At 38.5% G+C, this 52,595-nt stretch overlaps 5 protein-coding genes across 7 annotated transcripts; 3 read left to right on the top strand and 2 right to left on the bottom strand.

Annotated features, from left to right (window-relative positions):
- Positions 1 to 1,746: 1,746 nt before the first annotated feature.
- LOC140888790 (uncharacterized) lies at positions 1,747 to 2,142 on the top strand. The gene has a single exon (XM_073296491.1). The coding sequence runs from the start codon at positions 1,747 to 1,749 to the stop codon at positions 2,140 to 2,142; it is 396 nt and encodes a 131-aa protein (XP_073152592.1).
- Positions 2,143 to 9,124: 6,982 nt separating this feature from the next.
- LOC140887112 (autophagy-related protein 9) lies at positions 9,125 to 14,649 on the bottom strand. 3 transcript variants are annotated; one of them, XM_073294162.1, is made up of 10 exons: positions 14,511 to 14,649; positions 12,571 to 13,213; positions 12,161 to 12,481; positions 11,769 to 11,991; positions 11,330 to 11,509; positions 11,031 to 11,237; positions 10,700 to 10,777; positions 10,545 to 10,615; positions 10,351 to 10,461; positions 9,125 to 10,164 (listed from the first exon to the last, which is right to left on the bottom strand). In XM_073294162.1, exons 2-10 carry the CDS (start codon positions 13,143 to 13,145, stop codon positions 9,348 to 9,350), a joined length of 2,583 nt encoding a protein of 860 aa, XP_073150263.1. In that variant the 5' UTR covers positions 13,146 to 13,213; positions 14,511 to 14,649; the 3' UTR covers positions 9,125 to 9,347. The 3 variants fall into 3 exon arrangements, with proteins under 3 accessions (XP_073150263.1, XP_073150262.1, XP_073150264.1); XM_073294161.1 differs by having other exon boundaries at positions 14,384 to 14,637; XM_073294163.1 differs by lacking the exon at positions 14,511 to 14,649 and adding an exon at positions 13,781 to 13,868.
- Positions 14,650 to 16,208: 1,559 nt separating this feature from the next.
- On the bottom strand, positions 16,209 to 23,218 carry LOC140887838 (notchless protein homolog). Its single transcript, XM_073295347.1, has 13 exons — positions 22,956 to 23,218; positions 22,458 to 22,539; positions 22,269 to 22,358; positions 21,032 to 21,157; positions 19,850 to 19,977; positions 19,474 to 19,673; positions 19,237 to 19,300; positions 19,054 to 19,164; positions 18,114 to 18,251; positions 17,537 to 17,679; positions 17,411 to 17,465; positions 16,840 to 16,896; positions 16,209 to 16,707 (listed from the first exon to the last, which is right to left on the bottom strand). Exons 1-13 carry the CDS (start codon positions 23,133 to 23,135, stop codon positions 16,624 to 16,626), a joined length of 1,458 nt encoding a protein of 485 aa, XP_073151448.1. The 5' UTR covers positions 23,136 to 23,218; the 3' UTR covers positions 16,209 to 16,623.
- A 1,407-nt stretch (positions 23,219 to 24,625) lies between these two features.
- Positions 24,626 to 28,366, top strand: LOC140888789 (uncharacterized; the record flags this gene model as incomplete). Its single annotated transcript, XM_073296489.1, has 7 exons — positions 24,626 to 24,760; positions 25,945 to 26,020; positions 26,216 to 26,289; positions 26,367 to 26,888; positions 27,348 to 27,419; positions 28,083 to 28,205; positions 28,328 to 28,366. Coding segments are annotated over 7 exons (1,041 nt in total), but the record flags the coding sequence as incomplete, so codon positions are not given.
- A 5,409-nt stretch (positions 28,367 to 33,775) lies between these two features.
- LOC140888788 (uncharacterized) lies at positions 33,776 to 46,405 on the top strand. Its single transcript, XM_073296488.1, has 7 exons — positions 33,776 to 34,559; positions 34,653 to 34,817; positions 34,878 to 34,942; positions 35,060 to 35,321; positions 35,858 to 36,160; positions 46,085 to 46,341; positions 46,400 to 46,405. The coding sequence occupies exons 1-7, from the start codon at positions 33,776 to 33,778 to the stop codon at positions 46,403 to 46,405; spliced, it is 1,842 nt and encodes a 613-aa protein (XP_073152589.1).
- Positions 46,406 to 52,595: the final 6,190 nt, after the last annotated feature.

The raw sequence follows: 52,595 nt of genomic DNA, 5'->3' as shown, positions 1-52,595 counted from the left end.
AGTTGAAAACATATCTAAAAGAACTACCAGTGTTGAACAAACCAGTACAGGTAGAAGAGCTCTTTGTGTATCTAGCTGTCACTCCCCGAGCTGCTAGCTCGGTCCTAGTCAGGAAGGAGGGGGTGAATCATCTACCTGTTTATTTCGTCAGTCATGCCTTGAAAGGAGCAGAGCTTAACTACATGACACAAGAAAAGTTAGCCCTGTCCCTCGTCATTACAGCCAGAAAGCTAAGGCCCTATTTCCTCTCTCATACGATCACTGTTCTTACCAACAGCGCCTTGGGAAAAATTGCGGCCAACCCAGATGCATCGGGAAGATTGATCAAGCGGATTACAGAGTTAAGTGAGTACGACATAAAGTTTGAGCCCCGAACTGCTATCAAAGCTCAAGCCCTAGCTGATTTTTTAGCAGAGACTGTCCAGCTAGAACAAGAAGACCATTGGAAGATATTTGTAGATGGATCATCTTTTCAAACAGGAAGCGGGGTCGGGATTGTGATAGTATCACCTTGGGGGTAAGGAAACCAACATCTCAATAAGGTTGGATTTCCGAGCATCTAATAATGAAGCAGAATATGAAGCATTCTTGCTCGGACTAAAGGCTGCTCGGAATCTCGATATATCCCGAGCTACCCTTTATTCAGATTCACAGTTGGCCATACAACAGAGTAAGGGGAAGTTTGAAACCAAGAATGAAAAGATGATAAAATATGCCCAAGCATTGGACAAAGCCAAGGAAGATTTTACCGAACTCACTATGGAATTGATCCCGAGAACTGAAAATACAAAGGCCGACCAATTGGCCCATCTTGCAAGTTCCGTTGGAGAACCATCCGAGCCCGGACTAAAGGGAAAAGAGATGGTATCTCAACTTAAAAGTCTAGATGACATAGTAGCGGACGTACTAGAAGGAGATTGGAGATATGACATACACAAATACCTGACCAAGAATGAGCTCCCAAACGATAGCAAAAGGGTCCGAGAAATTAAAAGAAGAGCCTTACGTTTGGTGATGATTGATAGAATACTTTTCAAGAGGTCATTCTCCCAACCTCTTCTCAAGTATCTTGGCCCGGACGAGGCTAATTATGTCCTACGAGAGATACATGAAGGTTGTTATGGAAATCACTTGGGTAGTATAGCCTTAGCTCGGAAGGCTCTATTGGCCGGGTTTTTATGGCCCACCATGAAGAAGGACGCATCTGCCTTGGTCAAATCATGCTACAATTGCCATAGGCATGCTAATTTGCAATGGAATCCCGCGGAATTTATGAAAGCAGTAGTGGCTTCTTGTCCTTTCGATCAATGGGGAATGGACATTGTTGGACCTTTCCCAGTCAGTACGGGTCAGAGAAAATTTTTATTAGTAGCAGTTGATTATTTTTCAAAGTGGGTCGAGGCTGAGCCCTTGGCAAAAATCACGGCAAAGGAAGTGCTAAATTTCTTATGGAAAAATATTGTTTGCCGGTTCGGAATACCGCGCAGGCTCATATCAGACAATGGAAGGCAATTATGTGGTTCTAAGGTCCAAGCTTGGTGCAAGCAGATGAAGATCGAACAAGTTTTTACGTCTGTTGCTTATCCCCAAGGTAACGGGCAGGTAGAAGTTACTAATAGAACTATCGTGCAAACACTCAAGACCCGGTTAGATTCAGCACGGGGAAAATGGGTGGATGAACTTTAATCTGTGTTATGGTTCTACCGAACTACAACAAGGTCCGGGACGGACGAGACACCATACAATATGGTGTATGGGACTGAAGCGGTTCTGCCCGCCGAGATTGGACAGGAAAGCGCTCGAATAATAGCTTACGGCCCTGAGAACAATAAATTAAGGGCCATGGATTTGGATCTGATTGAAGAAAATCGAGCTAGAGCTGCAGTTTGGTTGGTAGCTTATCGCAAAAGATTGACCCGAGCCTATAACAAACGGGTCTACCCTCGAGCCTTTCAAGAAGGGGATTTGGTTATGAGGAAAATTCAACACCATGGAGAGAGAGGGAAGCTGGATGCAAAGTATGAAGGACCTTTTAAGGTGATAGGGAAGGCAGGAGTAGCCGCTTATTATTTGGAAGACGCCCAAGGAAAGAGAGGGAAAAGGCCATGGAATGCTCAACACTTGAAGAAGTATTACTCTTAGAGTCTCGACCAGATTTGGGGAATTACTCGACCGCTTAGGAGTAATGGGTTGTGAGTTATTTTGTTATTTTTGTTTGTAAATTTGATAGTAGTAGTAGTCTTTTTTGTTATTCCTTAACTTTTGAGATTTATGTTAGAAATTACTTATGAGAAAACCACATATTTTTGTCAAACACCACGTCATTCGTGGTCAAATTAAAGCCCGACCAGTTCGGCACTCACCATGCCATTCATGGTCAAATTAAAGCCCGACCAGCTCGGCACTTACCATGCCATTCGTGGTCAAAACAAAGCCCGACCAGCTCGGCACTCACCATGCCATTCGTGGTCAAAACAAAGCCCGACCAGCTCGGCACTCACCACGCCATTCGTGGTCAAATTAAAGCCCGACCAGCTCGGCACTTACCACGCCATTTGTGGTCAAAACAAAGCCTGACCAGCTCGGCACTCACCACGTCATTCGTGGTCAAATTAAAGCCCGACCAACTCGGCACTCACCACGCCATTCGTGGTCAAAATAAAGCCCGACCAGCTCGGCACTCACCACGCCATTCGTGGTCAAAACAAAGCCCGACCAGCTCGGCACTCACCACGCCATTCGTGGTCAAATTAAAAGCCCGACCAGCTCGGCACTCACCACGCTTACGTGGTCAAAAATAAAGCCCGACCAGTTCGGAACCCACCACGCCATACGTGGTCAAAAACGAAGCCCGTTCAGCTCGACAAACACCGCATATTTTAAACTCAAGTCTGAACTCACAATTGATCGAGTATAGCAAAATTTTGTTAAGATTTCAGCTCGGGAATTCATTCAATACTTAGTAAAAAAATTTCAAAATTCCAGCTCGGGCATTCATTCAATAACTTAGTAAAATTTTGTCAAAATTCCAGTTCGAGAATGTATTCAATAGTTAGCAAAATTTTGTTAAGATTCCAGCTCGGGAATTCATTCAATACTTAGTAAAATTTTGTCAAAATTCCAGCTCGGGCATTCATTCAATACTTAGTAAAATTTTGTCAAAATTTCAGCTCGGGAATTCATTCAATTCTTAGTAAAATTTTCTCAAAATTCCAGCTCGGGCATTCATTCAATAACTTAGTAAAATTTTGTCAAAATTCCAGTTCGGGAATGTATTTAATACTTAGCAAAATTTTGTTAAGATTTCAGCTCGGGAATTCATTCAATACTTAGTAAAATTTTGTCAAAATTCCAGCTCGGGCATTCACTCAATACTTAGTAAAATTTTGTCACAATTTCAGCTCGGGCATTCATTCAATACTTAGTAAAATTTTGTCAAAATTTCAGTTCGGGAATTTATTCAATACTTAGCAAAATTTTGTTAAAATTTCAGATCGGAAATTTATTTAATAGCAAAATTTCGTCAAAATTCCAGCTCGGGAATTCATTTAACACTGCAAAATTTTGTTAAGATTTACAGCTCAGGAACGTATTCAATACTTAATGAAATTTGGCACGTCATATTAAAATACCCAGCACGACCCGTTCATGAAATAAAAAGGAAAACTAAAACAAAACCACACAGGGTCTAGGAAAACAAAATTTGTTTGGAACATTGTTTTAACCATGAACGAGTACATCAAAAAAAAAATTTAAATCAAGGGGCAGCATCCCCCTTGGCTTCGACCTCTTTTTCCTCCCGCACAGGCTCCTTTTGCTCAGATTTCTCTTCCTCATCAGGCAAGTCATCCAAGGCCTTAGCAGAGTCGAGGGAGGAGAAAGGATGCTCGGCTTCCGAATAACCCTCAGCCCGGATCTGTGCTAGACACCCCTTAAAGTCGTCCTCAAAAAAAGCAACATTCTTCTCAGCACACAGGTTGGCAAAATCAGAGGAAGTGAGGAAATCATTTTTCTTCCTGGCCCATCCAGCCTCGAACTCCTGATCCTTAGCCAGGAGAGCATCTTCCAACTCTTTGATGCGCTTCTTGGCCCCGTCCCACCCGTCCTGAGCAGTCTCGATGTCCGACCTCATGTCATGTTGTAACGCCCCGTTTTTATCTTAAATGAGTTTATTTGAGATAATCGGAGATTCCAGAGTTCAAGAGACGACTTGTATTTGATCAGGGACTACTTTGCAAATTTCGGAATTTTCAGGGACTAAAACGCAAAAAATGGAATTGTTATAATATCTAGACTTTGACTAAGTCTCCCATTCTCCCTTCATCCCTCCCAAACGTTTCTCTCCCCCATTGAAGAACTCAACGTGAGTTTTAACTTTTGGATTTCCTCCCGAGCTCGATCCGTCCGTTAGAAATTATTTCTGAAGGCAGATTAGCGATCACGGCTGAGAGAGCTTCGTTATACCGTAAGTATTTCTCCGATCGGATATGTTTTGTTTTTCGGAGGTGGTTAGAATCGATTTAGATTCTAGTATGTTGTTCCTGGCGGAGTTCTGATCGTTTATTATCTGTTAGTTTTGAATTAGAGCGACGTTCGGATTTGTTATGAATTTTTGAAGGGATTTTCGAAATAGTGAGTTTTGTGATTTGTTGGAATTGGATTGTTTTGGTTGAATGTTGATTGATATGAGTTGCTTAGAGTGATATTATGCTGTTTGCATTTTCGGTTAGTTGAATTTATAGCCGTTATGCCGCCGGTTTGAGATTTTGGAAATTGGAGATTCGTTTGAGTTTTTGGGAGTTGCTCGTTTTGAATGGACTGATATTGGATTGATTTTATCTCCGCAGATTAGTTGAAGATCGTGGAGTTCCGAATTGGCAACTTTCGAATCGTTGAAGAGTTGATCGAGGTTTGGTATCGAGTTGATCCATCCTCGAAAGTTGAATTGAATTATCTTTATCGTTGAACTTGATTTGGAATAGAATTTTGATTTGGAATTCTTGTATCGATGTTGTTTCCAGGTTTGGAGCATCGACGTTGTTGAAAAGAGGTATAAGATGACTTGGAATGGAATGGAACGAATGACTCGAATCCGACTTGATTCGAGTGTTCCGGAAAAATCACATACTTGCATGTTAATTGATTATTTGAGTTATGTTGCATTGCATTCATATTGAGCATATGAACCCTGATTTGAATAGCGGACAGGACGGCCCTTTTGATGATAGACGTTTTGGGAATTATATTGTGAGTGGCCTGGGTGTAGCTGTTTCACCTAGTGCTAGCATACTCCTTATAGTTGCACCAAAGTCTAGAGGATGGAGATACGTAGCACCACCTCGATCGGGAGAGTTGGTGAGTTGTTTACGTGATCTCGTCCTCGGGATCCCAAAAGCAAAAGCTGAAATGTTTTGATTATCCGACTTGATAATCTCAGATTTAAAGACATGCATTGCATTTATGCATATGAATTGAGTTTTAGACATGCTTGTGGAATTGCATGGTTGTTATTTGAATATGTAGAAGATGATGCATTTCGTTTGAGATGTTTTTATGATATTGCATGTTTGTCTCTTTTACTGGGAATATTATTCTCACCGGATTATCCGGTTGTTGTCTTGTCTTTGTATGTGTGCTTGGCAACAGGTGGGGCAGGACCGAGTCAGAGATCGCATGGCTAGGTGGTCGAGTTGATAGAGTGAGGCCTTGTTGTTGTAGAAGTCGAATTTGAAATCGAACTTAGATTGTATTCGAACTCGATTTGTATTTTGGATTTTGGAACATAGAATTGATGCATGTTCTACTCTTTCTTGTAATTGAATACTTCGTTGTTGGAAAAATGTTAGTTGGATCATGTCGGAGCCTTTCCGGGCATTGGATTGCACTTTTGAAGCCTTATTTTGAGCTAAAACAGCAGGCCATGCGCGCCCGCGCCTGGTGAGGAGCGCCCGCGCGTTCTGCTCCCTTTCTCGGAGGCCCGGGCAGGGCTGTATGCGCGCCCGCGCCTCGGGTGGCGCGCCCGCGCGTCACCCTGTGTAAAAAAAAAAAAAAACTTTGCTTTTAATCTTAGATCTTGTATGCGTAATTATTGTTTATTCTGAGATTAGATGATTAGAATCGAGGTCTCACACATGTACTTCTTGAACATGAGCGTCTCTAAGGTCACGGATCTGCCTGGTCAGTACGGTTATCCGCTTCACCAGAGCATCTTGGTTTAGAGAATGGTCAACTCGGGCCTTGTAAGATCGGGCAGTGACCTCTCCCGCCCAGACCATGGTCTGCAAATGAAAAGGTCAAAGTATTATTCAATGATGAGAGATAAAAAGTCATAAGGGAAAGTGAAAAGGAATTACCTGCATAAAATAAAGGGCCAAGGATTCCTCAGCCTCCTTGTCTGGGATTGCCCGAACTATCTCTAGATCTTCAGTAGAGACCATGTGCTGCAAAATGTTCAGGCTCCCGGGCTTGTCTGGCCGGGCAAAGAAAGAAATCCTTGGGCTATAGGGGTGGTCGGGATCACCTCGTTCCATGTGCTCGGGAAGGGAGCCGAGATCAATGAATACTTTCTCTTTCCCCTTTTCATGAACACCGGTACTGGATTGGGGAATAAGCTCTTGCTTACTAGGGGCTTTATCCCCCCGAACTTGCTTGGAAGTTTTCTTGGATTGCGGCTCAGGAATACGCGGTTCGGATTCAGTGGCAGATTCCGCGGAGGCCTCGGGTTTCTTTCGTTTCAACCTTTTGGCTGCAGCTCGGAAGTCAGCCGTCATTTCAGCTTCGATTATTCTTTCGTCTGTATATTAAGAAAAAGAAAAGGTTAACACGAGTGCACGGGAGAATAGAGAAGAAAATGATTAAAAAAGTTAAGTACCCCTACCTAAATCACCCTTAACCTCTATCCCTTTCCTACAAAATCCATATTTGCAAAGCAGGTCTTCCTTGATTAGGCTCTCGATATTGAAGGTTTTTTCGGATAGGGTAGCAAGAAAGTTAGTGAAGTTATGGCTGGGTGGAATAGGAAAGTCAGGGGAAGTGAAATTCATTGCCCAGTTAGATCGGCACTTCCAAGGTTGCTCGGGCTCAGGACGAACAAAGAAAAATCTATTGTTCCAACCCTTATGAGAGCTTGGTTTTCCCTTCAAGAATTTGTACTCGGGCCGGATAGAAATATAAAATCGACCCGGGGCTGTTTTCTTGATCTGAAGAAATTTGGTAAAATTCCCTACATGTAAGGAAACCCGGAAAAAACGAAACAAGACTCCTAAGGATAAGATAGAGCTAAAAGAGTTAGGGGTCAACTGGCTCGGACATATACAAAAAAATTGGCACAAGGCCAAAATGATGGGCGGTATTGAAAATCTAAGACCCATCTTCACTTGGTCTAGGCTAAAACTTAGGAAACCCTTGGGGGGTTTATGAGCCCGGTCATGACGTTCCGGGATTATTAATGTGTAGGCTTCGGGCATGCCCGACCTATCTCTAATGGTTGGACCCATGTCCGGACTAATATGGGAAGCAAGTATTTCGAACCAATGCTTCTCATCTTCTCTTAATTGGGCTTCGTCATTCCTAAGCCGATGAAGTCTCCTCATCTTAGCCTCCCGAGTCTCAGAAGGGCTCGGGTCGGCGTTTGATCCTGCCTGATCAGAAGGCTCAGGGGATTCGGGGTGAGGAGAGGAAGAAGCATCTACAAAAAGGGCTAATTCCCTAACATTGGATTCATCAGGGGAGGACATCTTAACTTAATATTTAATAGAAATACTTACGGAAAAAGATGGTTGGTCGGAAATTATAAACGAGAAGCTTGATAACTGACCGATCGGAAGGGACACGGGAATAGTAGCTCGGGTCGGGAGAGCTTTCGAAATTTTGACAGAGTAACTCCCACGCTTTAAAAGTAAAAAATGTAGTTTTTTACCGACCTATTTATAGGAGGATTGAATTGATCTTGACCGACCGATGATAGCCTGGATCAGTGGTTCAGGGCGGGCCACGTCACTCAGGGAATCCCTCGGGAATCGTACAGTCGCGAGATCCTCACCGTTCAGAGAAAACACATGACAAGGATCGAGATCAGGACCGTTCATAAAAAACACATTGTGGCATACTACATTACAAGCATAATATATGGGGCTCGGGGTCCGGTCAGAGGACTACATGGTCTAAATTTTATACTTCTTTAGACCAGTAGGGGGAGGTACTATTGATGCCCCTAAAAAATATACGGGTCTAACCTGACCCGAGCCCAGTAATCCATATTTTTGGAAATATACTTTGAGGTCCATCTAGTTTATTTTATGAAAAGCCCAGTCTGAAATGACCCTATTAGGGAATAAGATCATAATCATGAATTCATGGGCTTGAGCCCTAACTGGTATGGTTGGAGCCCGACCCGAGCCCAGGAAGGGCCCAATATCTGGAACCTTCTATTACTCTCGGGCACATGAAGATCATCAACAGATAAGGACAGTATCTAATGAATCCAAAATTTGACATTATCTCTAAGTTGGTGTTAGAGTCCTACTGGGTCAAGGCTCCTATCCGAGTAGAGTCCTACTCTAACACATGTTCTACCTCATCAAGGTAACCTACCCCTCCAAGCCCCTATAAATACAGGTATGGTTCATGATTTATTCATTCATCTCTTCTATTCACATCTTGCTCACACACTCACGCACAGATATTCTCTTGTTCTTACTTTTTGTCAAGCTCTTTCACTTTCGAGCACTGACTTAGGCATCGGAGGGGTCACGTCGAAACACCTTCGGCGCCCCCTAATTTAGCTTCTGTCTGTGCAGAGCTCCGTCATGCCCAACCCGACCCGCTTTGTGAAGGATTTGGAGATTCGCTTTACCAGACCGAACCCGGAGGAAAAATTCGACATCATCACATATGTTTTCAAGAATTATAATAATAATGAGAAATTAAAAAAAAAAGAATTAACATAATTTTTATTATTCAAAATGCATTTTCGATCTATAAGCCACACTTCCAAACTTAAAACACAAAAATTTGCTAATCTTTCTTATAAAGATTTACGCCGCTTTGTAAAAAATTCAGGCAAGTATATGCAATGAATTGGCCACACAAACCTTCATTTTGATAGTGAACACGGGACAAGCAATGGCTTCACCTGAGAAAATAAATAGAGATAATAATTGTTTCTACAATTTTGGACAGCGGACGGGACTTGCACCCTTTCCATTCACCAGAGGCTCGTTCTGAATCAAATTAAGTGCAGTGTTATATACAACAAAGAATATCGAGCCACGTCTTCATCGGTCATCAGGTAAAATATCTAGAAATGGAAACTCATACGCGTTCGATGGTTGAAAGCGAGAAAATGATCAGACAAGATCTGCGGGATCGGCTGAATTTTCATATATATCATCGAATGGAAGCTTAAATTCTCCAACATCTGAGTCATCCATGTAAAAAGTTCGTGACAATCCCCTCGAATTTCTCAAGTCTAGAGGTTGTTCTTGTTCTTGTTCATCTTCCTCCATGCTTCTGTCTGAGATTTTGTCATAAGGATCACGAGAAGCTACATGGAAGAAATTTGGAGGTTCAATGAAACTTGTTTGCGGACCTGAACCTTGGAATCGAGTTCTAGCCCACCACTGGGTTTTTTCAGGGTGTCTGGTACTATTTGAGTCATGATGCTGCAAGACACTTTCTTGGAAGAGAGGACCTGATGTAGAAGCTTCTACATGACTATGTACTCGATCTTCGAACAAGCTATCCCAATTTTCATCATATTTGGCTTCTTTTTGTGCCACGTTTGAAGGAATCCAGAAATCTTTTGGACTCTCCTCAATAGTATGCCTTGATGTATTGCCCCTCGGGTTATTATCTCTGTCATGGTTTTGGGACGTGTAATACCAGTCCAGGATATAAGGAAAATTCTTCTGTTCGCCATCTATCAGCCACATTGAACCAAACTGATTGCAACCTCCCGCAACGTTTAGAGGTGTTTCTCTCGGGAAGAAACTGTTAGGGGAACCAAAGCCTCCAAAATTTGGATATTGTTGCTGCATATCAGATGAGAAGTATGCATTTGTCGTTCCTCGAACTTGCAGCTTTTGATCACGAAAGGTTTTAAGTGCCAGAAGGAATTGCTTTCCCTCGGCATCAGGTTCCCATGGAAGATAAGCAATCTGAAAGCTGCACAGCAAGAATTCAGTTAAACGGTAAAGCGCAGTCTACAGAACAGCTCAAACCACATTTTTTTATTGCTGTCAGAGTGTATCTCATAATAGCATAGGAAATTGTAGGGAACCAACATAAAAAATTTAATCTTGATAGATAGCAGTGGTTTATTTACGCCGGAGTTTCCACAAATGCTCGTACCTCAAGAATGATTTTTCCATTTTTCCCTGCGAACTCCTCTGCTCGCGAGGTGAATCAAAGGGAGAACCATATTTTCTGTTGCCGTGATTCTTGAAATCAAAGAGACTAAAACTGCCAGAGAAAAAATTATAAATCTCCCATCTGACATAATCAATATGATGGGTAATGGAACATATGAATGCAATTTTACAAACCTACAAACATGACCGACACCTTCAACATCCACAGTGAACTCCATTATGAATTGCAAGATAGCCTCCACACGCTGCATCAACGAAAAGCCATTATTTTAGAAGCGTCTGCTTTGATTTAAATGAATTACCCGAAACTATCATAGTGAAACAATAACCTTTGGTACGACAAATAAAAGTAGATATGGTGTGAGAAAGATTGAGGCCATCTCCTCTAATAACATCATTCCTGTGTACTGCACCAAAAAATTTTCTCAACATCAGTTTACAGAGTCGGACAATCATAAAGGCCAACCTGAATTTTCAGCACATAGAACTTAAAAAAGCCTGATACTCCGAGTCCCAACAGAACATTGCATTGGATGGATCACACGAATTCTCCAGAATAAGGGGGGAAGAAATAAGCACTTAACATACTTCATTATCTTACACAACTTATCCATGGGTTAAAAAGAGTTGAGGATGTATAGTAAAATACGATGAGGGTACCTGAAAAAGAGTTTCAAACTCGAGTCTTACAGCCTCGGTGTTCTCTTTCCCACGCCATCTTTTTGGCATATAATGTGTATGTTGAACAACCATGGACATTGCCCCCTGTGGATCAAGGACAAGAAGCTCATCTACAATAGCAGCCCGGCTTATAGCTGTAATAGTTCCAAAAACAGCAGCGTACCAGAATAAGTTGCGACCAAATACCTGCAAGGTTGTGATCATAAGAAATGCAGCAAATTCAATGACATGAATGCATTTCTATTACATTATTGTAGGGTAAGAGACCAGAGTATTACATGGCCCTCCAGCAGAGATTCTTCCAAGAATGCAATGATAATAAGCACCGCAGCAAATCCACCAGAAACAAACGAGATAAACTTTGCAACAATAGTCAAGATAGGAGATGGAAACTGCTTTAAATAATCAGAAGCATGAACAATAGAGTTATTCATCCGGTGCTTAAACAAATGATCAACCTGCAAAACAAGATGTGGATGGACTAAGCAACTACCCTCTAGCATAGAAGCAGAAATAGAAAGATGAATGTTGACTGAGATAACAATCTCTCTTCGATTCCAAACAAATGTCCCACATTAAATTCTCCAAGAATCTCAAAAGTCATACCCAAAACTCCCAACTATTAGGCACATGTCAGATCAACAAAACAAAACATCACCCAAACTACGCTAAAAGCTGTTTAGTAACTCAAAGTCAAGAAAAAGTAGATGGATATACCTCATTGAATTCTCTGAGCATCCACTTAGAGAGATTTGACCATCTTCGTGATGATGCCGTGCTTGGATGATTATAGAACTGTTCAGCATGCCTCAAGAAGAGATACACGAGCATGAAAATGACAAGGAATGGAGAGAGAAGAAGCAGCACAAAACCAACTATCATAAGCCTTTTCTTCAAGGTTTCAGGATCCGAAACAAAATCCCTTCGTACACAGAAGTTTCTGGAAAAGTAGAGTACACATCATAAAAATATAATGATGTCAACGGACATTATCATAGATATCTCAGAGGTGTGGCCCACATCAAAACCAAAAGAGTGAAGTAACTTATTGCCATAAAAGGGAAGTACTTTCACAGATTACTTCTGTGACGGGAGAGTAAATGACTTACCGGTCAAACATGCTCTGTAGTATGCACCAATTCAAGGTCCACTCGAGGGTCTTTGGCAGAACAAGACGATGCTGAACAGCATTTGGGCCAAAATTGGCAGTTGGGCCAGCACCTGGAACCCACCCAGATACAGAGAAGGCAAGGACTCCTTTGTTGAGCATCCCAATCAAGTAATTCTCCTTTCTCATCAATCTCATGACTACATCTTGAATAGAAAGATCTTTGACCACACATAGCTGCTGCAAACTCTGTACTCGAACAACCTTTTCAAGAACTAAGGCCCATGACATAGTCTGTATTTCATTGTCCTTCACGTGGAGACTGCATAAAGATACCAACTATTTTCAACCAACCATGGACTCACTCACATTAAACACCATATGTCCATATCAAATTAATCATATTCATACCTGTGATAAAAAAAGCGACGGATCTTAAGAGTCTCCTTCAACTGGGCAAAGAACCCCAAAAAACAGAAAACCCAGTAAACAGAAAATATACCCAAATATCCAACAATTACAGCCTTAGAAAAAGTAAGAGGGGTCAATGGATGCTTATGCAAAGCTTCCACAGACAGATCACAAGGCTTGATTCCAGATTCCACTGCATCCATCCCACATTTTGCATTGCGTAAGCCATTCCAATCAACATATAGCAAAAAAAATCCAGAGAAACATATCGTAAAACCCAGGCTCAGAAGCTCAAATATCCACTTGATGATGATGCACCAAAGGCCTTTGTCACAGTAATAACTGTAAATCCTCTCAAAGAACAGATCAAGATCATCAATTGGGTCAATGTTCAAAGTCTCGCCATCTAGAAGCCCAGAAGGGCTTTCACTTCTAGGGCTTGGTGCTTTGTGGTAATCGGATAATTCAATTTCGTAAGGTACATCCTCGAGTAACCCATTTGTTAAAGATGATTCTCCGCGCCATTTCCACATAAAACAACTACGAACATTAACACCTTTCAGTCCACCGAACATCTCTCAAGCACACTGACAGAATGCAAAGACAGCCAGTCCATTCCATAAGGTTCAATCAGAGCATTGTGCTGAAAAGCCAAAACAAAATCAAATAACTACAAATATGGAACATAGGAACAAATGTTTACCAAAGGAAAAACGAGTTATATAAAGTGTGCCCCGCAAAGGCATGCTGGGTAGAAAAGGAATAATCTCACTGAATGATGATCAATGACACTTTTGTCCACATCTTAATTTAAAACGCTGAATTTCAGCTACATTAAACAAAACTTGATCTGTACGAAAAATGATTTCTTACACCCTTTTGCTTGATTAGAAAGTTGATGTTAACTGAAGCTTAGATGTTATATACTTCAAAACTAAAAGGAGTTCAAAAACAGGGGGAAAAATTTAAAACTTGTTCTAGTGATTGTGAAACTGCATAAGAGTATCAATAACATCGGCATGGATATTACAAAAGAAATAGAAAACCATACATTAGCATATTCTGACTCAACTTCGTACTGAGAAATAGAAAAATATAAGGGAAAACATTGTTTCCCTATAAGAATGTAATGCACTTTGATTGAATCAGACGACAATACGTCTGACTATGAATCCCTAAACATCATTAACAGATGAGTTCGGTAGCTCACAGAATGAAAATTTCCTTGCAGCACACAACTTCATTCCGCAACATTTGGGTCCCAAGATTGAACAATTGTCTCACTCGTCTATTAGAATCTATGCAAGAAAAAGTGGTCAAAAGACCACTTAAGGAAATTGCCAGTTTTAAATCAAACCCAAAAAAAAATAAAAAACTGAAGACAAAAATGACAGGTTACAACAAGATTGTCAGCAACTTATCTCGTCTGATTTGTAGCAAAACAACAAGATACAACAAAAACCCCAAACCAATCACTCATAAAAGACGGTCAAGGCTATGATCTTTTCAACATTAAAGGCCAACAAGGCTCATCATTAGCTTGCAACAAACTCAAAACTTGTCCTTTTGTGCGTTAATCTGGTTCTGTCAGACAACAATCAGTAAAGCATATCTGAATCCTTATGAAAACCTTAAACCTACAACCATTAAGTTCACACACTAAACCAGGAAAACATATATAAATAAATAGAAAACAAAAACAATCAAACAAACAGAACAGTACAACGATCGAATACAAGAATCTTTAAAAACCCAGATAAAGAATCGGATAAATTTGTGGGAAAACACGAAAAGTAAAAGAAAAATTCTTTACCCAGCCGTCGGCCCTACGAAGCCAAGAGACCACCGCTCGAGTAAGTAAAATTCTATATTTTCGCCAACAAAAAGGACGCAAGAACAGTGAAAAGGAATCGCAATTATTCTACGAAAGAAACAAAAACCTTTTTGGGTCTCAAGAATGTCCAAATACGGAAGAAAACCGATTGAAGAAGATTGGTTTTGATTGATTGCGTGGAGCAAAGTCTTCTCTTGCTGTGTAAAACAAAACAATCCTATGGTTTAATTGAGTTCTTATTTTCCATCTGCTACGTTTCCAAGTCATTTGGCCTTCATTATATTATATTTTTTCAATCAAATTAATCTTCAAATAAATATTAAGATTAAAGAAATACATATCAAACTTCTGATAACGAAAATTAAATTTTGAATTGCTTGTATTATATCTATAAAATAAGAGTTTCATCAAATAAAAAAACTATGACATATAAAAATTAAATTAATGTTTCGTGAATTATAATTTATTTAATATTATTTAACCAATTTTCTAATCGAGTCTGGCTGATAAGAAACAACTCACTTTCATCAAAAATCAATCTAGTTCGGCTGTGATTTGGGTTAAATTCAATCAATCAAATAAATAAATATATTTATATATATATATATATACATACACATTCAGAGTTTTGATATCATGAACAAATAATGAGCACCTACATAGGCAACAGCTGACGTGGCACGTTGTACATTCAATGAGTGATTGTCACGTCAACTGTTGTCCATGGTGATTGCTCATGATATCAAAACTATACACATACATATAATGCATATGTATGTGTGAAAGTTTCATCAAATGACATACTGATAATGGGCACATCAGTGATGGTGGCTGGACGGGCTTAGCCGCATTGAGCATTATATGTATGTGTGTGAAAGTTTCATCAAATGACACACTGATAATGGGCACACCAGTGATGGTGGCTGAACGGGCTTAGCCGCAATGAGATAGTACACGAATCAAGCTGGCGTTATGAATATTTGATTTCTATCTAATGATTTGAAAATCGAGCCAAAATTATTTTGTTCGATAGTATATCAACTTTCGAAGATTTCGAGCTATCAAATCTTTATCATTGAACCTTAAGGTACCGTTTGGTACAAGTACAATTAGTACTTGTACAACTTATCTTATCCAATCTCATGTTCTTCTCGTCATATTATTTATCCATCTATTAATTATTTATTTTATATCAATCAAATCATTAATCATTTATCTTACATCAATCAAATCATTGAATTTAAATTACTATATTACCCTTATAAATAATATTATTCATATTTTATTTATTCTTAAAAGGACAAAATGGTAATTTATATTTTTAATATAAAATTCAATCAAATCAAATAAACTATAATCTATCAATCAAATACTAAATTAACTATCATTTTCTATTTATTTTATATTACATTATATTACTTATCCAAGTATTATTTATGCTATCGTCGAACCAAACGGTACCTAAGTGTTCAAGTAATAATTGGAAAAGGTCGTGAATAGATTCTAACATTTCGAATCGAGCAAAAATATTTAAAACATCATTTTTAATTTTTATGGGCTTTAGTATAATATTTTATTATTTTATGTGTATTGCTTATATTCGATAAACATGGAAGAGCTCATGAGAAATTTAAATGAGGTATGATAATTTCAATATTGAACCTTTATATTCGATAAACATGGAAGAGCTCATGAGGAATTTACATGAGATATGATAATTTTCAAGACTGAACCTTTTCTATATCATTCTTAGAATTTATTTATTATTTTTTTAAAAAAAGATTAAAAACATCGAATCGGTCGTATAATTTAAACCCAAAATAAGATTATCGTTTTAGTTGTTTTACAGGGAAAAAAAAAATAGAAAGCAAATCATGAAATAAATAGTGAAAATCTGCATTGGGAAGCCAGATTTGCAAGAAATTTTGCAAACTACTATCACACTCTGCAACCAGGAAAATTGATATCCCTTGTACAGAGCTCAGCCACGTGCATACCTCTTAATTAAATTGATCTTGATACACCATCCCTTCAATTTTACATGCATTAATGCTCGTCTATTTCAATCGTTTCTTGGATCTTTCAAAAATAAATCAAGATGTATTCCGACGCTGATAGCATTCCAGGCATGCGCATTCTTCCCAAATGCTGCAGAAGTACTGGCATAAATCTTGACAAATATGTATTTCTCAGTTTATATTTTGCTTTATAAATATGATTTAGCCTATCCATAACTTCAGGACCTTGTCCTTCCCACCAGATGCTACTTTCTCGCCATCTGGGCTCCAGTCTACCGCGAAAACCTGAAGATCAAACGGTTCTAATACTCAGTATTTTGTCAGCAGCCCCTCAAAAACATGTAAAAAATATTAAGCAAGATAATAGATGTTCAACTCTGCAAGGAAGAGAAATTTTGTTTGAATAAAAGGCCTTACTTCATCTGCATGGCCTGGAAGGTCTTGTTTCAGCTTCTGTGTTCGGATATCCCAAACCTGTTCAAAATATAACATAAATGCACGTTTATTACCAACCAGAAAGTCGGTATCATTTGCTCTTACTGGGATGATTCCCTGAAAGCAAGTCCAAATTTCGATGCAAATAAAATATAACAGTGAAAAATGCAAGGAGCCAGAGCACAACTTTCAGAATGATGGCTGATACGATTTAGTAAAAACTACAAAGCACTGTAAAATTAATCATTTCATGTGGCAAAGCTGGCTTCATTTCAATTATTGTGCTACTTCATTTTCCATCATAACTTCCACCGCTATCATAGCTTTATTCTTCACCTGATCCCAAGTGTAAGAATTACTGATCTTAGAAGAAATCAAGAAAATAAAAGATTTAATTTTCCAAAAGTAGGAGATATTTCGTGCAATCACTCCCTTGATTCCAATTAATCTTCCAGAACTAAAACTACTCTGTTTAAATTTAATTTCAAACACATGATAAGTAAATTGAGAGGAAATATTCTAAAGCACATTCAAATATCAAAAGAACTCTTGCCTTTAAAGTCGAGTCTTTGCTCCCACTCAAAAGTAGCCTACTGTCCGCTGACCAACTGTATCAAAAGAAATGTTATAACGAAATACAGCATCTACATGGATGAACATAAGGGAAAATTTTCCTAACCTTATTTGATAGACAGGCCCCACGTGACCACGGAATGCAGCAATAAATTTTCCAGTGGTTCCATTCCATAACTTGACTGACTTGTCAAAAGAGGCACTTGCAATCCATTGTCCATCAGGAGAAAAGTAGACATGATTGACAAGCTGACACATAACAAAATATGAACACAGGGACCCATTATGAAGCAAGAGCCTTGTTAAAATATACAAGTTCCAGTGTAGCACTAATAAATTGACAACTACACTGAAAAATTAAACAGATCCAAATAATTAAGAATTTTTTGGAAGCAGAAAAGTTGTAAGAGTATCCATTAAAGTTTTCAGCGCCAGCCCAGGCCATAATATAGGAGAGAGCAAAGGTAGTCTGTAGGTTATTTGAAGGAGAAGAAAGTTTATCCACACAACCACCCGCACTGCTCCCCAACCATTGTGCCCTAGCTAAATAAATTGAGCACTTACAGACACTCCCGACATTGAACAGAATAGCAAGATTCTGTACAATTAAAGAGCTACCAAATACAACCTTTAATGATGTACTGCAACTATATCAGAAACTAACATGAATAAGACAATCATACCTGTTGATGACCAGTCATACGAGTTTTGGGGTGTTTGCTCAATGCAGGTTCCCACAAGAACATGGTATGATCATCTGAACCAGAGACCAACCTTTCTGGGGCACTCCCCTTCATTTTGTTGTACCTATCTAAAGCTACCTACAAGGGAGAACAGGCTTAAAAGGGTAGCAGACAGAACTAATGCAGTTAAAAAGGTCAACATAACTTGAGAAAAGTGGCATACGAAACTAGAACGAGAACGTTCCAGACTTTGGATTATTAATTCTTAAAGGATGGGAGTAAAGGCAGAAGCAGAACTAGGAAGCAGACCGAGTGTTTCACTGATACAAATGCTTCATTGACTACCTAAACTTTTCAGTGAATGGGAGAGAGACTTTAATCAAGTATTGGGAAGGATTAAACAGCTTTAGTATAGACAATGACACAGCCAGGAAAAAATACAGACTATATACATAGAGACCCGTCAGTGCGGCAAGAGAATGCTACTGGAGTCCGGATAATAAACCAAGAAATAGATAAGCAACACAAATACCAGACGCATTCGGTAATTAGATGCCTACTGTTCAACAACCAAGTTCACTGCGGCTATTGCAGTCTTGTAAGTGCAAAGTCAATAAATAGTCTTCATCTTTGTTCCTTTCTTTTCTAAAACCCTCATGAATATTTACTCCTGACGTGATTTCAGTAGACCACCATGTTCAAAGTTCTCAGTAGGAAACTTGGAAAAACTTTAAGAACCTCATTTCATCAAAAAAATATTAAGCTCGAGTTTTTCACTTTCAGAAAGTTGACAATACATATGGACAATAAATTCATCAGGCACTAATATTAGTCTTTTCTGATTCCAAGAGAAAAAACAGTTACTAATATCTACCAAATCGAAGATCCAAAGAAAACAAATATCATATCATCTCTTTTTTTCTGAAAATATAGATTATACCTTCTTCATTTCCTCGGGAGATGAATACTGTTTTCCGGTATGATCAAAGGCACCACTCCGGAGAACGTATTCGGTGCTCAATGCCAAAGAATTAACCCAATGTGCATGGCCCTGCATTTTATGAGAGAATTAAAAATATAGTCAGGTTGCAAAAAAACATTGCCAAAACACATAGGAAAGTACCTTTAATTCGCGTATTAGCTTCCCTTGCGAGGTTTCCCACATTTTAATAGTACAATCCTGTGATCTGCAAATGAGAAGGGTGTGAATTGCACTGCACTTGTAACAAGTTAAACCGTTCATTCAAAAAGGCGCGAGATGTCGCATAAGTATCTCAGTGCTGTACACCTCAAATTTTCAAGAAATCGAGGCTTCATAACAACTTTGAAAGGCATATTCTCATTGGCGAGGGGAGCTTACCCAGTATATATCACTCCATCTCCACCCCATTTTACACAAGTTATGGCAAGTGTGTGTCCACTTAGACATATAACACATTTCTTTAGTGAAATATCCCATATCCTCGCATCACCATCTTTACTGGCGCTAACAAAGCGACGGGACGGCGCATTAAGATGCAACGGCTCCCATGAAATCCCGGTTATCCATTTCTTATGACCCTGAGATGTCAATGATGTCATATATTTTTGCACATCGTTACCAATGTTCGCAAAGAAATGCAGAAATGAACAACCAGAAAATGGACTGAAATTTATGTTTTCCAACATCATAATCTTTTTCAGCAACTTAGAGCAAAGAAAGTAACAAGGTCTTCATTAACTTTTTGTGAGTTTACCATAAGTGGATTGCCTGATGGCTCCCCAGTTTGTGGGTTCCAGCACAAGATTTCTCCAGCTTTACTTCCACTTACAAGATGCTTACCATCTGGCGCCCAGGCGATACACAGCACCCAATTTTTGTGTCCTAAAGAAAGGAAAATATAGAGCCAAGGGAAAGCTGAATCAGAGTACAGAAAATTCCAGAAGCAATGAAAGAAAGCCCCAAACTAAGTAGCAGACAAGAATAAAAGGGACCGACGAAAATGGATAAATAAATGAGACAACTGGGAAAACAGAGGCAGAGCCAGAGAAGAAAGATGAATTTAAGATGTCATTTCTTCCATTAGAAGTATTTAAGCATTGATTCAGAAAGATCGTGCACACATTTATAGTCAACTGCTGCACAGCTTCTAAACACAACTGAAACTCAGATGAGATCTTTGTGAAATTATAAAGATCTGTAACAACTACACGTCTAGTAATGAGATACAATAAAAATTCATGATAGTAAAATTTCATTTTTAATTACAAACCAGATGTCTTGGACTGGGTGATTTCAAGTAGACAACAAATTGGGTCCCCATGAATAGCCATGCCACCAGTGTTCTAAAAGGCGACGCCTAGACGCTAGGCGGTTGTCCACTACTTCAATTTTTAGACAGTTGAAGTTTATGGGAGTTATTATATTAATTGGCCGTCTAGACTCTAGGCCGCCTAGACGCCTCAAAATCCGCCTAGGCGGCCGCCTAGATTAACATATAATATTATATATATATTTTTTATTTTAATTTTTTTTAAAAAATTATTTGACATATTTGTCCATCAATTTGTATCGGATGAAAACGAATAATATGTCATGTATTTCGAGTTGAATTCGATAACGATGAATTATTGAAAAAGTATTAAGAATAATTAGATATTTAGACTTGAAAAAACACCCTTATGCGGGTAAATTAGATAAAGAAGAATTATTTGAGAAATATTAAGATGGATCGGACTAGAATAATTAGATATTTAGGCTAAAAAAAAAAAACCTCCTAGGCCCCGCTTAGGCATCTAGGCGGTGGGTGACCGTCTGCCGCTTTTTAGAACATTGCATGCCACAAAAGAACATGCAATAAGACATGCTAACATGTAAACTTCCATTGGAATGATAAAGCAAGTGTGCCGATGTGACTCAAGCAGAAGTAGATTTCAACCTTTGCATGTGAATAATGGAGTCTGTGTATTCAGATCCCATAAACGGACAGTGGTATCGCCGGACCCACTAGCTAATTGTCGTCCATCAGGACTAAAGGAAACTGAAAGCACAGCCTCGTTATGACCTGCATTTACAAAACCGACAAGGTCAAGGAAGTGCAAGGACATAACTTCCAAGATTCAAATCATCCAACCATTATGAATCTGGCCCACCTAAACCGTTTGCATAACTTACATAATGTACATAAGTTAATTATACTAGAAAGGCAGGAAAATACCAGTATTTATCAGTAGCAAAAAGGACATAACTTGAGGGTTGGCCTTATGACACACAGAAGTCTCCAAAAACAAATATAAGATTTCAAGTTTTAATGATGCCATATTGTGACTAATGTTCTAAAAACGTGGATTAAAAGTGAAGAAAAAGGTTTGATTCAGACAAAAGCGTGAAAAAAGTGGTCAACCTAAGATTGACCACATTATGCGCGAATAATTACGTGTGAGCTCTTTCGGTAAATTAAGTTAACTTTCAAAAAAATTATTATTTATTAACTTTTATTATTTTTTGATAAACGTTAATTTTTAATTTTAAATATTTGATAATATAAAACTTTTAAACAAAAAAAAAAAAGAAAACCTTTAAGGCACCAAAATTTTCTTACTTCAAAATATTTTATGTTAACTAAGTATATTTTTTGCTTCAATTTCAAATTTACTCATCAACCTAGTCATTTCAAATTCGTGGATTTTATTGTTTTGATTTGAAATCCACTCAAAAATCCAAATCCATCAATCCAAACACAACATTATGGTTACCTTAGAGTAAAAAAAATTTCTAAGATTTATACATTTATTTACTCTTAAATTTTGTATATTTATTTAATCTATTGATTGACTTTATTATTCTTTATATAATTAAATTATAATAAAAAAATAAAAATTCGTTTAATCTCGTACTAAACCCGTTTAAACTTGTAAAACTTTAAGCTTGACCTTATCGATTCTAGCTTTTTAGAACCTTGATTGTGACATGATTACGGGGAAATAGAACCCACATGATACTCAGGCTTCAACAGCCTGCCAACCCCATCGGAGGGAGCAAAACCACCAGAATAACACTTTGCGGAACACAAATCTGAAAGAAGTTCGATTTGTGCACACTCGACAATCCAAACATCACAATTGAATTGTATTCGTACCAACCACCGACGGAAGAAAAGTTAATATATTTCATACCAGCGATTGTTGAGGAACAGCGAGTTACTGGACGTATTCTAAATATGGCTTGTGGCTGGTAAACAATCGTCAGAACCTTCTCCACAGACACTGCAATAGCGTTAATGAGAGTCTTCGCAACTGTGTATTGTATGCTGAAAGACAATATAAGCTTTGGCACTGAAAACTAAGACAAGCATAACTTCTCACCCTTTTTCTTCTGCAAATATGATCCAAGTTGCACCAGAAGCTCCTGGTCTGATACATAAAATGCATATGGCAATTTTTCCTCCTGAAATGAATGAGAGTTCCACCATCAAGTTGAAGCCAGTAAACTGACAGATTCACGTGCATGTATTTATATATTCATTCACTTAATTCCACATGTTAAATTTATTTTCTTTTCAAGATAAGAATGGAAGTTAACGTATCATTGGCACAGAATCCAGATTCCAGCAGGATATGTCCAATTTATATTTTATCACAATGTCCAAAGCTTCAATCCTCATGTTAAGGTTCATTTATTTAAATTAGCCAATCAACTCATCAAAAAAACAGACGCAGAACCAAGAATTCTACATAAAATGGACCTTGAAGAAAACACATAAAAAAAGATAAAATATGATTGATGAATCAAACTACATTTTTCGATAAATTATAGCACAAATACAAAAGTGGAACATACAAATTGGTTTCACCATAACTTACGTTGTCGAGGAGTTTATTGACGAGTTGTTGGAGCTCCTTAGGGCCGGCGCTCTCCGGAAGAAAAATCGGGGCCTCAAGAGGTGTCCCTTCGGGGTTGGTCAACTGACACATTACCCGGTTGCTAAACTCTCTCCCGACTTCCATCGTTCCTCCGGCCGATGATCCTTCTACTTCCATCATTCCTTGTTCAATTGAAAAAACCGAGTCTGAGAATCATGGGTGAAATTAGGGTTTATAGGGTTTTGACCTTTGACTTTCACCCCGGGGCAGAAGAGGGTCGGGTTCGGTTAATTAGGTTCTGTTTTCGCGTAATTTTCTTTAAATTATATTTTGTATTTCAATTTTAAATTAAAAATAATAATTATGATAAAATACATTGATGACAGAAAAAACCATTTCAAATGCGATAAAAAAATTAATTTTAACTTTTAAAAAATAGCTCACTTCTCAAAGTCACAATGCGCCACGAGTGTATCCTCGTGTCAAAAGATGTACGAGATAGCAGACAAGACAATATAACGACCACAATTTGAATTAAAAGAGCCGTTGCAATTCAAGTATAAATAGACATCAAGGGGTTCTTGAAGACGCATTCGGCTCCATAAATAACTTGCGAATATATTTAAGATATCAAGAGGTAAACTGAACACTTTCAATTTATTCACAAAAATTCAATCGAGGAGCTTAAAGCTTACTTCAAAGAATATATCAAGAGACGAAGAACACCAGCACACATATCAGTGCATCAGATCAGTTAGGATCATATTTTGCTCAGTGTTGAGTTGTAATACAAGTGTTGTATTTGGTTATCAGTTAAGATGCTGCAAACCTCGTTGTAACAAGAATCAATCGAGGATTGAGTTCTAGAGCCTAGGAGTTCTGGGATAGGTAGTTGATTGTAAGTCCTAGTCTTTGAGTGGATTGTTACAAGGTGTAGTAATAGTCAAATTCTTTTAGAGTGAATCTTTCCGAGGTAAAGGAGTGACGTAGGAGATTGAGTTTCGAACGTCCACAAACAACACTTGTGCATTTTACTTTTCAGTTTTACTCTTATATCAGTCGAGCACCTTAATTCACTCACAAAATCAATCTAGTCATTCGATTGAAATTCTAATCTGTTAATTGACATTATTACGCACATATTAATTGTTTATCAAGTAACATCGACATACGAAAAGGAAGCAGTTCAGTTGACAATTAAGTATTGCGAGAATCAACTGCTACAGTAGTATCAGTCGAGGAAGATCACCCCAAAACCGATCCTTTCATTTTTATCATAGTTTTTTGTTTTTTGCATCTTCGGAATACTATTATCTCACAATGAAACATATACACAAAAAATAAAAGAAAGAATTCAAAGAGTTATAATTATCCACACGTAATATTTGTGCCCGATTGACGACCTAGAGTAAAAAATAGAGGCAACTTAGAAGCTTATAGTTAATGCATCTTGGCTCACGTGAGATCCACGTGCCATATCCACTGATAAAATCGAAATTTCGACCGTTGGGGCTTTTTCACTTCACAAACGCACTCCCACGCCCTCTTCGTTTTCTCTCGATCCGTTGCTTCCAAAAATCCCTCAATCATTAGTCTCATGCTGCGATTTTGTAGTTGTTTTCGTAATTATTATTTGTTCTTCGATCTCTGCAATGGCGAAATGAAAATCTACCGGCGAATCTTCGGACCGCGAGCAAAATTGGGATAAAGTTTTCAAAGCTTTGGTCCAGTTGTCCCATAATTTGCACAAAGATAGGAATGTTCTTGAAGACAGAATCAAATATTTGCTCAACGTGATATATAAGGTTCTTGCGTTTTTTTCATCCTTTTGATTTTTGTTTGGGGAGTTAATTTAGGGTTTTGTAGGTGTTCAAAATTGGGGATTTTTTTTTGTGCAGCTCAAAGATGGAGCATAAGGTGGAGTATGCTCGAGCTGAACCTCTGCTTGGTTTTAAAGAGAGGGAGACTTTAAACTACAAGCATAGATATGGTTGGCTTTATTTTTTTTCTCTCTCTATTTTAGCGTTTATTTTTTCTTTAATTTTGCATTTTTTTTGAGTGAGTTATTTGTTTGTGTTGGATTCTTTGGAAAGAGTCATGACCACTTGTTCAGTTGCATTGATTGGAATATGATTTGGGGCTAGGGCTGCAATTCTATGTTTGATTAAGATCTAGGGCTTTCCGTAATCCATTTCAATTGCGAATAATTAATTTTCTCTGATATTATTCATTTGATGAATTTGGATTGCCATTGAATTTATTAGCCTGCACCTCCCAAATACTTTGGTGTGGTGCCTTATGTCAGTTATCCAGCCAAATTGTGATATAACAAACGCATCCCCTTTGACTCTGACACCATTAAACAAATTTTTTTTTTCTGTTGATAAAAATGTGGTTGATAAAATTAGCACATAAATTAAAGTCCCCACTGTTGGCCATGTCTCCAATATGGTAGAGGGTTTAGATTAATTCCAAGCTATGACATAATGAGCACATCCCCCTTTGAGGCACACACTGCGAAACGATTTTTTTTTCTTTTGATAAGAAAGAATGCGGTTCATGAAACTAGCACCCAATATGAGAACCCCAGAATCAGTTGTTTTTTCCATTATAAATGGATTTAGTTTAATTCAACCTGTTTTTGCTCCTTATCTTGTGTTTTAATGGTCTCCTAAGAGACAATATTATTTTTTGGATTTTTTTTTTCTGTTTTCTTTTTCCAAAATCAGTGAACAGAACAGAAGATGCATTCTTGAATAATAATTGATTCAAATTATTAATTTATAATTTAAGAAGCAATTACATCTCTCTATTCCTTAGCCATGAAATTTATTTCATTAACATGCAATGTTTCTGATCCGTGTTGTGCTACAGGATCATCTAGAATACACTATTGTGGTATATTTAGCTTTGTTTGTGCCTCTGTTTTCTTCTTTCTGGCCCAAACAACTTCAATATTTTATAATTCATTCAACTTTCTTTAACACAGACACTAATGACAAACTGTCGCCTTACGCATTTATGTAAATATTTTCTCAAGAATCCTGGCACAAAAAAACTTGGAAGTAAGTTAAGTTTGAAACCATTTATCATTATGTTTGAACAGGTTCCATATAGTTTACCTCATAGTTTAATTACTAATACTACTGCTGCATGAACTTTTTATTGGATAATAAGTTATTTTTCTTTTGTCAGGTTTCTAAGTTATGTGAGATTGGACACTGGATTTAATTTTGTATAGTTGTTTTTGTGAAATGCAGAGGACGTTGATGATGAATTGGCTGACTATAAAGAATGGTTTGACTTACTTTCCCATAAATGCTCCGAGCCCAAAGTATGTTGGGTATCATTGATTTGTGTTTGGATTCAGATTGATTTGTCAATTTCTAAGTTTTGACATGAATTTTGCAGGATATATCAAATGATATGAGTTGTAAAGGACAAGGGCAGAAAAACAAGGCACTTCAAAAAGAAGTTAGGAGGGTGAAAACTGAATTCGAGAAATTTAAGTCTGAAAAGTTCTCTGAGATTTCTGCTCTGCTGGCAGAGAAGAATTTTTTGTGGAACCAATATAAAAACATGGAGAGCCAGTTGGATACAAAATATAGGAAGAAGTGTGATGAATCTGACCATGCAAATGAAATGGTGCAAGTGATGGTAAGCAGAGCATATGAATTAAAACTTTCAAATGAAATGCTAAGAACTGACGTTTCGAAGATGAAGTCTAAATTATCCCAAAAGAATCAAGAAATCTCCAGACTTTCGAAGGAAATTGCAGTAATGAAGTCCAGTTCGCAATCTGCGACCACCCATATTGCACAAATGTACGGCAGGATCAAGGGAAACCAACATGGGAGCCAAGACGAGCAACAATATGTAAGGGGGGCTACTACGGTGAAACAAGAATCACATCATGCACTTGATTTTGAAAAGGTTTGTGGGTTCCTTGAAGATGTTGTAGTACAAAAATCATGGTGCCCTGTTATATGCAAGGTGTTGTATTACGGTTTTAATTTGCTTTCACCACACATCACACCTAGTTGTTTCATTGCGATATTTGCATGCAACATATCACATTAACTATGTATAGTTTGATAGGAACATAATCGGAAAAAACCATGAATTGATACCCATGTTTTCAGGTCAGTATCAATTCGAAGGAGGATTTTATTTCTTAAAATAAGATTCGGCTGGCTGCAACTGTTCAACTCCATATAGTTTGCCTTGAAGGCTGTATTTCTTCTGTAATTGGATAAATTACTGGTCCCATGCCTTCTTCTTTGCTAGCTTTTATCCAACATTAGAGTATTATACTGCAATTAAATAAGTTTTCAGTTAGTGGCAATTAGCTGTAAGTCCTTATGGGTAAGCCTGTATATTGAATGTTTGTAGATGACTCATACCAAACCAGCAGCTCACAAGTCAGCAGGAGGAAAGACTCCAAGAAAACAACTTAACACTAAGGTCCCTCTTCCATCCTTGATCTCTCAATGTTCATCCTTAATGATTCATTTGAAAGTAGTTAAATATACTTCATCTGTACTATAGTTAAATATGTGGAATGACAAGCATTCGAGAGACATAGGATATTACCTTCCATGTCCACAGCTCACGTTCTTGATCTGATTTTCTTGGAAAAAGAATACAATTCAACCTAGTTAACAGTGTGCAACTACTTCTGATTTTTTGTTTGGCACGGTGCACCATGATAATGGGAAACTAGGAGACAAAATAATATTTAAGTTATGACACCGAGCCTGCCATTTTTATATCTACTTTTATTAATAGTATGGTGAGTTTGGGCTTGTCTGTAGCATATGTAGGATAGAGTTCATGTGTGTGTGTGTGAGAGAGAGAGAGAGAGAGAGAGAGAGAGAGAGAGAGAGAGAGAGAGAGAGAGAGAGAGAGAGAGAGAGCCAGATTTCAGATGGCCCTATTTTGCTTGTGGCTTCACCATATGCAGAAGCACTTGGGAGAAGGTTGTATGGAGAAATGAGAAATAACAGTGAGAAGGACACATAATATATCACCGCTATTCAGTCTTATCATACTAATATGAAAATTTGACTTACCGTTTGGAATTTCGTCCATAAGCTTATTATATTCTGTTCGAAATGGTTTGCGTAGGGAAACAGCAGTTCAAAGAGCAACGAAGTCGACATAATTACCATCCCCGATTCTCCGAAGCTATTCACATCCTCATTCACAGTTCCTAAATTGAAGTCTCGGTCTCGGTCTAAGTATCCTCAGGTAGTTTGAACTCTTTTGGAAGTCCAGCCTGGCAAAACATATGTATAATTCTGTAATCCTATAACTTTATTTGAGTTCATTAGGTTGATTCTTTTAATTTCTGTGTGTATAATTTAAACTAGATAACGTACACTTGTGATCACACATTCGTGTGGAGTTAGTTTCATGTGTAAATTTCTTACACTGTTTGTATTCAACCATAGAAGAGTCTTGGAAGTGCAAGTCTTTGCAATTATGAGTAGTATTTCATACTATTTTTCCCTCTTTTGTTTTGTTTATTGTTTTTGTTTTTGTTTTTGTTTTTGTTAGAAATGATGCCACCTGTGAACTAAAGATTAGAGCTGTCAAAATGGGTCAGGCCCGTCGGGCCAGCCCGCCCCCCATGAAAAATTAGCGGGTTGGGGTTTTACTGGCCCATTTGGAGGCGGGCCTAAACGGGCCAACCCAAACGGGCCGCAGTTTGAAGGGGGGGCTGCCGCGTGTGGGGCGAGCCGACCCGCCAGTTTCTGAAATTTTTTTTATTTTTATTTTTTTGAATTATGGGCATAAAATACTTATTATTAAATAATGTGATTTTAAAATTTTAAAACTAGTATTTATAATATTTTTAATATCTTACATTATTATTTTTTATGGTTAAATATTTATTTATATTATTTATATTATTTAGAAATGCGATTTTTTATCCAAAATATAATAGTTAACATCAAAATTTTATATGATTTGTTTGATTGTGACATTTATTATTTGTTATTGTTACAATTGTTGATAAATTTTTTTTACTCTCAAATACTAATTTTATTTTTTGAATTTTTTATATATATTTTTATTTTCTTAAAATTTTTGCGGGTTGGCCCGCCTAGCCCGCAACCAGCGATGAGGTGGGCCAGGTTGGGGTTTTTATGGACCGTTTGGAGGCGAGCCTAAACGAACCAACCCAAACAGGTCGCGGGTCATGGCGGGGCGGGGCGGGCCAACCCATCTGACAGCTCTACTAAAGATTAAAATCCTCAATAGTATCCAAGACGTTCTGGATTAAATGTTTAGGAAATAAATGGAATAAACATCTGTGGCAGATTGAGCATAGTACCAAAAATTATAGCTTATGACACTAGTACAATTCAAATATTTTAAAAATAAAGTCATATGAAAGTTGCAATTCGTTCTCCTACAAAATCAATTATTGTTCCAATAATCTAAATCAATAGAAATTATAGACTTAAATTTATTGCACAGAAATTGCGTCAAACTATGTGCTTGTTCCTTTAAAAAAGACTGTGCTTGTTGGGAGAAAAGTAAATTTTTAGTCCTCGTATTTTCATATCAAAATACTTTTGATTCTTAAACATTTCAACGCAACACTTTTAATATTTAAATTTTAAAAATTGCAACACAATTAGTCCTTGTCATTTATTTTACAGTTAAATATATTTGTGAGGACTAATTTATGATATTATTAAATTTGAAGGACAAAAAATGAATAAAATTAATAATAAAAATATTAATGAAAAGATAAAACACAAAAATATTAATTGAAACACTCATTTTTTAAATATTTTTATGTAATATTTTTTTATTCAAATTGAAAAACATTAATTTTAAAACTAAAATAAAATTTCAAGATTAATTTTTGTACACTATCCATTTTTCTATTCTTTGTAATTTATTATTAATGTTTAATATTTACAAACGTAATTATAAACAGTATATATTTATATTTGATATCTTAAGAAAATTTAAATTTTATCTAATATCTTACTATTAAGTAAAACAAAATAATTAATTATATTTGATATAAAATCTAGTTATTTACTATTAAAGATATTGAATACATTTTATTTTAAGAAATTATTAGAAAACAGATTAAGAAAGGATAAATTAGCTTAAAATCTCCACCCGAATTTTGAACTTAGAGATCAATCCCTATGTTAGAATTTAATATTAGGTCACCCGCATTGATATCAATTAATCCGCATTATTCCAACTTCCATGTGACACCTCGGTTCTAATCATATAATCTCGGGATAAACAATAATTAAGCATATAAGATCCAAGATTAAAAGCAAGGGAATTTTTTTTTCTTCGGATGAATAGTGTCGCGCTCGATCCTACGAACTCGTAGGATCGAGCACACCATTATTAGCAAAGTTGCTGCCTCAACAAAGTAAGGGCCGCGCTCGATCCTACGAACTCGTGGGATCTAGCGCGCCCTCTGCCCAGAAAAACATCAGAAACAGGGAAGGTTTTCTTCAACTCAATCACCATTCAAAACTCCAATCTAAAACATGCATCAACACATCCAATATACATATTACAACACAAGATAGTTCTAAAGTTATACATCCAATCCAAACTAATAGAACATGCTTCCAATCTAAGTTCACAATCCAAAATACAAATCGAGTTTGAAAATAAATTCAACTCCTAAAACACCAAGTCTTACTTCTAATCGACTCAACCCTTAGCCATGCTGCCTCTGACTCGGTCCTGCCCCATCTGTTGCCAAGCACACATACAAAAACAAGACAACAGCCGGATAAATCCGATGAGAATACAATTCTCAGTAAAAGAGACAAAACATGCATATCAAATAATATATCGAACGCGATATATGCAACAACCAGACAAGGATTTCAATAGCATGTCAATAACTCCAAATCAAAATGCATAAAATGCAATGCATGTCTTTAAAACCAGGATTATAAAGTCTGGATAATCACAAAGTAAAGGTTCTCTTCTCTCATTTGGGATCCCGAGGATAAAATATCAACAACTCACCGACTCTCCCGATCGAGGTGGACGGTGCATATTTTACTCCCCTAGACTCTGGGCACCTATAGAGAGTATTTCTAGACAATTGGTAAAAATCTGCTAACCAATGTCACTCAACTATTGTAAGGCCCGAGATTATTTAATTTTAATCCGAGTATATTTAATTTGAGAATTTTGGAGTTTGAATTTAAATTCTAATATTCTTAAGTTATTTAGGATTGAAATTGAATTAAAAGTTGTTATAAGGACTGAATTGCAAATAGTGAGGTTTTGAAGGGCCAAAATGCAAATTTTGAATTTAGTGGAGGACACATGTCTTGTATTGGCTTTGTACGTGCATAATATCTCTTTTGCATCATATTTACATTCCAATTCAGAGTAAGAACTCGAGAGCTTCCATTTTCCTTTGTATCTTTATCTTTCAACTTTGATTGTGCAAGATCCGTCCATCCGAATAAAATTCTGAGCACGGTTTTGGAATCTTCATAACAAGAGCTTCGTTGTGATGTAAGTATCTCTTTTATCCAGCTGAGTTCGAAATTATGATGTAATAATCAGATTCTTATGGCTTCAATGTGTTCTCGAACTTGTATTGGTTGTTATATCGAAATCGGATCAAGAACGGATACCGTTTGAATGTGTTATGATTTCCAGCTCTTGTTCGAACAGTATGTTAGCTGAATTGGCTGATTTATGATGATATCTTGCTGCTATATTATGTTTAAAAGCTGTTTATGGTTGTTAGAATTGATGGGTATGAGTTTCGGTTATCGGGTGTGTTATTGTTACGTCGCTGGTTTACGAAGTTGATAAATTTTGACTCCGTATGATTGAGCTATGGTATAAATGAATTCTTGCTGATGTTATGGTCTTGAATACCATTCATGTCAGATTTAATCAAAGGACATCGACGTCGGGAGTTTTGGTTTCGAACCGGGAGAGATTTGATCAAAGTTGGTGAGCTTTAGACTTTGATACTTGAGTTTAGCTTGAGCAGATTTGTGATTGAAATTGTGTATTTTGTAGCTTGTGGATCTAGCTCATTCCTTATCAAGACTAAGGTATGATACGACGATGATCAAGTTGGGGATGTTCGTCGAGACGAGTTCACTTTCTCGATTCCCTTAAATCACACATTACTTGGGTTTACATGTTTACATCTTTGATTCTACATTGCTGGAGTGTTGTAGCATGATTGTAGAGTTTAACATTCCTTCAAGCTTTGCCACAATATCGTTGATGAGTTATAAAATTCGATATCAAATATCAATGATGAGCTTGTAGCATTGATATTTCGACTTCGGCTATAGCATCAGTGATGAGCTTGAGCCTGATGATGAGTGGTGCGTTCTAGCATCTAAACCGTGTCGTTCACTAGGCTTGAACTTTTGTTTTGTAGCTAATCGCCTTGCAAATTATATTGTCTTTTATATTGAAATGCATGAAACTTTATATCTATGTTTCAATATATGTTCCCGTTGTTTCATACTAAGTTTTATACTTACTTGTTTATCCGGCTGTTGTTTTGTTTCGTGTGTGCATTACAACAGAAGATGCAGGGGCGAGTCGTAGAAGGTCTTGAGTGACGTGGCGTTCCGGGCTAAGTATGTAATAGTGCTGCCAAGAACATGAGTTTTGCTATAGCATATGTGTTGGTTGTGTTGTACAAACTTAATAGATGTAAACTTGGAGTTTAGCTTGAATGCTTGAACACTTGTAGTATTTGTAAGCTTGGCTTTTGAATAAAGTTGATATGTATTTTGTACATGTTGTTCTTGTATATTTAGCCTTGTTTACACTTGATATATATGTTGTTAAATAGCAAGGAACTAGCAAAGTACAACACAAGAGCACAAAGAAATATGCATTTGTGTGCACTATAGGTGGCCGCTCGATCGGTGCAATTTGACCGATCGAGCGGTGCTTGTGAAATGCCAACCAGAGAGTTGGGATTACTTGGCCGCTCGATCGGTCAAGTTTAACCGATCGAGCGGAGGCCCATTTAAATATTTTTTTTTATTTCTTTTGTATTACTTGTGCTTAGTCCTAATGCTTAGTTTTGAGTTGTTGGATTAAAGTAAACGAGCCCGGGGTCGCCACATTGTTTGGTATCAGAGCTTAAGTTGTCTTGAGTCGACATTAGAAGCTGAGCGGGATAGAGTGAGTCGCATAAATTTGGTATGCATGAGTTTAATGCATGGTATGTGGGTATGAATTTTATGCGAGCATGTTCTACTCTTTGTAATCACATGTTATATGCTAGCATGTTTACTCTTTACATGTATGTGTTATATGAATTACTTGATAAACATGTAATGGAAGTATTGTGTGATGGGATAAAGCATGCTCATGAGATTAAAGCGTGTGAGATGTTGAAGCTGAATTATGATATTGTTATGTGCTGAATTGTTGTCTACTCTCAGTGATCAGCCATGCCTCCTCGATATTTACCTCTTCGCAGTGGTCGTATTAATCCACAGACACCACCGACTGAGCAAGTAACCCTGAATGAACAAGTTCCTCCGCCAATAGTGCCAAATATTCCACCGGTACCTGCGACTGAGCAAGGCAGTACAACTGTTACTCCAATGGATACAACTGCCAATCCAATGGAGGTGTTGTTGAAACGATTTCAGTCATTTAAACCACCAAGCCTGCACGGTACTGAGGATTCTGTAGCATGTGAAAGCTGGCTTGATGATATTGAACAACTGTTTGAATCCATTGACTACACCGATGATCGACGAGTTCGATTGGTTATACATCAGTTGCATGATGTGGCTAAAAGTTAGTGGATCATGACTAAGAAAGCATTGGAAAATAGAGGTATTGTTATTACCTGGAATGTTTTTAAAGCTGAGTTTTTCAAACGTTTCTTTCCTCAGTCATACAGAAAAGACAAGGGAGCGGAGTTCGCTAATTTGCAACAGGGTAATATGTGCATTGAAGATTATGTTGCAAAGTTTTCTACTTTACTCCGTTTTGCACCTCATATTGCGGATAATGAGGAAGCGAAGGCCGATCAATTCATCAACGGTCTTAATCCCGATGTCTTTACATTGGTCAATGCGGGGCGACCTAATAATCTTGCTGATGCTCTGGATAAATCCAAGGGTGCTGAAGCTGGTATCTTTAGACAGAAAGGAATTCCGTTTAAGCCACAACCATCTCCACAGCCACAGCTACCACCAATACAACCTCGATCATCCTTTTCTCAACAGCAAAGCAGGTATGAAGGAGGTGGCAGCAGTAGCAACAAAAGAGATCGGTTTAGGCCCAAAGGTAAACAGTTCAAGAAGCAAGGAAGTAGTTCCTCTAGTTCTAGTGGTTCAAAGCAGTTTGGATCAGGTCAGGGTTCAGGGTCTACATGTTGGTTTTGCAGTAAATGTGGAGGAAGACACTCGAGTGATGCTTGCAAGGGAGTTACTGGAACTTGTAATCTCTGCAACCGGCCAGGACATTATGTCAAAGTGTGTCCTACACGTGGAACATCACAGGGAGCAACTCAAGCTGACAGACAAGCTCCTGCTGTGCATTACTTCCAAACTCCAAGTAGACCAGCTCAGAGTAGACAGGGAGAAAGTTAGAGTGTAGACCAACCTCCGCGACAGCCAGCTAGAGTTTTTGCATTGACAGAAGATTAGGCACAGGCAGCACCGGACAATGTGATTGCAGGTAATTGTGTTCTCTCTGGTTATCCTGCTTATGTGTTGATTGACACTGGAGCATCACATACTTTTATAGCTGAAAAATTTGTTGAATTGCATGCTTTGCCTGTTGAGAGTTTATCGTCTGTATTTGCTATCTCATCACCTATGGGAAAAGATAAGACATCTGCAAGTATAGTCAGAAGTTGTGAATTATAGTTTGACAGTAATGCAATTTTGCTTGATTGCATAGTACTTGTTATGTCTGATTTTGATTGTATTATTGGCATCGATACACTAACCAAGTACAGGGCCACGGTTGAATGTTTTCATAAGATTGTTAGATTTAGACCAGACATGGCAGATGATTGGAAATTCTTTGGTAAGGGTTCTCGTGCTAAGATTCCTTTGGTTTCTAGCTTATCTATGGAACAGTTATTGCAGACTGGTGCTGAAGAATTTCTAGTTTATGCATTGGATGTGTTGAAAGCTAGTCCTGTATTGGCGGATATTCCTGTAGTATGTGAGTTTGCAGATATTTTTCCGGATGAAATACCGGGATTGCCTCCAATGCGTGAGATTGGTTTCAGTATTGAGTTGGTATCAGGTACTTTGCCTATCTCTAAAGCTCCTTATAGGATGGCACCACTTGAACTAAAAGAGTTGAAAGATCAACTTGAAGATTTGCTGAACAAAGGTTACATTAGGCAGAGTGTGTCACCTTGGGGCGCTTCGGTATTATTTGTCAGGAAGAAGGACGGGTCGATGAGATTATGTATCAATTACCGCCAATTAAATCAGATCACGGTAAAGAATAGATACCCATTACCTCGAATAGATGACTTATTTGACCAATTGCAGGGTTCTTCTGTCTATTCAAAGATTGATTTGAGATCTTGTTATCACCAGTTGAGGGTAAGAGAAGCAGATGTGTCTAAAACTGCTTTTCGAACGAGGTATGGCCACTATGAGTTTATAGTAATGTCATTCGGTTTAATAAATGCTCCTGTTGTCTTTATGGGTTTAATGAATAGAATATTTCAGAAGTACTTAGACGAGTTTTTTTTATCATTTTTATTGATCATATTCTGATATATTCTAAAAATAAGACTGAGCATGCAGAGCATTTGAGAATTGTTTTGCAGATGTTGAGAACTGAGCACTTGTATGTTAAGCTGTCCAAATGTGAGTTTTGGTTGGACAGAGTTATTTTTCTTGGCCATGTTATTTCAGGAGACGGTATATCTGTTGATCCTAGCAAGGTAGAGGCAGTTATTAACTGGCCTAGACCTACGTCTGTACCTGAAATTCGTAGTTTCATGGGTTTAGCTGGGTATTATCGCCGATTTATTGCAGGATTTTCTAGCATTGCGAAGCCGATTACCCAGTTAACACAGAAAAATACCCCATTTGTTTGGACACATGAATGTAAAGCTAGTTTTGTGGAACTGAAGAAAAGGCTAACGAGTGCACCTATGTTATCTATTCCATCAGGTACAGGTGGTTTTACTGTTTATTCTTATGCTTCTCATAAAGGTTTGGGTTGTATTTTGATGCAGCGAGGTCATGTTGTTGGAAAACTGGCGAGTTCCCAGACCAATTACGATTGATACCCGGTGCAGCGGAAGTTTAAAAATTTTCTCATGGAACGTTTCCATGGTATGGGTATCAACCGTTCATCGATTGAATTACGTGTGTGTAAAATTTAAATAACAATTAAATAAATTTTACCTCAAATCTCGCAACGAGATTAATGGACACCAACAGAACAATTCTGCTCTTGTTGTCTCTCCCTGGAACCGATGAACGCCTTCAATCAGGTCCACGAACAGAGGTTTAATCCCTCTGATAGATTGCACTAGAAAATCTATCAGAAGTTTTCTGCGAAGAGAATACACGAATTTGATTCGTTATTCCTTACTGCGATTCAAAATCACAGACCGGAATTTTCTCGGGCAGAGTGAAGGGGGGCGGCCGAAATATGTTTGAGAGAGAGGGTAGGGTTTTCGAAAATTGCTCTCAAAATAATGACCTGTTGTGTGTAATTTCTGTACTGAAATAACTTATTTATAATGCAGGCCACTAACACCTTAGGGCCCATTAGTCATAAGCTGGGGCCCGACAAGCAAAGCCCGCTCGTTCAGAAATTAATATAAAATTCATCGTGACTCCGATTGATGAACTGATTTCACCAATGTGCACAGAAACCATTTCTGCACATTTTAAAGTCAAAATAAATTTTCCTGAATCCGAATTCAGTGGTTTCCAAAAATGTCCATCCCTATGTCATTTTAGGAAATCCTACTCCCTTACTCTTATTTAAGAAGTCCAACTCCTTAGTTCATTAAATTTAACTCTTTAAATTTAACTATCTCAACGGGGATTAAAACTCCATTACACTGTGTGACCCTCAATGGTTCAGGGATACAGCTAGCCGTGGGCTCACAACTCTTGTGACTCGGAACAACACTTTCCGACTTGCCCAACGAATCATGGTAAAGCGCCTAGCAACATCGCCCCATGATTCCCTAGGTATCACTGATAGTGCCTACAAGAACCAGTAGATTTTGGTTAACGTACAGTACGGTCCCTTCATCCAAATATCCCGATCGAATCAACAACCATTGGTATATCGAGAGTCGCTCAAGATTCGATAACTATGCAATACATCTTGAAGATCAAATTAGTGACATCGCATGTGCTACTAAGAAACCATTTCTTAAATCACATCAAGTACTCTGGCCAGAGATTTGTCACACTAATATCTCCTCAGATCGCATAGGATATCCACACTCGCAAGTATGTGGTGAATCCTTGACAACAATGCATTGACTCCTATATGTGTCGTAACTGTACCCAATCTCGACACCTGATGACCCCCATAGAGTCGGTAAACGAGTCAAAGCACAGCACTAGCATATAGAGTCTCCATGATGTTTCAAGTCGTAAGGACTAATGGTGTACAACCAAAACCGCGGACTTAATCCACTCGATAAGTGATAACCACTTGGAAAGTCCGGATAGGGTAGTTCGATTATTCATCCTATGAATATCCATTTGCATGCTTCGAACATCTCCATGTTCCCTACCAATGAAACGTGGTACTCCGCATCGCAAATGCTAGTCTCAAACTCGAGCGATCCTTATCCTTATTATCGGACGGCTCAATCGACTAGGAACGGTTTTAGAATATACAGTGACTATAAGATGTATTTCATGATAGACATCTCCATGTTCTACCACATCTTACATACACTATAGTATATTCAAGGTCTTTATCAAAACAACAATAGTATATCACAATATAACAATATGAAGTAATATAAAGTCATTGCCATAAAAGTGTAAATAATATTAAACAAAAGATTGTTTATACAAAGAGTCAACAAAGCCCATAGCCACACAGTTGGCTCACTGGGCACCCACTCTTACAATCTCCCACTTGCCCTATAGCCAACTAGTCATACTACGTAGACCCATTGCTTCGCGATGTTTGTCAAACAATGGTCCTGGCAAAGGCTTAGTAAGTGGATCAGCGATATTGTCTGCAGAGGCCACTCGTTCGACACTGATGTCTCCTCTTTCCACAATCTCCCGGATTATGTGGTATTTCCTCAGTACGTGTTTGGATCTTTGATGAGACCTTGGTTCCTTTGCTTGAGCAACGGCACCCGTGTTGTCGCAGTACACCGGGACTGGACCAACAAATTCAGGAATGACGCCCAACTCTTGGACGAAATTCCTCATCCAAACGGCCTCTTTAGCAGCAGCTGATGCTGCAATGTATTCAGCCTCAGTGGTGGAATCCGCTGTGGTGTCCTGCTTGGAACTCTTCCAAGAGACAGCACCGCCATTGAGCATGAACACAAATCCAGAGGTAGACTTCGAGTCATCCACATCACTTTGGAAGCTAGAGTCGGTATAGCCTTCCAGTTTGAGTTCTCGTCCTCCATAAACCATGAACATATTCTTAGTCCTTCGCAAGTACTTAAGAATATCCTTCACGGCTTTCCAATGCATCTGACCAGGATTAGACTGATATCTGCTCGTGACACTCAGAGCAAATGCTACATCCGGTCTGGTAGATATCATCCCATACATGATACTACCTATAGCTGACGCATATGGTACATGTGTCATATTCTCTATCTCTGCATCAGTCTTGGGACACATAGACTTGGATAGAGAAACTCCATGACACATGGGTAGATGTCCTCTCTTGGACCCATCCATTGAAAACCGTTTCAATATGGTATCGATGTAGGTTGATTGAGTGAGTCCTATCATTCTCTTAGATCTATCCCTATAGATCTGTATCCCAAGAATGTAGGATGCCTCACCCAAATCCTTCATCGAAAATCTACCTGATAACCATATCTTTGTTGACTGCAACATCCCTACATCATTCCCAATGAGTAGGATGTCATCAACATAAAGTACTAAGAATGTCACCGCATCCTTAACTACTTTCTTGTACACGCAAGGTTCCTCCGGGTTCTTGATGAAACCAAAATCTTTTATTGTTTCATCAAATTTCTGGTTCCAACTTCTTGATGCTTGTTTTAGACCATAAATTGATCTCTGAAGCTTGCATACCTTATGCTCGCTTCCCATGGATGTGTACCCCTCAGGCTGCTTCATATAGATTTCTTCCTTAATGTCTCCATTAAGAAAAGCAGTCTTCACATCCATTTGCCATATCTCATAGTCATACCATGCAGCTATGGCAATAAGGATTCTTATGGACTTGAACATTGCAACTGGTGAAAAGGTTTCGTCATAGTCAACTCCTTGCCTTTGAGTATAACCTTTAGCCACCAATCGCGCCTTGTAGGTCAATACCTTACCATCAGGCCCAAGCTTTCTTTTGTAGATCCATTTACACCCTATTGGAACAATTCCATCGGGAGGATCCACTAAAGACCAGACTTGGTTAGTATGCATCGAATCCAATTCTGATTGCATAGCTTCAAGCCATAAATTCGAATCCGCATCAGAAATTGCTTCCTTGAAGCTTCTTGGATCACATCCAATGTCGGGTTCATCTTGACCCTCTTCAAGAAGAAGACCATATCGAACTGGAGGTCTAGAAGTCCTCTCGGATCTTCTAGGTGCAGGCGTGTCCAGCAATGGTTCCTGAGGTGTGGGATCGTTATTTTGTATTTCGGGTTCTTCTCGAACTTCTTCGAGTTCCATCATCTCGCCTTTCTTATCCAATAAGAACTCCTTCTCCAAGAAGGTGGCATTCCGTGAAACAAACACCTTTGTTTCAGCAGGATAATAGAAATAATATCCGATTGAATTCTTCGGATACCCCACAAAATAACACAAGCTGGATCGACTATCCAACTTATCTCCCACTGTCCGCTTCACGTAAGCAGGACATCCCCAAATCCTCAAGTATGAATACTTAGGAGCTTTGCCATTCCATAACTCGTATGGTGTTTTGTCCACTGCTTTAGTGTGGACGTTATTCAACAACAATACCGCCGTTTCAAGCGCATAGCCCCAAAACGAAGGTGGAAGCTCAGTGAAGCTCATCATAGATCGAACCATGTCCAACAAAGTTCGATTACGACGCTCCGATACACCATTAAGCTGTGGTGTCATAGGAGGAGTCCACTGAGAGAGAATCCCATTCTCTTTTAGATAGTCCAAAAACTCGGTACTCAAGTATTCTCCACCTCGATCCGATCGAAGTGCTTTAATACTTTTACCTAGCTTGTTTTCTACTTCAGCCTTGAATTCTTTGAACTTTTCAAATGCTTCAGACTTATATTTCATTAAATATAAATACCCATACCTAGAATAATCGTCAGTAAAGGTAATGAAGTAGGTGTGGCCATGTTGAGTCCCTACTCTAAATGGACCACAAACATCTGTATGGATCAAATCCAACAGATTTTGACTACGTTCAGGCTTCCCCTTAAATGGAGATTTAGTCATTTTCCCTTTTAGGCAGGATTCACAAGTAGGTAGAGAGTTAATATCAGACATATCAAACATGCCCTCTCCCACTAGCTTGTTCATCCTCCTTGAGGAAATATGACCTAGTCTAGCGTGCCAAAGGTTTGCCGGGTTTTGACTATCGATTTTCCTTTTGTTTGTTGTCGCCGGTTTGTCAATACAATTTACTGGAACGTCTTTTAGTTTTAAATTGTATAGATCGTTTTCAAGTTGTCCATTTCCAATTAAACATTCATTCTTGTAAATATTGCAAATCCCATTCACAAAATTACAAGAATAACCATCTCTATCAAGCATAGAAATAGAAATAATGTTTTTAATTAAATCTGGCACAAATAAAACATCTCTCAACAATAATTTAAAACCATTCTGCAAAATCAAACAAACATCTCCAATGGCCGTAGCTTCAACTCTGGAACCATTCCCGAGCCTCAGCTGGGTCTCACCCATTCTAAGCCTGCGACTTCTTGTCATCACCTGCAAATCATTGCAAATGTGAGAACCACATCCGGTATCCAATACCCAAGAAGTTGTATTAAGTGACATGTTTATTTCGATATAGAACATACCCTTTGCAGTTCCCAACTGCTCAAGATACTCCTTGCAGTTGCGCTTCCAATGACCCGGCTTCTTGCAGTAATGGCAAACATCCTTGGATTTTCCATCGTTTGAAGCCTTTGTCTTTTGCTTCTTCTCGGGTTCCACTTTCTTGGGTGGGGCAGAACGTTTCTTGCCCTTCATACTTGGCCCCTTCTTAGCAGAAGATGAGGAGCCCACCAAGAAAGCTGGCTTATCCTTCTTAAGTGTGGATTCATATGTAACGAGCATATTGACCATCTCTTCAAGGGTGGCCTCTATCTTGTTCATATTAAAATTTATCACGAATCCATCAAATGAAGAAGGAAGAGATAGAAGCAGCAAGTCCACATTGAGTTCATGCTCCAACACCAAATCAAGGGTCGCTAACTTCTGTATGAGCCAAATCACTCGTACCCCATGATCACGGACCGAAGTCCCTTCACGCATGCGACACGTCATCAACTCCTTAACAGTAGAGAACCTTTCAGCCCTCGACTGAGCCCCAAAAAGTTCCTTGAGTTGCGTGTGAATGTCAGCAGCATTCACCGTGTCCTCAAATCGCCTCTGGAGTTCATCAGACATCGAGGCTTGCATATAGCATTTGGTCTTGATGTCATGGTCGCACCATGCATCAAGTTTGGCCAATTCCTCCGGACTTATGTCAGCTGGTGCTTCCTTCGGAGGTGCTTTCTCTAACACGTAGAGCATTTTCTCCGAAGTTAAGACAATCTTCAACTTCCGGAACCATTCCGTATAGTTGGCGCCAGTCAGCTTGTTTTGTTCGAGGATCGAGAATAAAGGATTTCGCGAATTCATTGTATGAAATACTGAAAAGGAAAAACAGACATATATCAATGATTGTTTAACAATTTACTAAGACATAAAATAGGCGAATTTAATTTTATGAATCTCACTCCCACTATTTTAACGATTTCACCACCCTCTAGTGAAAACGGGAAACTTTTTCCTTAGTGAGAACATGGAGTCCAATTGACAAACTTATGGTCCCGAATAATATCAGCCAACCATAATTCTCAAAAGGTAGAGCCCAATTGCTTCCAAAGCAACCCCCATGTATTTACCTCATGTCCAATAAGGGCCCAATAATATGACGCCGTTTAAAGTGACATGTCAAGATGACCCATCAATATTAAGTTGTGATGGACGGTCGCCATGTGGATCCCCCAATAATATGAGCCGATCCCATGGGAGTTCCACCCAACTTACAACATTTGTCGATCCAATGTACAGCTTTCCGACGGACGGGCCCCCCCAATAATATGAGCCGGACCGTATCCGCGGGTAGCATCACATACATTGACCGTTGATGGAAGGTAGGAACATTTAAACAATATTTAAATTTCCTTTATTTATCTTGATATAAATTTTAAATCATATTTAAAATGAGGGATTTTATTTATAAAAATATTTGTCTCATCATATTTAATTTATTGCATGCATTGCCGGATTCACGCAATTTATGTCTAAACATGCATACAATCATAATATCACATATTATATAGGATGATCGATTCCATTTCTAATTGACCCGTGGTTGCCAATCACGGGTCTTAGTCCAATCCTAGGTAATATGCAGTATGCAAATGCAATCCTATTACATATGCTTCCAATTTACATTTCTTCAGTCTTCATTGTCTGCTGGGCCCACCATCTTCAAATCTTGATCTCCCACTAAATCTAATGTATTTACAATAAATAACAATGACAAGTAGGGGATACATTTTTAGGGGGTGGGAACGGGCTATAAACCAAGCCCACTTTTATTACATATGACATTCATATCGGGCCATAAACCAGGCCCATTAATAAAACCAACAACAATAAAGACAAAATGTAAATTCCTAACATACACCTACAAAATTGGTCATGGCAATCGATCATCCTTATCCAATAACATTTAATTCAAAATTAATTTATTGGATAACATGCTGTGGCAATTCAAATTTAAACAAGATAAAATCATATTTTATATATAAAATCACATTTCACATATAAAATCATATTTTATCTCCATATCAAATAAAATCATATTTTATCTATAAAATCCAATTTTACAAATAAAATCATATTTTATCTAATATATCATAAGATCATATCTTATCATCAATTGTACCAAAATAATTGATTTCAAAATTCAATTTACGGATAAAATATTAAAATTTTCCAAAAATTCAAATTTATCCAAAATCAATTTTAAAATTTACGGACTCGAACAATTCGATCCGAAATCTCGTGAACCAATCAAAAACAATTTTTGACCGGACCAAAAATAAAATTTCAAATATTAAAATTAAAAATATAATTTTTCCCGCGGGCCACCCGGGACACTCCCGGGTTGGCCCGCACCCGGGGCGCGGGCCGGGGTAAGCCCGGCTGCCCCCTTAGGGCAGCGCCTGGCGCCGCCCCTGGGCGGCGCCGTGCGCTGCCCTGGGCGGCGCCGAGCGCCGCCCCTGGGCAGCGCCGAGCGCTGCCCTGCGCAGCGCCCAGCGCTGCGCTGGGCAGCGCACAGCGCTGCCCTGGGCGGCGCCGTGCGCCGCCCTGGGCGGCGACGGTCGCCGCCTTGGGCGGCGCTGTGCGCCCCCTTTGGGCGGCGCCGTGCGCCGCCCGGGGCAGCAACAATTGCTGCCCCACCGGGCAGCGATCCAATCGCTGCCCGGGTTTTGCCCCGAAAAATTTTTTTTTTATTAAAAATATTTATTTTGTTTCATAAACCGAGACTCAAAAATTTTGTACAATTGATTATTCAATCGATTGATCTGAGCAACCTGGCTCTGATACCACTGTTGGAAAACTGGCGAGTTCCCAGACCAATTACGATTGATACCCGGTGCAGCGGAAGTTTAAAAATTTTCTCATGGAACGTTTCCATGGTATGGGTATCAACCGTTCATCGATTGAATTACGTGTGTGTAAAATTTAAATAACAATTAAATAAATTTTACCTCAAATCTCGCAACGAGATTAATGGACACCAACAGAACAATTCTGCTCTTGTTGTCTCTCCCTGGAACCGATGAACGCCTTCAATCAGGTCCACGAACAGAGGTTTAATCCCTCTGATAGATTGCACTAGAAAATCTATCAGAAGTTTTCTGCGAAGAGAATACACGAATTTGATTCGTTATTCCTTACTGCGATTCAAAATCACAGACCGAATTTTCTCGGCAGAGTGAAGGGGGGCGGCCGAAATATGTTTGAGAGAGAGGGTAGGGTTTTCGAAAATTGCTCTCAAAATAATGACCTGTTGTGTGTAATTTCTGTACTGAAATAACTTATTTATAATGCAGGCCACTAACACCTTAGGGCCCATTAGTCATAAGCTGGGGCCCGACAAGCAAAGCCCGCTCGTTCAGAAATTAATATAAAATTCATCGTGACTCCGATTGATGAACTGATTTCACCAATGTGCACAGAAACCATTTCTGCACATTTTAAAGTCAAAATAAATTTTCCTGAATCCGAATTCAGTGGTTTCCAAAAATGTCCATCCCTATGTCATTTTAGGAAATCCTACTCCCTTACTCTTATTTAAGAAGTCCAACTCCTTAGTTCATTAAATTTAACTCTTTAAATTTAACTATCTCAACGGGGATTAAAACTCCATTACACTGTGTGACCCTCAATGGTTCAGGGATACAGCTAGCCGTGGGCTCACAACTCCTTGTGACTCGGAACAACACTTTCCGACTTGCCCAACGAATCATGGTAAAGCGCCTAGCAACATCGCCCCATGATTCCCTAGGTATCACTGATAGTGCCTACAAGAACCAGTAGATTTTGGTTAACGTACAGTACGGTCCCTTCATCCAAATATCCCGATCGAATCAACAACCATTGGTATATCGAGAGTCGCTCAAGATTCGATAACTATGCAATACATCTTGAAGATCAAATTAGTGACATCGCATGTGCTACTAAGAAACCATTTCTTAAATCACATCAAGTACTCTGGCCAGAGATTTGTCACACTAATATCTCCTCAGATCGCATAGGATATCCACACTCGCAAGTATGTGGTGAATCCTTGACAACAATGCATTGACTCCTATATGTGTCGTAACTGTACCCAATCTCGACACCTGATGACCCCCATAGAGTCGGTAAACGAGTCAAAGCACAGCACTAGCATATAGAGTCTCCATGATGTTTCAAGTCGTAAGGACTAATGGTGTACAACCAAAACCGCGGACTTAATCCACTCGATAAGTGATAACCACTTGGAAAGTCCGGATAGGGTAGTTCGATTATTCATCCTATGAATATCCATTTGCATGCTTCGAACATCTCCATGTTCCCTACCAATGAAACGTGGTACTCCGCATCGCAAATGCTAGTCTCAAACTCGAGCGATCCTTATCCTTATTATCGGACGGCTCAATCGACTAGGAACGGTTTTAGAATATACAGTGACTATAAGATGTATTTCATGATAGACATCTCCATGTTCTACCACATCTTACATACACTATAGTATATTCAAGGTCTTTATCAAAACAACAATAGTATATCACAATATAACAATATGAAGTAATATAAAGTCATTGCCATAAAAGTGTAAATAATATTAAACAAAAGATTGTTTATACAAAGAGTCAACAAAGCCCATAGCCACACAGTTGGCTCACTGGGCACCCACTCTTACAAATGTGATAGTATATGCTTCCAGGCAATTAAAACCTCATGAGATCAGATATCCAGTACACGATCTTGAGCTTGCAGCTATTGTCTTCGCATTGAAGATTTGGCGTCATTATTTATATGGTGAGACCTTTGAGATATTTTCTGATCATAAAAGCTTGAAGTATTTGTTTTCTCAAGCAGAATTAAATATGAGACAAAGACTTTGGTTGGACTTGCTGAAAGATTTTGACTGTGAAATTAAGTATTATCCAGGGAAGTCTAATGTAGAGGCTGATGTGCCGAGTAGAAAGGTCTGTGATTTATCCTTATGTACTATACGTGTCTCTAAGTTGATTGAGGATTGTTGTGTTTCTGGTCTAGATTTTGAGACAGATATACAACCTGTACGAGTTTATGCAATCACAGCTGAGCCGGAGTTGTTTGTTCGAATTCAAGAAGCCCAGAAAGCTGACCAAAACATTCAAAATTCGATTGAAAGAGTTAGAACTGGACATGAGTCAGAGTTTCAGGTTAGTATGGATGGAATTTTGTTTGTTAATCGACGTATTGTTGTACCTGATATTGCAGAATTGAGACAACAAATTCTGAATGAAGCTCATTGCAGCAAGTTTAGTATCCATCCAGGGGGCAAAAAAATGTATAATGATTTAAAACAACAGTTTTGGTGGAAAAGAATGAAAGCTGATGTGACAAAGTGTGTATCTAGATGTCTAAACTGTCAACAGGTAAAGGATGAAAGGAAGCGACCAAGTGGTTTATTGCACAGTTTAGCAGTTTCTGAATGGAAATGGGATCATATTACTATGGATTTTGTCACAAGACTACCGAGATCTTCGAGGGGATGTGATGCAATTTGGGTCGTGATTGATAGACTGACTAAGTCTGCATGTTTTATTCCTTATCAGATGACGTATCGTCATGACCAGATGGCAATTATTTATATCAGAGATGTAGTGCGACTACATGGTGTGCCTAAGTCAATTGTATCAGATCGAGATCCTAGATTCACTTCACATTTCTGGCATAGTCTACAGGAAGCCTTGGGTACTCGTCTGCATTTGAGTACAGCGTATCATCCTCAGACTGGCGGGCAGTCAAAGCGTACAATACAGATTTTGGAAGAAATGTTGAGAGCTGTAATACTTGACTTTGGTGCGAGTTGGCAAGAATCTTTGCCACTTGTAGAATTTTCTTATAACAACAGCTATCAGTCAAGCATTCAGATGGCTCCATTGAAGCACTTGTTGGAACACGCGTTCTCTGATCACACAGATGTGATACCCGGAGCAGCGGAAGTTTAAAAATTTTATTTTTCAATATGGAACGATTCCATATCGTGGGTATCAAATCCAAACGATTAAAATCGTGCAAGTAAAAATAAAAATCACAATTAAATATTTTTACCTCTTCAAGCAATGGCTTGATTATAGACTCCAACAGAATTTAATCTGCTCTTCTTGTAAATCCCGGAAACCGATGACTTGCTCGATCAATCTCCGGAATTAGGTCCACGAATAGAAAAAAGAAACCCTCTGATTGATTGCACTAGAAATCAATCAGATGTTTATCTTAGAGAATAAACAGATTTGATCTGTCAATTCAAAAAGTGACTTTTCAGAAAAATCACAGACTGAATTTTCTCAAAAAGGAGTAGGAGAATTCGAAAATTCCCCTTCAAATAATATATGTGTTTTCGAAAATCCAAGATGAGAAAAAGGTGATATTTTCGAACCCTACACATGTATTTATATATAATTTCTAGACTGGATTAAGTTATAATTTTATTAGGACACTAACTCCTTAGGGCCCACAATCCATAACTTAAGCCCAACAAGCCAATCCCGTTATTATAGAAATTAATATAAAATTCATCATGACTCCGATTGATAAACCGATTTCACCAATGTGCACAGAAACCATTTCTGCACCTTTTAAAGTCAAGATAATTTTTCTGAATCCGAATTCAGTGATTTCCAAAAATGCCCATCCCTGTGTCATTTTAGGAAATTTCACTCCCTTTAGTTAAAAAGTCCAACTTCTCTTTCATTAAATTTAACTCTTTAAATTTAACTATCTCAACGGGGTTTAGTAATCCATTACTTGTGTGACCCTCAATGGTTCAGGGATACAGCTAGCCGTGGGCTCACAACTCCTTGTGACTCGGAACAACGATTTTCGACTTACCCATCGAATCAAGGTAAGAGCGCCTAGCAACATCGCCCCATGATTCCTTAGGTATCACTGATAGTGCCTGCAAGAACCAGTAGGTTTTGGTTAGCGTACAGTACGGTCCCTTCATCCATATATCCCGATCGAATCAATAACTATTGGTACATCGAGAGTCGTTCGAGATTCGATAACTATGCAATGCATCTTGAAGATCAAATAGTGACATCGCATGTTCTACTAGGAAACCAAGTAACCTAAATCACATCGAGTACTCTGGCCAGAGATTTGTCACACTAATATCTCCTCAGATCGCATAGGATATCCACACTCGCAAGCATGTGGTGAATCCTTGACAACAAAGCATCGACTCCTATATGTGTTGTAACTGTACCCAATCTCGACACCTGATGACCCCATAGAGTCGGTAAACGAGTCAAAGTACAGTACTAACATATAGAGTCTCAATGATGTTTCAAGTAGTAAGGACTAATGGTGTACAACCAAAACCGCGGACTTATCCACTCAAATAATAATAACCACTTGGAAAGTTCGAATAGGGTAGGTCGATCATTCATCATATGAATATCCATTTGCATGTTTTGAACATCTCCATGTTCATTACCAATGAAACGTGGTACTTGGCATCACAAATGCTAGTCTCAATCTCGAGCGATCCTTATCCTTATTAGCGGACGACTCAATTGACTAGGAACTGTTTAGAATATACAGTGACTATAAGATGTGTTTCATAATAGTGATCTCTCTAAATTCACTATCTCATCTTACTTACACTATAGTATATTCAAGGTCTTTATCAAAACAACAATAGTATATCACAATATTACAATATGAAGAAAGATAAAGAAAATGTCATTAATGAAAGTAAATTATATTAAACAAAGATTGTTTATACATAGAGTCATAAAAGCCCTTAGCCACAAGTTAGCTAACCGGGCACCCACTCTTTCAATCTCCCACTTGCCCTAAAGCCAACTAGTCATACTACGTAATCCCATTGCTTCACGATGTTTGTCAAACAATGGTCCTGGCAAGGGATTAGTAAGTGTATCAGCGATATTGTCTGTAGAGGCCACTCTCTCGACAGTGATGTCTCCTCTTTCCACAATCTCCCGGATGATGTGGTATTTCCTCAGTACGTGTTTGGATCTTTGATGAGACCTTGGTTCCTTTGCCTGAGCAACGACACCAGTGTTTTCGCAGTACACCGAAACTGGACCAACAGCTTCAGGAATTACGCCCAACTCTTGGACGAAATTCCTCATCCAAACGGCCTCTTTAGCAGCAGCTGATGCTGCAATGTATTCTGCCTCAGAGGTGGAATCCGCTGTGGTGTCCTGCTTGGAACTTTTCCAAGAGACAGCACCATCATTGAGCATGAATACAAATCCAGAGGTTGACTTCGAGTCATCCACGTCGCTTTGGAAGCTAGAGTCGGTATAGCCTTCCAATTTCAATTCTCTTCCTCCATAAACCATGAATATATTCTTAGTCCTTCTCAAGTACTTTAGAATATCCTTTACAGCTTTCCAATGCATTTGACCGAGATTGGCCTGATATCTGCTCGTGACACTCAGAGCAAAGGCTACATTCGGTCTGGTAGTTATCATCCCATACATGATACTACCTATGGCTGATGCATATGGTATGTGAGTCATTTTCTCTATCTCTTCGTCAATCTTGGGAGACATAGACTTGGATAGAGAAACTCCATGACACATAGGTAGATGTCCTCTCTTGGACTCATCTATAGAAAACCTTTTCAATATGGTGTTGATGTAGGTTGCTTGAGTGAGTCCTATCATTCTCTTAGATCTATCTCTATAGATATTTATTCCTAGAATATAGGACGCCTCACCCAAATCTTTCATTGAGAATCTACCTGATAACCATATCTTTGTTGACTGCAACATCCCTACATCATTCCCAATGAGTAGGATGTCATCAACATAAAGTACTAAGAATGTCACAGCATCCTTAACTACTTTCTTGTACACGCATGGTTCCTCCGGGTTCTTGATGAAACCAAAATCCTTTATTGTTTCATCAAATTTTTGGTTCCAACTTCTTGATGCCTGTTTGAGACCATAAATTGATCTCTGAAGCTTGCATACCTTATGCTCGCTTCCCATGGATGTGAATCCCTCGGGCTGCATCATATAGATTTCTTCCTTAATGTTTCCATTAAGAAATGTAGTCTTCACATCCATTTGCCATATCTCATAGTCATACCAAGCTGCTATTGCAATAAGGATTATTATGGACTTGAACATTGCAACTGGTGAAAAGGTTTCATCATAGTCAACTCCTTGTCTTTGAGTATAACCTTTTGCGACCAATCGTGCCTTGTAGGTCAGTACCTTACCATCAGGCCCAAGTTTTCTCTTGTAGATCCATTTACACCCTATTGGAACAATTCCATCGGGAGGATCTACTAAAGACCAAACTTGGTTTGTATGCATCGAGTCTATTTTCGACTGCATAGCATCAAGCCATAAATTCGAATCCGCATCAGAAATTGCTTCCTTGAAGTTTCTTGGATCACATCCAATGTCGGGTTCACTTTGATCCCCTTCAAGAAGAAGACCATATTGAATAGGAGGTCTAGAATTCCTCTCGGATCTCCTAGGTGTAGGCGTGTCTTCTGAAGGTTCTTGAGATGTGGGATCGTTATTTTGTATCTCGGGTTCTTCTCAAATTTCTTCGAGTTCCATCATCTTGCCTTTCTTATCTAATAAAAACTCCTTCTCCATGAAGGTGGCATTCCTCGAAACACAATTTTGTTTCAGTAGGATGATAGAAATAATATCCGATTGAATTCTTTGGATATCCTACAAAATAACATAAGGTGGATCGACTATCCAACTTAACTCCCACTGTCTGCTTCACGTAAGCAGGACATCTCCAAATCCTTAAGTACGAATACTTAGGAGCTTTGTCATTTCATAACTCGTATGGAGTTTTATCTACTGCTTTAGTGTGGACATTGTTCAACAACAATACCGCCGTTTCAAGCGCATAGCCCCAAAACAAAGGTGGTAGCTCAGTGAAGCTCATCATAGATCGAACCATGTCCAACAAAGTTCGATTGCGATGCTCCAAAACACCATTAAGCTGAGGTGTCATAGGAGGAGTCCACTGAGAGAGAATCTCATTCTCTTTTAGATAGTCCAAAAACTCGGTACTTAAGTATTCTCCACCTCGATCCGATCGAAGTGCTTTAATATTTTTTCCTAGTTTGTTCTATACTTCAGCCTTGAATTCTTTGAACTTTTCAAATGCTTCAGACTTATATTTCATCAAATATAAATACCCATACCTAGAAAAATCATCAGTAAAGGTAATGAATTAGGTGTGTCCAAATTTAGTACCAATACTAAATGGACCACAAACATCTGTATGGATCAAATCCAACAGATTTTGACTATGCTCAGGCTTCCCTTTGAAAGGAGATTTAGTCATTTTTCCTTTTAGGCAGGACTCACAAGTAGGTAGAGAGTTAATATCAGACATATCAAACATGCCCTCTCCCACTAGCTTGTTCATCCTCCTTGAGAAAATATGACCTAGCCTAGCATGCCAAAGGTTTGCCGGGTTTTGACTATTGTTTTTCCTTTTATTTGTTGTTACCGGTTTATCAACATAATTAATTGGAACGTTTTTTAATTTTAAGTTATATAGATCATTTTCAAGTTGTCCATTTCCAATTAAACATTCATTCTTGTAAATATTGCAAATCTCATTCACAAAATTGCAAGAAAAACCATCTCTATCAAGCATAGAAACAGAAATAATGTTTTTAATCAAATCTGGCACAAATAAAAAATCTCTCAAAAGTAACTTAAAATCGTTCTGCAAAACTAAATAAACGTCTCCCACTGCTTTGGCTTCAACTCTGGAACCATTTTCGAGCCTCAGCTGGGTCTCACCCATCCTAAGCTTACGACTTTTTGTCATCACCTGCAAATCATTGCAAATGTGAGATCCACATCCGGTATCCAATACCCAAGAAGTAGTATTAAGTGAAACCTTTATTTCAATGTAAAACATACCCTTTGCAGTTCGCAACTACTCGATGTATTCCTTGCAGTTACGTTTCCAATGACCGGGTTTCTTGCAGTGATGGCAAACATCTCCAGATATGTTCACGTTTGAAGCTTTTGTCTTGCCCTTCTTCTTTGGTACAATTTTCTTGGGTGGGGCAGAACGTTTCTTACCCTTTCCACTTGGCCCCTTCTTGGAGTAAGAAGAGGAGCCAACCAAGAGTACCGGTTTTTCCTTCTTTAATGTGGCCTCATAAGACACAAGCATATTGACCATCTCTTCAAGGGTGGCCTCTATCTTGTTCATATTGAAGTTCACCACAAATCCGTCAAACGACGAAGGAAGTGAAAGAAGCAATAAGTCCGTATTCAATTCATGCTCCAATGTCAAATCGAGTGTTACCAACTTCTCAATTAGCCCAATCATGTGTACCCCATGCTCACGGACAGAAGTGTTGGAACACGGTCGTTCTCCGGATTGAAAAAGAAAATAATACCCGGTGCAGCGAAAGTTTTAAAATTTTATATGGAAC

The sequence above is a fragment of the Henckelia pumila genome, chromosome 3, assembly GCF_033568475.1.
Source record: "Henckelia pumila isolate YLH828 chromosome 3, ASM3356847v2, whole genome shotgun sequence".
Lineage (NCBI taxonomy): Eukaryota > Viridiplantae > Streptophyta > Magnoliopsida > Lamiales > Gesneriaceae > Henckelia > Henckelia pumila.
Note: the sequence above shows the minus strand (reverse complement) of the source record. Positions and strands in the feature narration are given on the sequence as shown.

Coding starts and splice junctions, on each gene's coding strand:
- LOC140887112 (XM_073294162.1), bottom strand. CDS start 13,145: ATGTTCGGTGGACTGAAAGGTGTTAATGTTCGTAGTTGTTTTATGTGG. Junction 10,778..11,030: donor AGTTTGAAACTCTTTTTCAG/GTACCCTCATCG, acceptor TTTTTGGTGCAG/TACACAGGAATGATGTTATT. Junction 10,165..10,350: donor ATGGAAAAATCATTCTTGAG/GTACGAGCATTT, acceptor CTTGCTGTGCAG/CTTTCAGATTGCTTATCTTC.
- LOC140887838 (XM_073295347.1), bottom strand. CDS start 23,135: ATGATGGAAGTAGAAGGATCATCGGCCGGAGGAACGATGGAAGTCGGG. Junction 22,540..22,955: donor TCAATAAACTCCTCGACAAC/GTAAGTTATGGT, acceptor CATTCATTTCAG/GAGGAAAAATTGCCATATGC. Junction 19,165..19,236: donor AGCTAATACGCGAATTAAAG/GTACTTTCCTAT, acceptor CATAAAATGCAG/GGCCATGCACATTGGGTTAA.
- LOC140888788 (XM_073296488.1), top strand. CDS start 33,776: ATGACTAAGAAAGCATTGGAAAATAGAGGTATTGTTATTACCTGGAAT. Junction 34,818..34,877: donor AAAAGATAAGACATCTGCAA/GTATAGTCAGAA, acceptor TTGATTGCATAG/TACTTGTTATGTCTGATTTT. Junction 34,943..35,059: donor TAACCAAGTACAGGGCCACG/GTTGAATGTTTT, acceptor TCTATGGAACAG/TTATTGCAGACTGGTGCTGA.
- LOC140888790 (XM_073296491.1), top strand. CDS start 1,747: ATGGTGTATGGGACTGAAGCGGTTCTGCCCGCCGAGATTGGACAGGAA.